This window comes from Scomber scombrus, chromosome 10 (genome assembly GCF_963691925.1).
Source record: "Scomber scombrus chromosome 10, fScoSco1.1, whole genome shotgun sequence".
NCBI lineage: Eukaryota > Metazoa > Chordata > Actinopteri > Scombriformes > Scombridae > Scomber > Scomber scombrus.
In genome coordinates this window covers 8363011-8435099 of record NC_084979.1, presented here as the reverse complement: position 1 = coordinate 8435099, position 72089 = coordinate 8363011, and the positions used below count along the sequence as shown (strand labels likewise).

At 40.3% G+C, this 72089-nt stretch overlaps 1 protein-coding gene across 1 annotated transcript; it reads right to left on the bottom strand.

Annotated features, from left to right (window-relative positions):
* Positions 1–22853: 22853 nt before the first annotated feature.
* mib2 (MIB E3 ubiquitin protein ligase 2) lies at positions 22854–61296 on the bottom strand. Its single transcript, XM_062427542.1, has 19 exons — positions 61165–61296; positions 54558–54953; positions 53305–53476; positions 45812–45918; positions 44301–44495; positions 43818–43960; positions 43318–43425; positions 43080–43184; positions 41900–42062; positions 41068–41201; positions 39662–39810; positions 38914–39070; positions 37236–37390; positions 30864–30990; positions 30462–30722; positions 27372–27550; positions 26977–27170; positions 26396–26461; positions 22854–25781 (listed from the first exon to the last, which is right to left on the bottom strand). The coding sequence occupies exons 1-19, from the start codon at positions 61229–61231 to the stop codon at positions 25540–25542; spliced, it is 3120 nt and encodes a 1039-aa protein (XP_062283526.1). The 5' UTR covers positions 61232–61296; the 3' UTR covers positions 22854–25539.
* Positions 61297–72089: the final 10793 nt, after the last annotated feature.

Here is a 72089-nt window from a genome sequence, read left to right as displayed (position 1 = left end):
AACAGGAGCCTAATCCAAAGCCTGGCCAGGCCTTGGCTGGATGCTGGGCAAGGCAGCCACTTTCGGTCTCGAGGTGTAATTGTTGGGATTAGTCTTTCAACAATGAGCACAATGCCAGAGCCATATCCTGTTTCAGCAGGGGCGTGGCACAGGTTGCTGCAGAACTACGTTGGCAAAGATGGAAGAAGGGCGATTGTTTGAGTCTGTAAGCCCTAAACAAACAGCAGTCTGTGAAATAATGACCCAAAGTACAGAGGAATTACATATTATTATCCTCCAATCGATCAGTTTTACCTTCAAAATCTAAGATAGTTGTGCGAGTAAAGTTATAAGTCATGCAGTGGTAAGCCTAGTACAAATTGTACTGAGGATAATGAGCTGATTTGTGCTTTCTGGTTATCTTTTCTCAGCATAAAACATGTATCCAGAATGTAGACTCCCAAAAATGTCTGAAAGTCTGAACATGAAAAGAACGCAGCAGCTACAGAAAGAATCCTTCCTCCAAGATCACCATTCTTTAGTTAATTAAATGCTAAACATCATTTGCTGACATCTACCACGATTTATCCGACCACCACATTTAAACTTGTTAATGTAATTAAAGGATTATAAGTAACCCATTAGCTTTTTTCTGTCTTTCACCAAGTCAAACCCTGAGTGAAGCTCACTCTCTTCAAAGGGAGCAGTTGGTAAATTGCTCTTCTCTGAAAGGTTTGCTTTGTTCAGGCTTTTTCATTTGCATACCAAATGAGGTTTGGAGTGAAGCACAGGGGCCTGACCTGAACTTATTTGGGTACTGATGGCTATCTGGCTGGTTGGTCACGCAAGGCAGGATGTAAGGACATCCATCAGCAGCACTGACCCAACAACCTCAGACGCACAACAAACACAGAGAAGCAAACACATCCGCTTGGATATACGTGCTCAGGAAAAAAAACAAGAAACAACCCCCTAAAATGTACATTAAAAATGTGTCAATGTGGTTTTTGCATATTTTTCCTTGTATACAGGCTTTTTTCTATTTTGCAATATGTGATTTATGATGTTTCCCTTTATTTTATTATTTTTTAGTTTTATGTCTTCGCTGATACACTCTAACCCTCATTTGGTATGTGTGCTGAATGTACTTACAGGACCACATATCCTGCAGATTGAAAGATGAGATGTTACAGACCTATCTAAAACAACTGAAAGACAATTAACATCTTTAACTGAAGTTTGCATGCATTTGTCTTTACAGCGACCTGACAGCAGACATGTGGATCAGTCTGGAGCCATGTCACAGCTTGTCAACCGAGAAAAGGAAAACAATGACTCATGTTTTGTTTCATCTCTACCTGTGTGCGGTTGCAGAACATTTCCATGTAGCCATTCACTAATCTGCAATCAGTATCCAAGGTGACTAGTAAAACTGGACATGAATCTCCCCTCAGGCCTTCAACTGTAGTCATGATGGAGCTTTTATGGTGCATAGCCAAGTGAAAATCACAATACACACACACTGAGAGAGATTGTAAGTAAGAGCAGTTTTAATCCTTTAATCATTTAACTTGGACATAATACCTGATCTCTGGCACCACACTGAAATATACTACACAGTGTGACTATCAGGAAGTAGAGGCATGACTCAATCATTATGTAATATCATCAACCATGACCTTTTTTCACCTGATTTTGTCAAAGTTACATTACTCTTATGGGCCATGACACAGTAATATATGTTATTCAGATAATCTCACATGCAATTTACGACTAAAGTATGAAATTATATTTAAACAGGTTCAGTACTTGAGTAAATTAAAATTGCAGTATTGTAATGCCCCATATTTTAAGGGTTAGGGTTAGGGTTATATATATCAATAATATGTGGAATTGAGTTAGAGTGCTGTACAGGGCTGTAGTCAAGACCACTTAACCAGAGTCCGAATCCAAAAGACCAAGCAATGCACATTCAATATTCTTCATAATGTTGTCTTACAGCTGTTCATATCCAGTCAGCTGTGATATAACTTCAAACACTCAGTAATCTTTTGGACTGAGAAAACTTAGAAGTATGTCATTTAAACTCTGACACAAAAATATAATTACATTCACAGGGAAATACTTTCACAATGTTACAAACTAACTATTAATGTATGATATCTTTTTGAGTCTAAAATGAGGATGCGTGTTTGTTACATGGCAAAGAAACACACAGAAAACAACCACAGCCTGCACTTGTATGTAAATGACAGTGTAGAGCAGTGCAGGTGATATTATAAATGTGTCTCTGTGAGAAACTGACAGTTGACTGACAACAGAGCAGCTGCTGTGAGAGCAGCGAGAGACGCTGGCCATGAATAAAAAGGTATCAGTCAAGTGCAAAGACTGAAACAAGTCCACGTCACAACACCCACAACCACAGCGGCACAAGTCAGAAACATCAGAAAGTGCTACAGACCAGCTGCTGGGCATGTGTAACTCCTATCATTCAACTTCTGCCACTATCATATAGTATCAAGAAATGTTGTTGTGTTAAAGGATGGGTACACAAGTTTTTTTCAAAGTCTATCATAAAACAATAGTCAGGTGCCCATATGCACTTTGAAACAAGTCTTGCTCATTGTAATCATTGCCCCTATTCACTTTCCAAATTAATTTACAATGTAAGTGATGCAGGACAAAATCCAGTGCAAAAATGTATTTAAAAGTTGAAGATAATATGAGGCTTTAGGATATCCTCCACAGTTAGCCTTTTTAGTGTATGTGCTAATCTACAGTGTTTTCCTGTTTAGCTGCAGTGGAAGGTCATCACAAAAAGAGAGAATTTGGCACCTTTTTTTCTTCTTGTCATTTGTTTTTGTTGTTTCTAATTTTGCGTTTCTGTGTTAGTTGATCACTTTCCAGCATGTACTGTACTATCAGTGTGAATTATTAACATGCTGTGAATTCTTACTATTGTTAGCTGTAGTTTGAGGAGTCTGAGAGAAGCGTGGGTGTGGTTAAGGGAACAATATGATATGGTACAGGCTGCTCTGTATTTGTTTTACTTTTCTAATTCCTTTTTTGTCCTTTGTCTATTTATGTTTCAAAATATTTTATAAAGTATAAGAATAAATAACTTCTTGCATTTTTGCATAGACTGTGCATTTTGTCCTTCATCACTTTCATTGTAGCATTATGAAGGGATTTTCTAATGGCCAGTATGAACAATAATTACGGCAAAAAGTCATTATTTATTTGGGGACTTGGGGATTGATTTAGGATAGACTTAAAAAATGGCGAACCTCTCCTTTAACTTTAATCAGCACAAGAGCCATAGCAGACAGCGGATGGACTCAAATAAGAGTTTTAACATTCCTCACTTGTTATTTTGATCACTAGAGATACAAACTATGAAAGGACTAATGGACAATAATTAAAAAAACATTAAAACTCCACTGAGGATGTTTTTGTACTGTGATTACGTGCACTCTGACAAGGCTGTATGCTGACACTTTGCATGTTGTCTAGTAAAAAGACACCTTGTAAACCAGACAGCTCATGAAACTGATCTTGAAAAATATCCTGTGTGTTATAACATATTCATCAGTGATGAATAATGCATAAGACTCTTTCCATGGTCTCGGAAAGGTCATAGACACAATGCAAAGCCAATAATAACTGCTGTTCTCGTGGGTTTTCCCGAATTAGAGGCCTTATCTCTCAATATGCAGCATCTGTCTGTTGAGTCCTTTCTGTTGTTTTATCCACCTGTCTCCTTGTCCTGCCCTTCTGCTCAGGCGACTATAGGATAATTACAGAGATTTACATTGTCTTAGAGAAAATTGGAGGACTTAGCCCAGGTGTGATGTTTAAAGGCCCCTCATTACACTGATCAGCGCTCAACCACTGATTTCTACCAAGTCTCTCACCAATTAGCTCCCTGTCTGCCTTGCTACCGGGGCAGCAAAGTCCACTCACTACGTTAGCATACAGTAGATAAAGAAAATATGAAATAAATCACTTTTTATGTGTATGGCGTTTTATGCATTACGGTATTTAAAACAGACTATTGATCTTTTGTCTTTGCCTGGTTGTGAAGAGATACGGGCATCATTTCTTTTCACAAAACCAGAGAATCATCAAGGGAGCAGAGTGCACACAAGCGGTCTAGCAGCCACAGCCGTGCTCCGACATGCCGCCTGCCACTAGCAAGCAGGTAATTGGCCCCGAAGGATTTAGGGCAGGACGGTGTGTGTGGATGGCGTGGACGTATCCCATAATCTCCAATGGGGCAGTTGCCATAGAGAAGCGGAGTGAGGCATACCAATTATTGCTGCATCTTATTCCACAACACACCTGTTTGGCTCATCTGCTGGTTTAGGGCCAAACTGCCGCTGTGATCAGTCTGACATCAGTCACAAGCAAAGAGATAAATGGAGTACTAACTAAACATAATCTATAACATGAGCAAAATATATGTTTAGACAAAAATGTTGCCACTAGGATTTTAAATGACACGATGTTCATATTGAACAGATCTGCAAAAAAAAAGGTTAGAATCTATTCCTTCAGTGTTAATGTATGATACCTAAAGTTATGTGCTGGTTAGGAGCTAAAAGCAGCAGAGCTGTTGATCACAGTTAAATAGGAAAAATGATGCTGGTATTGAGGGCAAACACCTGTCTCCACACAGCACTGTACTGTATAAACATTACTCTGTGCATGGTACAAAAAATGGCCACTGAAAGACATTCATTGTGGACATTATAAACATTTACACTTCATTAATGGCACCATTTTCCTTACAGTGAAGTTACTATCCACCTTGCTTTTATTTCTAGTGCAGATGCCAGAAACTCACAAAGAGCTCAAAATATCACAAATACAACTTGACATGTGTAGCAGGTGGAAAAACTGGCATATTAAAAATGAGAATATGTGATTAAGTTTGATGGGAAAGAGACTTTTCAAATCAATCATCTCTACTATGGAAAAGATAAAGGATAAAAAGAGTGCAGACAGCGTGCTTGTTGTATATCAATCCTCACTCTGCCTCCATATTGGCTAATTGCAGGGTAAACAAAAAAAAATACAAACACCATCTTAGGTGGGAAGCAGCAATGAAATGTCAGTGTGTATTAAAGAGACTTATGCTCAGTTATTTATGTAACCTCGTCATACTTTTCTTCTTCAATATGTTTGTATACAGGTAGCACTGATTCATATGTACCACAACTAATGACATGCCTATACAGTAGGAATAATGAATCATAAGTGTAAAATTGTTCACTGTTCACTTCACAGGCTACTCTACAGTATGTAGTTTTGGGACTGTTCCCATTGTGTGTAATGTACTATAGTATCTGACACTTCATGACTTTTTATGTTGCATTGCAGTATACAAATGTTCTGTCTATATTAGAGGGAAAGCCTTTCATTTTCATTTGGTTAAATTCAACATTTCTGAATGGATTCCTCACTTTCTGTAAAGTCCAGATTGAATGGTATTTTGAGAGTATCTAACTTCAATCATGACGTATTTCCAAGTGAAACAGGATAGACAGGCAGGACCTAATGTCAGGAGAAATTTGATTTGAACATTGAAAAGTGTCATAATGAATCTAAGCTCGGTGCTGCCAAAAGCCGAAGATTAATTAATAGGTGGATGTCATGATATTATTTGCTAAAATGGATTGGTTTAAGCTGATGTAAGCATGTGTCATATTTTGTTTAAAAGGAAGAAAACACGACTGGATTTGATATAAGAATGCAAAGAAATTGATTTTCTTTTTGCATATTGTGAAATAGTTGCACAATATGATCGGGGATGTGATCTTAAAGGGTTAAAAAGGCATTTTTTCATTTCATCTCGACTTCAACCTATGCGTGCAGTCACTCTCACACACACACACACACACACACTCTTCTTCTCTCTCTCTTTCTCTTAAGTTTGACTCTTGTTGCCTGTCAAACACACCTGCAGAGCTGCTGGCCCGGGTCAAGTTTCAGTCACTCGTGGTTGAGACGTTGCAGTTTGTTTAGGAAATGAGCGTAAATGCTGACCTCAAGGTCATCATTCATTGTGCCCTACTTTAAATAGCATGTCAGCCTCACCTGCCTCACGGCCAAATTTGGTATTGTCAAGCTTTAAAGGGTTTGTGTGTTTTCAGTTGAGGGCATTATGAGGTGCTATGATAGCGTACCATCTCCAAACACACCTGCCTGTTTCTTCCAAAAGACTTTCTATTTGGTCTCATATAATTAGCTCGCTGGGTAATGTGTTTACTAAGGCATTAGCATGAGGGGAATGACAATGATTTTCAGAGCAGTATGCTTCAGTTTATGTGTATGTTGAATTTATCCAGGCATGAAAAATGTGAAATGGTTTTAACCAAAGGTGTGTTGTAAGTGCCCATTACATGAGGCTTTTTGAGTCCTCAGGACAGAGATTGTTCTGAAAGGGAAACGTGAATGAAGCAGCTGATAATCATGTAGGTCAATAGTCAGTTTCTGCATGTAAATTCACATTAACTGAAAGTCCAGAAACAGATTTCAATAACTGAAAGGAATTATACAGTTGCTGCATTTACCTGAAGGAAGAACTCCTCACTCACTACTAATGGGAATATTCAGTTAGTTTTGGTATTAAGGTACCAATTACACCTTCCAACTAAATCCACCAACTAAGAAGTAGCTGGAACTAAATCAGGAACTAAATGTACTTTTTGCACCATCCTGTTTGCCATTCCCCCACACCTGAATGACTGTGAAGGTTCAATAAATAGATTAATAAAGGATTAATTAACCACAGCTTTGTTTGAGAATTTTTGCTCATGTTGAAACAGCAACAGTCATGTCATTGTTGTAGTATACTGTTGCGTGACTGAAGTCACCAACATGTATTTGTATTGACATCAATAAATATTACAGGAAATATCCTCCCTCTATCCTAATATTGATACTGTCACGCAGCATCTTGTCACTGTCTGAATGAATCATGCTGTTGTTGATGTAGTAGCTTCAAAACCTGCCCAAGTAGTTCCCCGGCTATCGAGAATTTCTACCTTTGCAGAAGGGAGTTTTAGGGGAGCCAGGAATCATCAGAGGAATTAAATTTAGATCCTGGTTCCTCTAGTTCAGATGCAGGTAAAATCCCTGAGTTCCTTAAAAAAAAAAAAAAAAAAAAGTCCCTGAGTTCCTGGAAAAGTTCCAGAGTTCCTGGAGGAAATGTTCCTGTGATGGAAAAGTGCTATATGGCACTGTATAAGACCTTCATTTAACTCTGGCCAAATAAATAAAGCCTCTTTACATATGCTGTAGTAATATAATAATCAGATTTTGGAACAAACAGAAGCGGCTGCCATCTAAACACTATAGTAAGAGTATCTTGATAAGGGGATTTATTTGGCCATGAGGACACTGAGTTCATGATTGCATGGTTGTGTAATCTACAAGTACTATACTGTAGGTCAGAAAGGTCTTTTTTTTTGTAGAAGTGATTAACACTGTGAGTTAAATAATGGCAATGAGTGAAAGTTGTCTTCAGTCTCATTACCAGTCCTACTGTACCTTACTATGCAGTAACTTTCTAGGTAAAGCTACATCTCTCTGTCTTACTGTTTGATGTAAAGCCTTGACATGTACAGTACGTGTATTGTGTGTCGGGGATAACAACTGATCTCTCCCACAGAGTGTATCATGGGGTCTGGCTGCAGGGTAACAGCAGGTCTTGCTAATGATGCAAGATGTGTTTGTGATGTGGAGGCTCTCTGGAGAGGCAGGGTTCAGGTGAAGATGCAGCCAGGAGGCGGCCCACTGGGGCCTGTTACCAGGGTAGAAACACAGCCCTCCTCCACCCAGCATCCTCACCTACACTGCACATCTCCACTTCCTCTATGTGTCACAGAGGGCTATGACAAAAAAACCACACAGTATTATAGATTATATCAGACATCTTGAAGTGACTAAGTATTTGACTAAACATTTGAAGTCAATCGCTGAAATCTAATGTGATTAGTTATTTTTAAACTCATTGTCAAATAAACATTATCATACAGCATCATTTCTAAGAAGTCTCTTCAGCACTTCTGGAATTGTTGAGTTGTTTGCTGGAAACAAAAAGTCATGTCAGAACAGATTTTGCAGTGACTGTGCTTATCTGTTTTTCTTGTAAAGTCACCTCCAGCCTGACTGCACACACTGTAAGATGCAGGTAGAGGTAGAAGCTGCCAACTTGTCAATAATGCTCTTGTTTGATTATGGTGATAACGCTGACATTTTCTTATAAATACATTAATCAACTATTGATGATGATGATTGATGATCAAAATCAAAGGGGACATTTTATATGCCTGAAATAGTCCTTTCACAATTTAAGAGAGATGTACATTTTCTGATACGTTTGCCACAAGGAGCATCTGTCTTTTAATAAAACACTTTTTAACTGTGTTTCTGTTCTTAGAAATCATCAGTCTGTGGAGATGCTGCAGCAGCTTCTCCTTTAAACACACAGCACGGACTTGTCATATTTAATTTGGTGCATTCACTTGGTTCAAGTTTTCTTTGTTGCATCCTATGACACATCCTTTATTAGTTGCTGCAATAATTGTTTGTTAAGATTAATTATTAAAGATGAATCTATTCTGACAGAGGAAACAAGCAACAAACTAGATCATATTTGTTTCCATACTGAATGAACATAAATCAACTTCAACCAAAGCTGCTTCTAACACTCTGCCCTTACGTTTCACTGATACAAGTGTTTTATGTTTCTGCAGGACTTCAGCATATAAAACCATCATAAAAGCATTGTTTCCCATCACTGTCTGTTGGCAGTAATTTACTGCTGAGCAATGCAAAAAGGTTGCAATTAAGTGAGATTTATAGCTCGCAGAAATGTCCTGTGCTTATTAATGTCGATGGTGTCGGCCAAAATATACATCTGACCTAAGCAGCGAGTTGAGCAAGGAGGTACCAAGATACTGAGGGAGGAAAATATTAAGAAAAAAAGATCAAATGATATTCATGAGTAAAGCTTTGTATCATGTTCACAATAACTATCATGATATTGATTTATAAATCTTCCACATTACCTCACATCTCTCATTTAAATCCAGTAACTATTTAATCCCTCATGCTCACACTCATGTTGGCAGAACTGGTATCAGACATCTTTTCTATGGAATGAACTGCAACTTGAGTCTTACATTCCTCTTGGAGATTTTAAAGCTTTATTATCTGATGTTTTGTGAACACGCAGATAAAGTGAATGACTTGGTTTTATTGTTTATATGTAGTTTTTGTTCTTTGTGCAGGAAACGAACAACTTCCTCAACTGTAACTGGGTTTAAGGGAAGATGAAACCAAAAATTTTAGATGAAACCAATTTCCTTTAACGCTGATAACAATCTATTGTGCAATTACTGCATGTCATTAATAGTGAACATCAGGCCTGAGACACAGAAATGAGCTATTTCTCTGCAGTAACTTTAACATCACATGAGAATCAAAGTGCAATGTGAATGTATGTGCAATATGAGCTACAGATAAGGTACTAATAGTGAAAGAACATCCCAGTCTGGAAAAAACCTCATGACTCTAAACCTGCCCTCATACTAAATTTGTGCAAGTAAATGATTTAATTTTTTTGTATGAATGAGAGAGAAATGAGTATCAAAGTCCACAGGCCTAAACATTATCTGAGCCTCTCCGCTTTATAAAACCTGTCACTGTGTGAGAGCTACACATTAACACAGCGAGCGCGCCGGCTCTCTCAAAGCTCAGCCCGAGGTTTTACAACCGTCTAAACACACCCTTTGGATTTGGGTGCTCTGTCAACATTGCAGTCTCCAGACGCAAATCTAGTAGGTCCACCTAGCCCTTCCAGCCAATCATAATCAGCAGCTCCATGCAACACGGTCCCATGAGAGCCTATGGGAGAGCAGGAACCATGGCGACCAGCTGTTATTCGGTCGATGGGTAAGGAAGTATTGAGGGTGCAGGTAAAGATGGCATTTTGGCAAGCAGAGTGTATACACTGGCCCGGTCTGATGCTGGTGTTTTATGGCCCCTGTACTGCACACAGCGCTGTGTTTATAGAGTCTAATCTTTGATCGTCCAGGAAGAGGCTGGCGTTAAAGAGGCTCTGAGTCAACATCCTGGATGTTAGAGGCGCACTAGACAAAAGGGCACGAAACACTTCCACACCACGTAAAAACAGCTTGAATTAGACAAATCCGCTCACATGATCTACTTTTATCTACTGACTATACTTCCAGCTACACTTGATATCAGCATCTAAAAGATAAAATATGAGCAGACTTTACCAAACAGAAACCCTTGCCTGTGCATTTCCCACGAGCCAAATCCCCCCTGCTCTATTTCCACAGTCTGTTTCCCATCAGGTTGGGTACAGACGCTGAATAGATGTGGAAACACCTCCAGCTTTAACCCCATCTGACCTACCTCTTGACGAATGTGACCTCCGCCCTGAAGATCACCCAATCTTTCTCCACCTCTTCAAGACAAAGCAGACAGACAGGGAAGGCATATCTTCAAACATGTCGCCTTAACACCTATCTCTTCTTTAACAGCTCAGAATGGGAAACTTATACTCTCCAGCTCATCCAGGGCGGTGAAACAGACTGAATATAAACGTGGGAAAAAAACCAAGGCGAAGATGTTGGCAGCTGTGATGTGTATTGAGAGGAATGCACCGGTGTTATCACTCACTGAGTTATGCAAGAGCGGTTTGGTGGAAACCTTTGCCTGGTACAGTGTTGGGCCTCAGCCTCCTCATGCACAGGCTAATACACACTCAGCAGAATGACGGCACACACGCACACACACACACACACACACAGAGTCAAGCAGATCTTGCCCTGAAGATTTTCTAATTAGCCCTCAGTGAATGGGAGGCACTTGGACACATAAAGGGTTATCGCACATCACAGACTCCCCATTCTTTTTCCGAATTCATCCAAACTATTTTTAGCTTTCATCTATGCCTTTTTTTTCCTCAGAGGGCATGAAGAATTGTGAGGGGAAGACTTGTTCAAGTGCAACTTTATCAAAATCAAAGCTTTTCTGTCGAGCATTTACTGGTAGTTGCCTGGCAGGAGAACTCTACTGTAGATGCCTGAACTAAAGAAACAAACATTTGACCTTTTGGAATAAACACACATAATGAAAGAAAAAAATATGATCTAGTAGATGAAACCAGTTACAGGAAAAATATGATTATAATGTGGTTACCTAGAAAACATTTGACACTTTGTTTTTACTGGTTAATTGCTTAAAAACACCAAACATTTTGTACTTTTGTAGTACATGTATGGCTACACACTTCTCTTCTTATTTGGTATTGGACACATTTTGACTATTTCTGAAGATATTTTAACTTCGTGCTGCATTTTAGGTCTCACCGGCATGGCTGGACAAACAGGTTTGTGGGCCTCAGGCAAACATGTACAATTGTACCCCTGTTCCTACCCTGGAATAATACTACCTGGCCTCAGGTTTCTTATGTGTCATTTAATTTGAATTTAAATTGATTAAACAGAAAATTACTCAGAAAGAAACATACCATATGAGCATGCAATTTTAGAAAAAGAAAACATAATAAAACTACAATATTGCTCGTCTAAAACTAGGTTTTTTGACAGGAACGTTTTATAATACAGCTCCACAAGAACAGGTGATCATACAGAATCCACCTTCGTTGAAGTTGTACTGAAGTGTTGCAAAAATCTTTACAAATTTGCAAATTTTCATTTTACCCAAAACCTCCTTACGCACAGTAAATAAACCCCTGAAGAGCAGCAACCCACTTTTCCGAGCTGATAATCCAGCCATGCTCACCAGCTGGACCAGTATCAAATACCTGATGTTGAGATCCAGATATGTATCTAAAATCCAAATCTACTACAGTTTCTTTAGAAAACACCTGTGGGAATTTTGAGGGGATTTTTAACATGTGAAGACATCATCTCCAAACTTCACAATCACATTGTTGCATTGAGTTTTTCTACCTAAATTATAGCGTACTTATGTATAGATTATATAATATATAGATTTTATCTGAAAAGTAAGGTTAAAGCCATTCTGTAATCACTTACTAGCAGTTATGTGCTAGGAAACAATTCATTTTCTTGGAAAAACAGTGACATTTACCCAGGAAGTTATCATGTTAAAGAAGCAGTCAAGCAGGAACCGCATCATTTCTTCCCTTAGTTGCCTCTTTTTTTCACATAAAAAAGATTTTAGTTTTTAAAACACCAAACCCACATTAACATCAGCAGCTAAGAGGTTGTCTGACAGTACCAGGGCTCATTTAAAACGCAGCTGCACTTTGTTCTGTCTGAGAGTTTTTCTTTTTCTCTTTCAGAAACATTCAGAGGGAGCGAATGGATTCACGGACTCCAGAGAGGCTGAACGCAGCGTGCTAACAAGCCACAGCCTTGGGCCACAGAGCTGAATGGAGTGACAGTAAGGTGAGGAAGAGCGGTATCAAATGAACACATGAAAGAGGGAGGTCGCTGGATTTAAGGCTTTTTGTCTTTGGGCGCTCAAAGGAGACAGCTGTCGACTGCACAGGCCCCGGCTCCATTCATGTGGGGGGACCGCAGACAGGGACCACGCCAACATACACATGCACACTTCAAAGGAAGGTGTGTGTGTGTGCAAGTGTGTGTGTATCTAACTCAGTGTTTCCTCCAAAAGATTCACACTATTATTATAATCATAGAAGATCATTTTATTGCATATCACACATCCAGATAACCATAATATCCGCCATGTGTTATTCACAGGGAAGTTGTGTAACATCCACAGTGGTTGACAGTCTCTATACTACGAGCTGTTGTAGCATACTTCCGGCACTCAGGCAGGCCCCGCACTTTAAAGGAACAGTCTGACATTTAGGGAAATACCCTTTTTTCTTTGTGAGAAGATTGATATCACTTTTATCTCTTGCGTCCAGTACAGAGCAATTTCATGCAATGTCTTGTTTATTTATCACCAAATGTGCAAGAAATAGAGATTAAGGTTTTAAAGGCACATTTGGAATCGCAGTGTTTTTTGATGAACAATCATTTAGACACCTGTCCAGCATCTGTGGGCAAGGCCCTGACTGTGACTGCAGGTGAAGCTCCTGAGCTCGCTCAATCATTCAAATTCAGTAGATTAATATCATCAAATGGATAGATCTGTTGTTAAAGTCTGTGATGATTTTAATAGCAGATCACTTCATTAGCTAGCTCAGGGTTTTTTTGTCAGCGACCTCGCTCAGACGATGGGACTCCTTTGCTTCTAAGACTACACTTTGATTTTGATTTTTAGACACAGAACCTATAAAAAAAAAGACAGTTATGGAGTTGTTAGAAGATAGGCGTTCCCATGCTTTTCACATGCAGAGTATAAAGCTGGTGATTTAAAATGTAAGTCCCATCAAAAGACCAAAAATCAATGAGGAATTAATCTTGTGGAGCCATAAATCACCTGATATAACTTATTTCTCTGTGCTGTAAAACTATCAGAACACATAAATGAGCTGTACTGGGTGACATGTTCCTTCATTACCATGAACATGGGCATTGTAGCTGTTTTTGAGTCAGTGCCGTCCCGCTGCTGTAAATATTCACTAGTACACAATGTTTATTGAGCCATGGCAGAAAATAGTCCCAGACAAACACGCTAATTATTCCTGTTGAGTAAAATTTGCTGAAAACAACGTGCCCAGCTGTCTACTACTACTACTACTACTACTACTACTGAGTACATTATTATAGGGGCTGAGGGCCACAGATAAAGTATGGAAGTCTTGACAGATTGACTAACACATATTGGCAGCAAAAAAAATACATAGTGGTGTAAAATATCCTTTAAAGCGATGTCAATAACATGTTACCAGTTTGTTTTGGACCACTGATTATCATCTTTCTTTCTTTTTTTTGGTGGTACGAGGTCATGAGAGATTAAATAACATCCACTTATTGACAGCAGATAAGCAAACAGAAACTGGCCACACTGTTTGACTGACACATGATCTCAAGGAAGCAGAAGCTTCGACTGTAACAGAAGCACCAGCGACGTCTGAAAAAATATAATGTAGGAACTAAAATGTACAACTTTGTCACACACAAAGTGAAAGATATATTATTCGCAGTCATTACTTTTAAAAAAGCTAACAAATCAATAAGCTACAGATCTCCTGAAAAGAGGTGATTTAGTTAAGAATACCACTGTTCACTTGTGAATATGGAATACTGAAACCAGACATTCAGCAGAAGGACAGAAAATCCCAGTCTGATACTAAAAGTCAAATCTCTCTCTCTCTCCTTTGCCTGCAGCAGGGTTTTTTTCTCATGTCTTCAGTTGATATTTGCATCAGAGGCAAATCAGTCTGCCTCTATGAGTGGGAGAGATGTGTGTTCACTGGCTGAGCTGTAGCTGCTGAGCACAACATGTCAGCCATACGCTCCACAGTGAAAACAATGCAGATGTGTTTCTGAGCCTGTTTTCAGCCTGTGTTTGCAATGTCATTCAGCAACAGTAACTCTTTTCCTGTCATTCACTTGTATAGCAGTGCTCATATTCATCAAACTGATAAAAGTTCCATCCATGAGGATGACTGAAATCATAGACATGTAATGCAATTACTGCACAATATGAACCCTTTTTTAAAATCTATTTGGCTCAATACAGGAAGATTACATCATTTTCTGCTGTAGGAGAAATTAAATGTACACTCCAACTCCCCTTCTTGCCAAAGACTTCACTTGTATTTTCCTATGCAAATAACTTTGCATTCACAGAGCGGATGCACTACCGGCTGCGGGAGACAAGGCTGCTCTGTCGTGCGCAGGTCTCTTCCTGACCTCTTTTGTTCAAATCAAACTAAGATGCAAAACTGGTGTCAGCAGCAGACATAATTTAACAACTCTATTTGTCCGCTACAGTTTGTACAAGGAAAGCAGGGACTTTTTTAGAACTTTTTTAGGTCTAGGATGTTTTAAAATGTGTTATATGTTCTAGACAATTTCAACATACTGAGCATTTAACCCTCATAGTATATTTCAGTTTAAGTTCAGTAATCTCAGAAGAAAGGGCAGCACATGTCATCTGGGTGTCATCAAGCCTTAATTAAGCTCCTTCACATCTAGTTTACCCATCTGCTGCGGCGAGTCCCTCTACATATGGGCTTTATGCTCCTATAGGAAATGTAATGACTACCTTCTTAACAAATCCGCAGTGACAGAGGCACTCTGGGTCGAGGGAACAGCAGGTTGACTACAATGAGGGCAGGATGGAGGGGTGGTGGGTGGTGTTGGGGGTTGCAAGTTGTGGCACGGGCAGGGTATTGAAGTGTTAAGCAGGGACATAAAGGTGGGGTCGATCTGCATGGAGTTAAAAGAGGGTGGTTTTTTCACACAATGGAGCAGTTTAAGTGGAATAAAAACATGACTTCTTCTTTTTTTAAATGTATAAAAATGATTGTACTGTATAGCTGGAAAAAACACACAAGGAAACTTTTTGTAACCTGCTGGTACATCATGAGCAAAAACACATCAGGCCAAAATGAGACCACGCTCACGTACCCAGAGAGTTGAGCTGAGCTTGGCTGATATTGCATCAGTGGGAATCCCATCATAGCAACCAGCTGCCTGCAGCCAACCTGGGAGGATGGAGAGAACAGAGATACGGAGAAAAACAAGGCGCTTACATCTCATTCTCCCGGATCTTAACTGGCTCATCATCTCAAACACTGTGCACACAAGCTCCTATATCATCCATATCTATCGTACATGTAATTTCTCCTACAGTGCTCTGATTGGGAAATGAAAGCCCGCTGAAAGCTGAGTGTTATTAATCATTAACCATCAGTGACAAAGAATTGACTGTGTGCAGCAGTACAAGTGTAGAAAGGCTCCGATGAACACACAATTATACGTATCAGTGGCTCTTAGTAGAGTACACACTCTATTTTTTTTTAAAGCACATTTCTGGACAGTTACAGCTTTTGTGTACATGAGCAACAGTCTAAACTTGACTTTGTGTGCCAGCGTTTTATCATCGTAGCTGTTTGTTGTGATGCTTGCAGAAACCATCATGTAGGACATTGGATGAGGGGGAAAAATAACCTAACCCTAACCCAGATGTGACTGATGCACCACTGTCAAGTATCATATGTTCAGGGTCTCGGGCTTGTGCATTGTTCAAGGGTTATTCCAGCTATTTAGAATGTATTATTTAGCATACAGCACTTTCATGATGTTGGAATTTACGAGAGAGATATCTGAAAAAGAATTATCAAAACTGAAGCAGCAGAGGCCGGTACATCCCGACTTGGGTTAACCTCCAAAAACCCTGCACCCTACATTTCCTATAATGTAACTCAGATGTGTCTTTCATTAAACCCTCCATGCTTAGTAAACAGTCACATCTCCACACCTGTAGTTTGTATCACAGATGAGATTTTGGCATCACAGACACCCCAAAATTAATCCGTGTGTCCATTTTGTCTAATGAAATTAGAAAAGTCATTAAAGCATGTGGGTAGCTAACAGGAAGCCAGCTGGTTCCTCTAGAGGAAGTCTTAAAAGTGTATACTCTCAACCAGCTTGGCCATAGAAGGACTGCTAGTTTATTTTATGGCCCTAAAAAGCAGAACTCTCTAGAAGGAGTTCTAGTTTTCTAGTTTTTCTTTATACATCAATGATCTCCAAACTGAGGAGAAATTCAGGACAATTAACCGTCTCCCATTTTAAAATCTGATGTTTTGTTGAGCCATCCATCCACCTCCTCCCTCTGTGGACTTTGTGCCTCTATAATCTCTCTATAACTGACAAATAATAGTCACTACAGCCACTAGAGGGCTTTGTCTCAAACTGATGCTGTCATTTTCCTCAGGAGGGCAGTCTCTGAATAACACTGCTTACAAAGACTTAGCTCTTATTAATAATACATTTTGAGCAAAGTCTCTCTTCAGCAACTGGTTTTAAATTTTAAACATCCAGAAATCTCAGTGCTTTGTCTTGGTAACAGTAACTGCAAATGTACCAGTATATCAATTCTGAGCAGGAAAACCTCCATGAAACAATAAAGTAGAGTTATGAAGTGAAAATCTTCTGTAGAATCTTTATCATGACATTAAAACTGCTTTGAATTGAAGTGGAAAAGACAATAGATGTATGTTATTCTCCCACAATTGAACTTGAAGCTGATATTAATGTGGTTTTTGGATTTGGCTCCTTCTTCATCTCCCTCCTCCTCTTTGTCTTTCTTTATGTGATTGATTTAATCTGACTTTCTGAATTCATGCTGGGAAAAAAAGAAGGTAATAACATTAATCTTTTATAACCAGCATCTGCTGTTTTTCCTCAAACACTTTAGACCAGTAAGACAAACCTCGGGGAACACAAAACAAAGCCAACAACACCATCAATCTGCACCAACAACCCACTTCCTCAACACAACCACATCAGCAGATTCTAGGCAACTGCTCAACCGCTACTGATATTTTCATTTTGTATGTGGAATGTAAAGCAACCGATGCTGTGCAACTTGTTGATGGAAAAACAGGTGTGTAGTGACAGTGTAAACAAAGCCGCCTCATCTTGAAGTGCTGGTTTCTTGCTACTGCAGGGAGTTGATTCACTAAACTGCACAAGCTGAATGGAAAAGTCCAGGCATCCTATGGTATTTTCCACCAAAACATATGAACCGGATTTCTGTGTAAAGTTCAGATGAGAAAGAGGAGCAAAGAGAGATATTGTTTTGTCATAAGCGATCAGATGTTACATCACTATAAACTCACAGCTTAGAGGAAACACTGGCCCGGCTTTTAGATGGTTTTATAAATCCAGATTTCGAAGGCTTCACTAAATTTCGCTTGATGTTTGTCTTACATTATTAATGATAAAACTCCAGAGTCAAATGTGGGCTCGCTCAGGGTGCCACACCTTGTAACACACACTGCTGATCCTCATGGGATTGTGAATCCGGCTACAGCTTTGTGGCAGTCAGTTTTTAACAATCAATATATTTACATCACACAACCCAGTCAGTACACTCAGGTTTTCAAAAATTCAATAGATGCTGAGTTTGGATTTTAAAAACAGCATTTCTCTCTTTTTTCCCCTCTTTTTTCCCCAGCTCATCATTTCTCAAAAGAGAAGCATCTATTAAATCTCTGCTCTGCTCAGCATACTGTGCCAAACATAGGAGGCAAATTCTTCAGCAGTATCTTGAATTTTTCATGTGCTGGAAGTTTGACAGAGTAAAACCAAATCCTCACAAACTGCAGTGCTGGAAAATAAAACTAATGTAAATTCATCAACGAGAAAAACAGTGTTTTGTACTGCCAAACATGAATCCAATGAAAAGTATTTATAACACTGAGTAAGCATTGTAACCAAAACCTGAGATAGGCCTAAAATCTAAAGGAGCTTTTGACCATACCCCATCTTCAAACAAGGGAACCTTGAGTTAACACTATTTAATCATAGATGTCTTCGTAAGGTCAAGAATGAATCTCCAAACTCAAACTTACATTAACATGGTTACTCAAGGTAACTCATGGGAAGAGTTAGCCAGTGGATCCTGCCTCAAGCCACCTGGATGAATCTTAATCTTGATGGATGTTGCTGTGTCCCTCCCCTCTAGGTCAGTTTTCCTATGGAGATCATATTAAAGGAATAGTTCAAGGAATAGTTCAGTATTTCAGAGAATGTGTTTCTTCACTTTCTTGCTGAGAGTTAGATGAGAAGATTGATACCAATCTCATGATTGTACAATATGAAGCTACAGGAGGCAGTTAGCTTAGCTTAATTTAGCTCAAAGACTTGAAACAGAGGCAAACAGTTATCCTGGCAGATGATTTACCTTTGGACAGAGTTAACAGGTTAACAGCTTTTATGCTGAGTTAAACTAATGTCTAACTGTTGCAAGGGCCAGTTTTGTAATGTGACTGGAGGACTTTTTCTGCTAAACTTTATCAGCAATCAATACGAGTACGACCAATGATCAACTTTGTCTACATTCAGTTGCAGGGTGCCATCCACCTCCTGTTATAAACATCCATTTAGCCAGTTTAAAAATGAACTCAAACTTCAAGATTCAAGATTAATTCATTTTGTCATTTTACAACATACGGTTGTGTAATGTAATGTAGTTTGTGTTCCCTTTATGCTACTCACAAAAACAGAAAATTATAGGTGTGAGAGAGGAACAGCTTGGTATTGTTGGTGTGTGAGAGAGTTCTGGTTTTCTGTACATTAAGCTCCCTGGGACACAAAAGAGGGCGGACATGACAAAACATCCACTAGGCTGCAGGAGATTTTCATTTGGTTAAACACACTGATAAGACGTTGAAATAAAGTGAGAGACGGTTTGCTAAAGGTGTCAAAAAGATACAGGTAATCTTTTTAAACAGAGAATGAGGCAAACCTCAAAATCCTCAGAGGCAGGTGGAAGAATAAACCCTAAAAATGGGTAAGGGTTAGGGTTAGGTGTATTACATGTGTCACATTTCACTAATCTGAGTGAGACACATACAGTAAAATTTCTGACCTAAATGATTTCCCCTTATTGTATTCACATCCACGTTGGAGTGTTTTGGAGAAGAGGAACACGTTATATCACACGAGTACGCAGTGAAAACATCATGAAAAGCTCCGAATACAACAGTTAATCCATTATACCCCTCACCACTCATCATCAGGTAGAGAAGTCAACTCTTCCTAATTGAGTGAGAACCCAGTGGATACATGTTACATCATTTCCACTACACATGTTAACATCTTCATTAAAGTGTGCTACAGTGTATACTGGTAAGTCCTTATTAGTTTTGGAAGAAATGTTTTCTCATAAACTCTCATTTATAACAAGGAGAGATCTTTATTACTACTTTAAGTATGCCCCAGGATGAGAAGCTTAAAACATTTAAAAAAAAAGAAAAAAGTCCTCTCATGTTAGATGAGGTGATTCATAACACTGTGGAATTGGTCTCTTCATCTAATTTGGCAATAACATGCATTTCCCTCAATCACAGAGTGTTCCTTTAATCTCCACCTTTTCTTAAAATATGTCATTCTTATTGAATCACTTACAAAGAAACAAGTCTGAGTCAGTCTGTCTGGAGCCAGATTTTATTACAGGAACACACTCAGTTGTGCTTGTATGCTGCAGTGTAACAAACTGAGGGCTGTCTTAATCTAAATATTCTAGTAAAAAGCGCCTCATCTTTAACAATTATCTCTCCAGATTCTAACCTTGCTTCGTTTGCTGCTTGCAACCAAGTGAGTGTGATTTCAACTCTTAGCAGAGTTAAAAAAATGTAAATTCATGCCATGAAGGGCACGAGAGGATTATGCTGAGCAAAATATTTTTGGCGCAGTGTTGATGTGGAGATGCTGTGCAGCATAGCAGTAAATGCTGATACCAAGATAGAAGAGAAATACTGAGGAGAAATGGGCAGATACTGGAAGCAGCCTCAGCACACATGGGTCTCAGGTGGCAGGTAGCGCCCCCTTTAGGAGACCAGGGAGTGAAGCACACATGTTCACTTCTTCCTCTTACCTGATGAAAATGACTCCTATCCACAGTCTACTGAAGAAAAACAAACTGGATAAAAAATCATTAAGTGCTTATGTTGTGGTGACAATTATGAGGCATAGAACTACAAAAATGGCTGAACCAATGATGCTCTTATGTGCTTTTTAGAAAGATTAAAGGAGGTCATCGGTATGAATATGTGTGTGGTGTAGTGTGACAGCTAGTTGGTTTGATGTGTTGGTCAGTTAGTTATCATCAGTAAGGTTACACAACAGGAGACAAAATGACTTTATTTGATTTCCCATGAACCACTAGATGGTGCTCTCATCTCATCATGTTCACGCAAGCGCTGCTGCTCTGACACGCATGGGGTGGACAAAATAACAGTGACACCTCACCTGCAAACAATATTTTTATGAAGTTCAGAGAGGTGTGTTTTTATTGAGACTATCAGAGGAGTTGATTCAACTGTTTGTGGTGTTGTTGTGTTAGATTGCATTATGTCTCTGTTATGTTCATTATTATAGAAATAATGTAACTTATAAATAGCCGTTATCTACCAGCAGAGTACCTACTGCATTACAGTGAGGTAAACAAGAACTGTCAAGACTTACAATGAAAAAGAAAAGCTGTAAAACAGGATTAGAAGCCTTTTTACTTGACTCACACCCGAGAAAAATGTTGTTTACCTTTTACATCAAATACACAATATTCACAAAGTTCATCGTCTCCAGGATAGCAAACCAAACCAAACAAATGCAGTGATTTTCTTCCAAACTCATCTGAGATAATTGAAGTGGTGGATAAGTGTCTACTTTTTTTTCAGTATGCATAGAACTTTTTCCCCCCATCATTGCAATCGTTTGGAAAGTTGGTGTGCAATTTAGAAATATACGTCTTCATTCTCAATATTTACATCCACTAAAGTGTGTTTAAAAGATCTCATTTAAGACTTAAAACACAGTATTTAGTGTTTTAAGTGGAATTTGTTTGGATGTATGGAGTAACCCTGTCTTATTCCTTTCACCAACGCTTCTTAAACTAGGATTTGATTGTGACACTTCATATTTCATTTTTATGTCATATTTCAAAAGCAACAACTTAAAAGTCTTATGAGAGATTCAGCAGATATAAAAGTGAGTACTGTGACCATTGGAGGACATCATGTAACAGTGATCCAACCAGTTATTTAAAATATAAAGTGGATATGTGTCAGATACTTTGAATATAGAAATAATACATTGATTGCAGACCGTTGCAGCATTGTGGTTGGTCCCAGTGTCCAAAGCAGTCACGCTATTCTCTGAGAGGACGTCACTGCTAAAGCGCTGAGTCATATGCCAAAGCCATCTGAGCCGTAAAACAATTAGGACTAAGAAGTGGCACACAGCAGCATTTAACTGGAGACGTTACACAGATACCAGCCAGTCTAAATGGGTTATAGCAAACACAACTCGCTTGCCTGCTGTTTACATGAACTGAAGAGAATCTCAAGCGGGGGAAGAAATAGGTCAAGAAAACACGCTTTGAAAAAATGTAACAAAATATTCATTCTGATACACCTGTCGATTGTTACAATTTTATTTTTCTGTTTTTCCTCCAAACTGTGGTCAGGGAAAGTTTGACTAAAATACTGAAAACCAGTAAATAATCACATTCATTTGGGATGATTCATTTATAATTAAATGAGACAAATATACCCTTATTACACCATGTCAGAAATATGCTCTTTGGCTTCATAGGACAAAACAGGGAGATATTGCTGAGTAAAAAGGAATGGCAGTGGTGAAAAATACTTCAGTAATAGGGGTTGAAAAGGAGGAGAGGGCCAAGTAAAATGCTTTATGGGAATAAACACTTAATTTTGACACACACTCACGAGGCAGTAATTGTCCACCTAAATCACTAAAACGTTCAGCTGTCATCAGTAGAGGGAAAATATCAGCCTATAACAGAGAGATTAAAAGTTATTATGACTATTTAGATAGAAACCAAAGTACCTTTTAAGTAAAAGTAGCTCATACCATCAAAACTCTCACCAGTGAGTTGAGTTGATGTCTCACTTTATTTCTGGTGATTAAGATGTATGCTGACAGTCCTACATGTCAAAATGAATTCAGCATTCCAAACTTTATCCTGTAGAGTAAAACCATGTTAAATGATATACAAATATTAAAGTATTTTCAAGGAGGAAATCAGAAGTGAGTGGAAGTGGCCTAACATGAACTATGTGACTGCATAAACTGGAACAATGGATGGGAACATCAACTCTGAAGTAATCAGAGGAAGAAATGAAACTTATTTGAGCAAAAAAAGAAAACCCCTTCTACACCAAGTCCTTAGAAAACAGTTCCATATTTATTGCAAAATATTTTTGTACAGAATACAACTGAAAAAACACCAACAGAGGAGGAATGGACAGTAAGGCCAACATCAGAACTCCAAGAGCTGAACTGTACAAACACCAATAGTAACATTTTCTGCTTTAATAGTGTTTTTTATACATAAATTGTTTCCCGCCCTCACAGCAACCTCCTCAAGGGGGAGACAAAAAAAACCCTCGAACATCTTCCCCAATTTTTTTTCTAAAACAATATTACAATATTTGCCAGTAAACCTACCAACTTAGAACACCAATGGACAATCCTTAAAATGTTTCTGTATTTCTGTAAGAAACGTGTCCCTTGATTGATAATGTCTCACAAAATATAAATATATACTTGTAAAAAGCTCCAAACTATATGGGACTGTTAACATTTTGGAAGTGAGCATAGTATCACTTGCTGTTGAGAACATGAGGAGATTCAGAGCACTACAGCTTAAGTTAGGAGGCTAACACCATTAGCTCGACATCTAAAACCAGTAACTGAGTGTGCTGAGATAATACTTCTGATTTTGAACTAAACAAATATATTAGCTTTTAAAGTTTGCTTCTTAGCGTTAGTTCCTTCACGCTGCTGTAATAATTGAACCCTCACTTGAGCTTGGAGGGGTTTAGCATAGTGCGTCTAGATAAATTGGGGCGTGCATGCCCATGCACATCCTCATGCGATTTGGCACTGATGTAAAAGTACTTTCCCCAAAGTAAACCTTGTGGTAAACACGTCTCAGTCTCTTCAGCTCCTTCTCTTACATCTTTTTTTTTTCTTTACAAACTCTCCACATAAAAAAGGCAGAGTGAGACAGGATCCTTTTTTTCACCCCCGACATTCAAATGTACATATTTAACATTGGCTCTCCCAAAATTTGGGATCGGATGAAGAATAAAAGAAAAAAACCTCCTGTCTCTGGAAGTTTATTATAGAAAATAAAAATTAAATTAAGATTAAAATAGATACGATTTTTTTTTTCTCATATGCATAAGCCCTTCAAGAAAACACACCAAAACATTAGAAAGGAAAAAAGATGATGTACAATCCAGAGCTCCAGAGGAGAGAGGGAAGGGGCTTCCATCTGAAATGACTGAATGGGGAAGGTAGATGAGGAAAATAGAGATGCAACGCAGCAACGTCATGTTTTTGCCCTTCTGATTCTACATCTTACAATAAATCTGTGGGATAAATAACTTCCTGTAATCCCTGACCTCGTTGCTTGCTGGTGACCTCTACACCAGTCTGTAATGTTCAGAAACACACAGTAAACCAGCACCATGCTCTCTGTCTGAAAATAAACAGAAACGATGCTAACTGGTGTTTCTGGGATGATTTAAGGACAGGTTTTTTGCTTTGTTTTTAAGAGGAAAATGTCTGTTTTGTTGCAGAAACTCATCTGCAATTAATGAAACATTCATTTCTCTCATGAGAATGAAATTTTGAAGGTAAATAAAGCGTTCGTTCTTCTTCAATCTTTAGTCATTCTGTACGACTTTATAACATTTCTTTCACAATAAAATGACCCCATAATAAAAATGATCTTATACTCTGCAGCTCTAAAGTGGTAGGTGGGTTCTATGGGTGGGGGGGTGGGGTACCGGGGGCTCTTTAACCTTTTATGGATATCACAAGTGCTTTCAATGATTTGATACCCTGAGTAGAGGACATAGGCTTGGGGTGAATTTCAGTAGAAACAAAAGCTTTTTTTTCTCCAAGCAAACACAAACTGAAAAAAAGGACATTACTAAGTAATACCACCTTTCACACATAAATAAAAACCTGTACTTATCGGTACATTAAAAACCACAAATGTAACCAGAAAGTAATAAAACAACGACAACAACAAATCACCCATGACGACACAGTCATTTTCAGCTTTACAATATGCATATATTCATGCATATATAGTGTGTATTTCCCCCTTGCATACAGGCGAGTGGTTGGGGACTATATAGAGAGCCTTTAGTTATACCAACTCCCTCTGCAGAGACTAACACTGATTATTAAAGAGACTGATACAAATGAGAGCAAACGTAACTAACAGGACAGGCTGGGGGGGGGACTGGGTCTGATTCTGTGCAGCCTTGTAAACAGAGGAGGCCAGACAGCCAGAGAGGATGATGAGTAACAGACATCCACTTAAAGCAGCAAAGATAGGACAGATTACAGGAGGTGGAGGGTGGGTGGGAGTGAAGGACAAAAGAGGTGGGGGGTAACCTTTTTCTTACAGCTTACTGAGCAGAGTATGCAAAGTGGTGGTGTCACCTCACAACTTGGCCTTCACTGAGCCTTTTTCTGCTTCCTGTGGGGCTGGGAGGAACGTCGGTGCTCACGCTGAAAATAAGTGGATGTGATTGACACGTTCCTACTACAAATGTAACAAATTCTCATTTATGTAACACAGCGTCTTGCAGTAAAGCAACCTATGGGCCGACAGAGTATTCGATCACGGGGGGGGGGGGCGGGGATAAGCAGGAGGGTGTGACAGGCAGATGTACTGTAGGGTGGCGGCAATAATTATTGTCACTGGGTCTTCAAAAAGGTAACAGCTGCCCTCTCCCATCCCCTAACCCCCCCCATCCCACCTTCCCTTCCCTCCAGCCCCCTCTAACATCCTCTTTGGGTCGTTAAGAGCTGAGAGGAGAGAAGCTCAGACAAACAACTGGATCCGCTCGCGTATGGTCTGCCGGCAGATCGGGCAGGTCTTGAGTGCGGCACTGCAGTCGATGCAGGAGGCGTGTCCGCACTGGAAGACCAACTTGATGTGGTTGTCGATGCAGATGGGGCAGGTGATTCGCTCCTCCATCTGGCGGTAGCGAGACTGCAGCTGCTCCAGCAGGTTGTGCTGCTCCGAGTTCTCGATGCCGGGGCTGCAGTCCACCTCCGTTTGGTCTGAGGAGACGGGGAAACAACGTGATTTAAGAAGTCAAACGCAATGGAGAAGGGAATTCACAGATTAAGAGTTTTCATGCTAATAGAAGTCAGGCTGTGCAGCCGTGTGTGAGATGAGGCTGTTGCATTTTTACCTATTTGGTTGAATAAAGCATGATAATTTCACTGGTGACTTATTCTTGATGTAGATGTGCTTAAATGTACCGTACAAATCTGTGCCTCGCTAACGCCTCAGGACTGGTGATAATTGATGTCCACACAATGAAAAAAATGCCCAATGTGTAAATTATTACAGACACAACAAAAAGCAAAACTGGTTCACAGAAAGATGAACACAAAACCATCTAAACAGCACATGCACATCACAAATTGCATGTTTCGTCCTTTTGAAAACTAAATAAACCCAGAAATAAAGGCTGTTAAGTCACTATTGGGCTATTTATAAGGATTCAATACATTATTTAGTTCTTCTGCCCTAAACATGTGTGTGTGTATATATATATATATATATATATATATATACTGTATATATATATATATATATATATATATGAGAGTTGTTTGATACCCTCTTCCTATCAATGCATCCCAGAACAGTAGAGGATTGTCTTTACCTTGTCGGATTTTCTTGGTGATTGTGACTTGGCATTTGATGCATTTCTTCATTCGATGGGCACACTCTGTTAAGACAAGGACCAGGTCAGCCAAAGGATGCGCAAGAGATACAAAGTAACATTGACAACAGACAAGAGTTCTTTTCTGTATTCAAGATTATTGTGATATTTTCTTCTTAAATGTCACCATGAATAGTCAGATAGCATTACAGTCTAGCAGCTACTGTAACACAGACTTAAGGTAAAATCCTAAATATTGTCTTTTTAACTGCCACTTGACAGAACTGTAAAAGTATGGCCTTTAAGGGAAGTTCACACACAACTGTAGCCAATGTGTGAACATGATAAAAAATGTGTTTAGGACTATTGAGCTTCTAGGTTGGACATTAAAGTGTGCTATGTTATACCTTCTTTTTGATTTCGAGTACACCTCAAAATCACATCTTTTTCCCCATTTAAAAAAAAAATCTCTTATGATTGTTCTCCTGTGAGTTTCTTCATGTGACATACATAATTACAGTGTGGCTTAACTGCCACTGGCTGTGTCAACTCCTCCACCTGTCACAGAGCCCTCCACTCACCTTCACAGGCAACACTGTGCTGGCAGGGGCAGAAAAGCACGAGCAGAGCCAGCTCAGAGCAGATGAGGCATTCACTGGGCCCCGGCGGTGTAGGAAGGACCAGGTTGGTCATGGTGTTGGGTGTAGTGTGGACACGCCGCAGGCTTGCACTGCTCAGGCCCTGTCCACTTGTGATGGCCTGCAGACGCTGCAACCTGAGAGAAACACAACACTACAGTGAGGCACAAAACTGAGTATGAAATGATTCCTGCTGCTTAAAACTGTGTGTGAAGCAGCTGATTGAAGGTCAAAAGAAATTGGAGGATTCAAACAAGGTGAATGTGGCACTCAAAATCTATCTTGTGAGTATCAGTGACATATTCAGCATGTTCAGCACAACGTTTGCAGACAAATACCTGTGCTTCTCAGAGAAGCTCTTGATGAGCTGCAGCATGGAGCTGTCTGCAGCCAGGTCCAGAGGACTCTTGCCCTTGTGGTTAGCGTAGCTGATGTCAGCCCCTTCCTGCGCTAGAAAACAAGCGATAGCTGCGCCAACACTCAGCTCTGTATTCCCCAGAAGACCCGTAGCATTCAGCTGTGAATACACATGATGACGAAGGGAAGAGAGGATGGGAAAGACGGAGAAAGGGAGAAATTTGAGATAAAATAAACATAGTTTTTAGGCTGCCCTGTCACCTGACAGCTGGTCCTGGTCATGATCACACATGAGAAAACTTAATAAGAAAACAAGATGTAAGTGGGCCTCGGATCAAGTCTTAAAACCCTATTGAATAAACATGCTCTCAATAAAGGTAAGAACTAATCTCGTGCCAATGATAGAGGCTGAAACTTAGTCAAGGACACAGCTGACTATAAACTAACAAAAAAGATAACTGAAGTCAAACCAGTGCAATCCAGCTACAGCTGATACATAAACGCAAATCTAATCAGCAGTGAAGAACTCCTCCAATAACTCATCTGCTGACAGTGGCCAAAAAAGCCCTTAGCACTTAACTCTCACCACCTTCACGGCTGGCTGTGTGTGTGTGTGTCTGTGTGTATGTGTGTTGGCTTGGCAGATGTCCAGGATGTTGATGGAGCTGCAGCATTTGCGGTCATGTAGACCAGAAAGGACGTTCTTCAGTGGTGCAACGATATAAACACCTACTGATGAAACAGTATTTAAACGTGATCATATTAAAAAATGCTTCACTAAACAGAGAGTCCACTGAGGAATATTAAAATACTTCTTGTCAGTTGAAGCCTCTTTGCATTTCCCTTCAGTTCTAAGGCGCATTTTATCATCTTTAAAAGGTAATTGTTTGTACAACTCAAGATTAATGTTGCAATAATGTTGCTTTTTGTCTGTTATGTGGAAATAGGCAATTGTTTTCTAATGATGGTTTGCTCACATATTAACACATATCAGCCTTATAAGGTGATTATATGTCAGTGTTGTTTACAACTTGCTCTGCTGCCCCCAAGTGGCCATAAAAATATGTTAACGCTACTTTAATGTAACACAGTAGCAATGAATAATCACATGCGTCCTTCAGTTTCATTAATGCTTGCTTTCTACTTGCATGCTTGTCTCTTGTTTTGCCATAATGAATATTCACATAGCTGTAGGTAGTATTTTTTGACTGAAGAGGTGACTGAGTGGGATCTTTCCCAGCAAAAATGACGTCAACAGAGAAAAGCAGGCTACAATTCAAATGTCTAACTGTCACATAACGGACAGATAGACCAGAGGGAGGCCTGACGACTCAGCGCCTCAGTTAGGAATATTGGTGCCTCCAAGGATGAATAATAGCACATGACTTCTTTTAGATTCTTTGGATTAATGGAGTGTGGTTTCTGTCCAAGTTGCAAGACAGAAGGTGCAAGACATCCTCCTGGGGAAATATGACACGGTGTGTTTCCACTGTACACCTAAATTTATCACAGACATCTTAACTAGAGCTCCATCTTTGCCAAATCTATATCACTGCACTAAGTGGGCCCTCTTCGCTTCCTCTTTCCCTTTAAGACACAATCACTCTCAGTCCCTTGCCAGTACTTTCTTTTAAAGCCGCAATATAAGATTAAAATCAAAGACGTGGTGATACTTACTTCTAAGGAAGTAAACCCTGAATGTTGAGGCTTAATTGTATGTATTTAACCTGCTTTAGCTTAAACACAACTTTACTGCACTCTCAGCTTCACCAGCGGTGCACAAACAGAGGAGAGTAGTGCGACCATAGATGACAGCAAAACGCAGTACAGACTATGTTTATTCATGTTATCTACCTAATTTCTGTGCACTTGTTTCATTTTGGCTCAGTGTGAAAGTCTCTACTGCATTTTTCTGTCATTTATGTTTGCACTGTTTCAGTGTGGATGTGTGTGTGCTGCACACAGAGCGCAGCAGAAGAGAGACAGTAAAGCAGGTCAAGTACTCCAACTGATGACGACTACACTTTACTAGTACTGTAAATTCAAGCTTCAGCTTTTTAATTTAATCCATGCAAAAGATGGACAGACCAATGTACAGAAGATGTGCTATATAGTGATTTGGTCATATCGCACAGCCCTGCTCTTACCTAATTTCTTTCATTTCCATTCGCCCTTCTCTCTTGCCCTGCTTACCCAATAAAGTCAAGTTCACCCTCTCCTTAGAGTTGTCCCACTTGACTCACTTCTTTTCTCTCTTCTTACCTTTCATCCCATCAATTACCAGGTAAAGCCAACTAACTCCTTTATCCCAAATTAAACCCTCAGACTATAAGCAAATACCTCCACATTCCTTCCATCTGTTTTTGTTTACCAATCCCTCCCTGCTCAAATATTAAGTCTCTTCTTATCCTTTTATTTACCCCATTAAGAGTCTGTTTGTACCTCCTTAAGACCACATTAATCCATCTTCCCACCTTCAGTCTTAATTTACATGCCTTTGGATCACTTTTTACAGCTCATTCCATCTATATTTACTTCTCTTTGAAAGCTTCATGTACTCGACCTTTAGTCTTTATTTACTGTGGATTCTCTTTAGTAACCCTCTCTTAAGCCTCTATTTACGCTTTCCTTATTTGGCCTTTGTTTCTTCCTTTCTTCACATCTTTTGACAGTTGAGTCATCTCTCTTCCGCTCATTTAGTCCTAATAATAACCTGAAATTCAGTGGTAATGCATCACTCAGCAGTTACTGTCATTACTACTCCTCCCTATTAAGTTGTATAACATGAACCATCACAGAGTCAAATCAGTATGACATCCCGAAGAAACAAATCAAATTAATACTATTTGCCTTGGTCTTAGTGTGTAGGGAGATATATTTGTAGAAATCTTGGTGAAGTGCTTTAAAGTAGAAAAGGTTTACTTTCCTAATATCTATAAATATGCACACAATGCCACGACTTTGACAAAAAGACTGCTGAAAATCAGGCCAGTTTAGGTTTTCCCCTAAGTCAGATTAAACAAAGTGTTGTGTTAACAACCAACTCCCATCTATCCATCATCGGTCCTCACCCTGCAGTAGAGCGATGTGGTGGAACACCCCTCGCTGCTTTCTTCCGTGCTGCTGGTTCCCACAGGGGGGCTGAGCATAACATTGGCCAGCTGCGGGCGGAGGAGGGCCACATGCATTGCCGTGTCACCGTCTTCATCCTCCATGTTGACGTCGGCGCCCTCGCCCACCAGCAGCTGCACCAGTTCGGTGTGGCCCTGCGTCACCGCCAGCTGCAGCGGCGTCTGGTTGCGGTTGTTACGGATGTTGATGTCACAGCGTCCCTGGGAAAGAGGAACAACACAACTGATCAATTTTCCTCAAGGATGTAGCAACAAGTAATTCAATTAAATGTGGCCTGCTTGTTTGTTCTGCAGTAAAGAAAATACATGAACATAGGACTCTCTGATTTGCCCTCAGCTCACCTCCTTGACGAGGATCTCGGCAACATCGCGATGGTTGTTGAGGGCGGCCAGATGCAGAGCGGAGAAGCCGTCGTCCTTCTTAACGTCCACCAGCTGCCGTGCTCGGCCAAGGATCTTCTCTGTGGCCCTGCAGCCAGGACAAACAACAGAAAAAACAATTAACACAGGGACAGTGCATCTAAAGCATCACCTATGTGCAGACAGTCTAGCGTGATTGAAGCATACACCTCTCACAATACGTAGCTAATATTATCCTGTGTTTCAGTGTACTCGACATGAGCTTGGACAGAGACCCAGCTGCTGCAGAGCTGTTAACAAGCCGATCTAACAAGAGAACCCTGTGAGGCACAACACGGCAGGCCAAGACTCCAACAGACAGCGAGTTCACACTAAATACAGCCAACTGACCTCCTGATGTCTGACTAACCCACATGAAAAAGACCGACCCCTTTCACCCGAGGTGTTACACGTGTATTGTTGCTTTTAGTCCCACACAAAAGTAGATTGGTATGTATTAAATGAGGACAAGAGATCACAAACAGCTGACACATTTTTAGAACATTAAATGCTCGATTATTTCAAGCTCAAAAATGTAACCATCCTCACAGTATCTTATCATGCATATGAGTGTCAACACAAGATGAAAGGCTGCAGCACTGTATATTACAAGACCGCATTCAGTGAATTAAGACTATTAGAACTTTTTTTTTGTGCTTCACACAGCTGGCTGATGCTGCAGTGTGAGAGGCTGAGCTGCACCGTTGAGTCGTCCCGTGCTCTGTGGCTGAGTCTGCTTGCTTTATGACGTGTGAAATTGAAGCGGACAGCCTTAGCGAGCGCCCAGGAAGCTGGCATCCCACCATGTGACATAACCAAAGCTTTCTATGGATGTCAGTTTAATGTTAATGCTAGCTCTGCCGGATATCTCTGTTTGGAAATACTGGTGTTCCTCATGTTTTTACAGGATACTGCTGTCGGTTTTAAGCCAATTGTATCAAAAATGAAGCAGATGGACGACACACAAGGCATGCTTATCGTTTCCAGCCTCTTAATGTTAACTACCATCACAGGACAGATAACTCATCCATATTGACATTTAATGGGGAAACTCGTTTGACTACCAACACATTATTTTCCATTATTATATAAAGGACAGAGCACATAATCCATACAAAAAATATGCATACAATACAAGCTATTCCATTACCAAGTTAGCAATAAAAAGACAATTAATTTTACTACAAATGCACCCAATAAATGACCAACGCATACTTGTGTTGTCTTCCCGTCCATCATGCAATTTTTGTCCTCCTGGGTCAAAACTGACCTGGTTTGGTTTGATTGTTTATAAAGTATAAGGTAGAAATTATCACCCAATTCTATGTTAGACCTTTTTAGCCAACTTTATTCTGACTTATTACCAAAGGTTTTACAAATATTTTTGGATTTGAATTATAGTCACTAGGCCTCATTTAAATGAAAGTATACCTCATTTTTGAGTTAACGCCTGTGTCAAGATTGACCCTAGGACAACAGGAGAGTTAAGCAGACTTTACAGCTGTGTGGGACACTTAATAAAGACTTTTATGATTACTTATATTATTTGTATAAAAGAGCACCAAATTGGAATAATCCTTCTTTATACCCTAATGACAAATCTGGCACAGCTACAAAATGCTGCTTGCTTTATATCAGACATCACTGTTGCTCCATGTTTGAACATTTCTAAATGGCCCTTCACTAACAAAAGCATCATTAAAACACTGTTGATTTATGACTTTAAGGATCTGTTCTGAGGCTTGAGTTTAAAACCTAAACACTGCCATTTAAATAGTGTTTCCATCACTGTACTGCCCTGTATAAATGTTCCCAGTACTGTAGAGGGACATAAGAAATGCAATTAGTTTTGCACCAGGGTTACAGGGACAGTTAATGCAGCTTTAATTAAGATAACTAACAAATGATAAGGCTGGCAGCCTCATTAGCAGCAGATCGCTAATACATTTTAAAGGTGCTTTGTTACATGTATAGTCACATACGGTCAGGATCTCCTCTGGCTTGTATTACGGATGAAGGCTGTTCAGGAGAGACTGTGCTGGAGGTCATTGGTACCTGCAATGCAGCTCCGCGTGTGGGCGAGTGCTGATTGATAGGCAGAAATGCCGTTCTTGCTTCGGATTCTTTAAAATCATGACTGACTGCGTCTCCAGAGAACATTGGTTTGACCCAAGAGCTCGCCCTCACAGTTCTGAAGTAGCCTCTCTGATTGGACAACAGTCATGTCAGCTGTGTCACCTTTGGACCACCATGCCTTACTTCTCTGCATTATTTCCATAATCGTTACTCCTGTGTGTTCATGAATATTCACTCCTCTGTTGACATGCTCTCACACACACAACAGCTAGAGGGTATCTTGGGCACCCTGGTGATGACTATTCTGGAGACTGGAGTCATCATTTGGTTATTTTTGGGGGTTTGCATCATGCTTTTTTTTTATAACTTGCGCCTTGATCAAAAATCAGTAAAGAAAATGTACTGAAACAACAGAGTAAATTAGTCTCAGGAAGTGAAAATAAATGATAATCAGCTTTGTGATGCTAGGAAGTCAATCTGATATGTGTCCGACATTTACATTGTACTGTCAAAGGCAAAATATAATCCAAGAAAGACAGGAGTAGGTAAGAAGTGTAGGTTAAGGAAAACTGTGTTGGGGGGACAAAAGGGATCTGGTGAAAGGGAGGAGACAACAAAAAAAGCTACGAGGAGTGGAGATTACAGGAAAATAAGGAGAAAGACTGCCAAGTTTTCATTTCTTTTCAAGTAAATACAGTAAACAGACAAACCATCCTGTACATCCATTTGGCCTCGTCTATCAGGCACAAAACTCCAGAAGAAATCTGGCCACTTGCCTCGTTTCTTTTCTTTCCCAGGACTGTTTGTGAACTTGGCCTCTAGCCCCCTTTTTCCATTTCCTCACAATAAATAAATACTCTAATAAACAAAACATTCTCATCTTTCTGTCTAAAAAAACAAAAAAAAACAAAAGGACTGCCACATCTGCTCATAGGAAGTCCAAACAGAGTTGCATAAAAGTAAAAAAAAATCAATTTATGGATTGTCTGTACTTTCAAAGCTGAGGACAGTAAAACAATCAGCTAACCAAACAGAGGGAAAGTCCCAGTCAAAGGTTTGGTCATTCTACATAAAACGGTAGATAAACTACTCACCTTTAATCTGATGCCTGACTACATTCAAACTACACATGACAATTTGTACTGAAGACAGAACAAAGTAATAAAAAAAACACACAGGACCTGGCCGGTATCAATGTGGCGTCGGCCTGCTGATGATATATGAATGAACTGGTGAACCGAGCTGAACACTGTAAATCCTGTGTCTCTGCTCTTGGTGCAGCGGCTGATGTCAGGCTAAATGAATGCCGGGGAGTGCAGCAGAAACTCCCAGCACTGCACATATGACACTTGCCAGAACAGATCGGACATTTATTTAATGACTGTCTGCTGCTGCCTCCGCGCCCGTTCTTTTTCCTCTCTGACTTGCAGTTATTGCTTGCAGACAGTCTTTTTTTTTTTTTTTGTCTGTGCTCAGTTGACATTTATCAACATATTGCACTCATGTAGAGAGCGGCCCTGGGTTTATGTTTTTTTTTTTTTATAGGACAATTCTCAGGGTTTTTACAAAAGCTCCTACAGCCTTGAGAAAAGGGGGGCTGGTTGTTGACTGGTTTAGTACTTGACAGACTGGCACAAGCAGAGTCTGCAGGCAAATAACCAACGTAACAACCACGCAATGTAACTCACAGCCTGAAAATTTTAACTGATGACAATAACAGGGCTTCCCACTCTTTGGAATATAAGTTTTCCAGGATATTATCCATCAAATTACATCAGGCACACTTTTAAAGTCTCTGATTGAAACCTTGAATGAAGTGGCATCGCTTTAGGGGAGAAATTTATGTGGACGCTGGTGTTTTTCATTCTTGCTTCCTTTTTCTTCATGGCACCTCTTTAAAAAGAGCCAGGGACGATTTTCCATTGCCTGGTTTTGTTGTAATTTGGGAAGGAAAGTTCAAATGAGGTCGTAAAAGCCCTGAAGCATGGAAGCAGGAACCTCATCATGGTCAGGCAGACTTGGTGTACTGTGAAAAATATCAGCAGTAAGAAGTCTCTCGGTCCACTAAGAAGACTTAATATCTTTTTCATTTTTCAATCAGGTGGAAAAATGATTTCTTTGATTGATTTCCTTTACTAAGAAAAATGATCTGCCTCTAAACAGACAGGTTACAAAATCTTGGCTGCATTGGAAACAACACAGTAGAGATTTTTATTAAGAACGATGCAATTTATGTAGAAATAATGCAAATAAATCACCTGTTGTGGTGGTTTTTGGGGCATGGAAATGCAATGAAGCAATTGTACTGCTGAAAGCCTCAAGGAAAATGATACTATAAATCAAATCAACACTGTTCAGCTGCAGTAATGCATGCAATATATCTATGATGATCTGATGGTGACGTTTACATAGTCTTTGACTGTCGTATCTTTCATATCCCTCTATCTCTTTGACCACAGTGGTACATTTCCAGGCTATTCAGGGTGTGTGGGAGCTGATGTGATGCAACACGCACAGAGGAGGACACATGCACAGCAAATAGGAGGCAGACACTACAGTTGTGTTTGAGAAATGCAACCTTATCTTTGTGAGAACATTCAGCTATCTGCTGCGTTTTTGCCTGTCTGGTCGGTGCCCCGTCAAGGCTCAGTTTGTGATTAAGCACCTCCAGTGTCAACCAGCCTAAACCCAACTCGGTCACAAGACAATGGAGCCTTTGTGACAGGTGTCAGGCAGGCAGCCTTGATGTTTGGCCTCAAGCACCTCGGTGTAAATTAAAATGGCTGAGCAGATCTTTCACCGGCTAGTACTGTCACTGGGGGAGACTTAGTTCGAGCAAGGAATTCAATTCATGCAGCCATTTTGGGGTGAATTAAGACACAATGTTTGATCATTTCAAAGAAATAAATGTGTTTTCCTTATGGATAAGCACTGTGGCACAGCAGTGACATGACCTCTATCCAAGTCATGAGAGCTTTAAAGATCGTTGTCAAAAAGAGTGCTGAAGTTTTGCTCACGTGTGAATCCCAAATCATGGGCTCTGCATTGCTGAACTACATGAAATGTATTTTGTGGAAACAATTGGAGGCCAAGACAACATGTGCAGAAACTAGATGCAAAAGTAAATGTTGCATTTTTGTCTGATATTGAATAGCAGCCTGCTGACAGCAGCAGAAACTGTGTGGGAGATGAGCTCTCTGTCTGTAACGGATAGTGTTGAGAGTCGACCTTTGAGTCCCCATTTGAACACACACACACACACACACACACACACACACACACACACACACACACACACACACACACACACACACACACACACACACACACACACACACACACACACACACACACACACACACACACACACACACACACACACACACACACACACTAACTATCATTTCCAAAGCTCACATCAGACACCTGCATTTCAAATACCAAGACATCAAGCAACTCAGCAGATTGAAGAATCCAGACATGACACTCTGACAGTGACTGGATTAGGGAAACACACACCTGAATACTCTGTCTATCACATGTGTCTGTCCACACTGGGTGGCTGACAAGTCCACACTACATTGTCATGATTTATGTAACAAAAAATCCAACATTTGAAATAATAGAGATGATTTTGACCTCAACTCCCAAAATGAAATTGATTTCAGACTTCTGCTGATTTGTTCCCACTGTTCACTTTATCTACCATAAAGGTTTCCAAAGTGGGATGTGGGCTTCCCAGGGGGGCTCCAAACAGTTTCAGGTGAAACTGTTAAGTGAATGGAAGTGTAATATTACAACATGATTTATAACATTTGATATCAAAATACATCATGTAGAATAGCCTACATGTGTGTGATTTGGTTAAATATGGGGAATTTTACAGTTTTCCCCACTTTCCCAGAGTCACAAACTAAAGAAATCTGTCCTGATGCATTTATTGATGTATTTGGTATAGTCTGAAATATGTCAAACAGCAATATTAGGCTATATATTAGCGCCCCCAACATCTAATCTACCATATTTACCATTATTGTCATTATGAATCATGCTGAGTCACACGTGGAGTGTTTCTGAAACTCAATTTCAACCAAATGTTAACTCCGGGAAAAACCTCAACTGCTCGCTTGACAAAAACACCCACAGAACTTCTCTTGATACTTATTGTGGTCAATTGCTAATTTCACTTCTTCTATGTGTGGCATCTCAGTCATCATTGTAGCTCTGATCTTTACTCACAGTTTGTTTCCTTTGAGGGCAGCATGGTGCAGCAGGTTGAATCCTCTGAGGTTCTGCTGGGTGAAGTCAATGTTGGGCACCAAGACCAGGATCTCAATGATATTGCGGAAATCTTTAGAAATGGCGTCATGGAGCGGTGTGTCCCCATAGGAGTCCTGATCGGGGGAGAGAAAAAATGAACACGCAGCACAGTGAGTGAGGCTGTTGCACTCATCAGAGCTAAAGTGGTACTGCAGGTTTTTGGGTCTTTTCTTGAGGCGTGCTAAGACATGACACAGCAAAATGCAAAACACCATTAGAAATTTGATATGAAAGAAGTCGTATTAGTCACAGTTGCTTAGTAGAGACAAGCAGGAAATTGAACTTTGTTTTCAAAACAGCATTACTATCCATTATATATCTATAGTACTGTAACATATGACTATAACAGTGATAGTTGAATATTTATCATAAAGGGGTAAAATGAGGGCTGTTTTTCATTCATCCATTCATTCATTCAAGCGCTATTTAAACTCGAGAATACACTCAGTAGTTAAACTCATTTACAGTCATCGACTAATTATAATCATCATAGATCACAGTATGGCAATAATTAGATCATTAATAAAATAACTTAAGAACAATTTAAAATCTTCCATGTGCCATTTTTTAACATTGAGCATTTGTCCCTCTAAAGGTCTGCAAAGCCCTGCATTTGAACATAAGGACATAATATAAACTTGAACACAAGAAAGTACAGGGTAACTAGCAAACTTGTGGGAAATGACATGACACTGTGGGTTAGTTTGTCTCCATCCTGCTCCACTGAACTATAATATGCTCTTAAGTGGCCAACAAAGATAATCAACAATGTGTTTGCACATCCTAATAAAAAAAAGAGCTTGGCCTTCATTTTCTTGTTTTTTTCTTTCTTTCTTTTTTTGTCAGAGACAAACACATCACATGCACATTTGCCACACACAAACAAAAACAAACTCTCGGCAGCTATTCCATGTTTTTAGCTGAGCGGCTTCACTGCTCAAGCAGAAAAAAAATGCTGTTAGTGAATTCCAGGCCTGGTTGCAGGCATGTTAGACAGTCTGGAAAATGCCCTAAAAGAGACACTAAATTGCTTTAATGAGGGCTGAAGTGAAGCAGGGTTGCAGTCAAATACCATAAATGTTTGAATTTGTGTGTGTTTATGACAGCTTGAAAGGGCAATGTGTGAGCTGCGCATGACATATGCAGAGCAAATAACTGACCCTGCCAGAGAGGCTCACTTATTGGCTACTCAGACACTCACTCAGGGCTTGAGCTGCCGTCATTGGCTACATGCTGAGTCATGAGCTCCCTCTGTGATCAGTCCAGACCAGCGAGTGAGCCAGAGAGGGGTTATGATAGGGGGTTTTGTAGGAGAAATTGCTTGGTTCAAATTGATTACTTGATCCCTGACACATGGATTATGTTACACAAGTAGTTCAATACATTTTTATAGATGTTTTGATATTGGTTTGCTGTTGTAATGAGCATGTGTTCAATAATAGTATAAAATCCATTACTTAATCTTAGGTACAAGCCAAACCATCTATTTTGTTACTGTCTAAGAGAACATCTCTTATAACACATAAGGCATATGGCTTAAAAAATGAAGAGTTAAACAAGCCAAAATCTTCAACCATGGTTTGACAGGCCTTCTCACCTGGAGATTGACGTCAGCTGAGTGTTCTGTCAGAACCCGCACCACGTCAGTGAAGCCCTTGTTGACAGCGATGTGGAGGGCCGTGCACATTGAGTTGTTCAGAAGGTTTACATTTGCCCCCTTGCTCAACAGCAGCCGTGCGATCTCTGCCTGATTACTAAACGGAAACAAACATGGATTAATCCTCACTGTAATTCAGTTCTGTTGAGTGATCCAATCTGTCCGAACAGTGTTTTGAATTAAACTAATTCAATCCAGCGCAAAAAAATCTCAGATGCTTACAGTGAAATCCTACTAGGAGCTACACAATGCTCAAGGTTTGGATGCTCATTTATACAAATGTGTTTTTAGACCTGCCATTTTGTTTGCGTGGCGAAATGTCACCAATGACACATAGTTCTTTCCTAACTGTTAATCCTCAAAGAGATTTGATCAAATGCTGACTTCCTGAGCAGGTATTAATGAGGATGGAAAAGGGACGGCTGATTAGGCAACAGTTTAATGCTGCCTCTTCTGTGAATGGATTATCACATTCCATGGAAAAAGACAGTCAAGAGCCTTCCTGTGCGTATGTCAGTCACAAAGGAGGTGAGCAATGAGCACACCAAGTTCTTTGAGTCGACAACAGGAATGTCCTGTTGTCGACTCAAAGAACTTGGTGTGCTCAAGTGTGTGTGTGTGTGTGTGTGTGTGTGTGTGTGTGTGTGTGTGTGTGTGTGTGTGTGTGTGTGTGTGTGTGTGTTCTCACCCGAAAGCAGTGTAGTGCAGTGCTGTGTCTCCGTCTTCATCCTTGACTTCGATGGAGCTGTTGGCTTGCAGCAGGGCCTTGACCACCTCCATGTGACCCTGGTGTGCGGCCACCTGCAGCGCAGTCTTGCCCTGGTTCTTGATATCCACCTGCCAGCGACACCAACATGGTTGAAGATTCATTAGAAGCGGAGGTGGCCTGGACACTATCAGAGCCCAACTTATACTGGCTGGGAGTAATCTGAGCATGAACAGCAGCCACGTTTGTCACATGCCATACATAATCCTAATAAGTAGTGTAGTCATCACTGAGGAGAACCGGAAATGTAATGTAATGGAAACAGTACAATTATGTAATATGTTCCAGTCGTTATATTTTAACATAATTTAATTGTAAAACATCTTATCACTTTTTTCCCTGATTTAAAATGAGAACTACATCTAAGGGAAAATTGTTAATAACAGACTAGATGAGGCAAAAACAGATCAGTTATTTAATCTATAAAGTTTCTCTATCAAATTTTCATTTTCAAATTTTCATAACACTACAAGATAACATGCACTGTGACAAGATTTATTCATATTTCCCACCCCTGCCACTGCCCCGCCTACATCTAAATTCAAATCCAAATAATAAAAGCCATGATGTACAACTTGATGAATTCCAAAAGCTTTTAATTCAGAAAAAAAGTGGCTAATACTCAGTGATATGATATATATATGTGATATGTCAGATTTCTTGCTTTTGGATTACTGATGACTACAAATATGAAAGTTTACAAGTGTGGGTGATCTTCTTTTTTTTCCTGGATCAAGCTGGAACATACAAGTACACCACTGTTACAAATATCTTTTTGTATTTTGATGTCTCAATATTATCATGGTTCACTGTTGGAATCTGAATTGAATTGAATAAGACGGGCGACAGCCAGGGAACGTCGGCACAAGAGAAGGAAAAAAAAAGTAAAGGATGTGGTGCATGAGACCCTGCATTCCTTGGTTCCAGGCCTCTGCTATAAAACCAACACAGAGACTCCAAGTTTCCTTCCAAGACAACCAAAATCTGCCTCAAAGCTCACAGAGCCTACTGGTGATGTGAATATAATGACTTTGTGTATTGGAATAATTTCTGCATGTTCATTCTTGGTCTTTGGTGTTTAATGACAGTGTAACATCTGTGTCAACTGTGCTAAACATGCCATGTTGGGTGTCGTTTAATGGCATAAAAGTTGACTGTAATGAACTGGATATTCGACCGGTGTGCAGTGTGAAAATTTTAATAGTCTTTTATCTGACAGATCACGCTGGGCTTTAGATTCCCCACCCCTTCAGTCTTTGGTGTCCTGGTGAAAAGAGCTCTTGGAACAGGCAGTGGACTGCAGCAGAGAGAAGGAGTGCTGCACTAACCTTGTCAGGATACTTCTGCACCAACTCCCGCACTTTGTTGGCACTGCCGTGTGCTGCCTCAAGGACCAGCCGGCTGGGATTGTCCTGCTCTGTAGCCTGAGACAGGAGCTTCTCCAACACTGAGATGACAGTACCTGAACAGGGAGACGTAGGTAGATAGAGAATAGAGGCAGAGGGAGAAGAATAAGGTTGTGGAAAGGGGACAGAGAAGAGAGGGGGGGGGAAGGATTAATATAGCTTAATAAGCCTCATGTTAACAATGTACTTAAAAATGGTGCCGCAAAGCCTTCCAGAGGGCCAAAACAGCACCACAAAGACACAGCGTTTATTTGGTTTGTTCAGCTGAGCTCAATGCAAAACCACAGGAATGAGTCAAAATGTCCCTCCATGCAATAAGATGTGACCACACACACACTCACAAACACACAGACACAACTCTCTGTCGCCAAGCTTCCATCGGCTGAGGTGAACACATGCACAGAACAGATTTAGTCATGATTAAGAGATTGCTGAGAACTTCTGACATGATGACAAATGTCCACAAATGCTGTGCTGCAAAAGCTTCTCGCTGTCAACATGCAGGATCATGACATCCTACAGACAGAGAAGAACTTTTTTTTTTTTTTTTTTTTTTTTTTTTTAAATGGACATCCGGTCCACACACTGCTGAAAAGAGACAGGAAGAAAAAAGGCCTTGAATGTGCATGCACGGCAAGAGACAGAGCTGGAAATGAGGACAGTGGAAAATGAATTAATGAATGAGCGAACGCAGAGGGTAAAGCTGGAGCTGGAGTGTTAAAGATGAGCCCCATCGTCCCGGTAGAGGCCTTACTTCCTGATTCGTTGGGGTTCTCGGCTGTCATGAGGTTGGCGTCCACCTCCACGGGCTGGGCCGAGAGGCACGCTGGGTTGAACGTCCACGTCTGGCCTCCGAAAGCCACCCGTAGGTCTCCGTCTGCATATACTTTCAGCACCTTCCCAACCTGGCCAAGCACCTGAGAGACAAAAACAGGAAGTAAGGTGGATGTGGATTGTGTGGGTAAGAAAAGGGACTTTGCAAACAAGGGAGACAGCTGACTGGGCCAAATAAAGAAATGACCAGTGGAAAATCAGGACCTATTCATAGTTTTATATGACCAACGTCTGTTCCTCTTTCATTTTAGGTAATTAAACAGGTTGCACTCAAGCAAACGGCTCTAAACTTGATCACTTCCTCATGTACACCCAATTTTGGTAAAGCTGGTAACTCTTAATTCAGAGGGACATCTGCCAAGTAAAGAATTCAGCAAGTGACATAGTTAACATCATGCAGACAGATGGGGAGTAACCTGAAGATATGAAAACAGAGTCGGGGGAATGTCATTGTTTTGCAAGTCGCATGTCACTGGTTATAAAGTCCAGATTCAAATCCTGCATCAAGAAGAACAAGTCCAAAGTGCGAACATTTCTTTTACAAGTGCTAAACAACTCATCATGTGTCCTTCATCAAATTAATTTCCATTTAAATTATTTAACAGTTACATTTCAGATAGTAAATTGACAGATTTCCTTTTTTTTTCTATTTCTTTTCAAGTACATTTCATGATATATAAAAGCCAAATGATTATGTGCCTTGGTTTCTTATTCCTGTGACATGACTGCAATTATTGTCAATATCTGAGTTGGCATGTTGTGTTTTACCTCCTTGTACCTTTACTTCCTACTCACACAATGTGTTTGGCTTCTATCAGACTATTGGAAGTATACAAATAGTCAGGAAAACAATGTTAATTTGCTGCACCCTTTTGTTTTTTATAAAGTAAGTTTTTTTATTTTTGGGCTTGGAGAGGATCAAGTCAAATAGCTTAAGTACTTGTTGATTTTATCAAGGTAAAAGTTAAAATGATTATGTCATGTGACTCGAGTCCATGCCTGTCAGAATATGGATTTAGCATTCATAACTAAATGCTAAAACACTATGAAGCACCAGTATTATCAGGCATTCAGTGTATCATCAGGCTAAATGAGCATACAGGAGCCATGCTGTCTGTCCACTCTCCATGGCCAGCCTGCAGTCTCTTGACACTGTCCATGTCCTCCAATACCCTTACAAGTTCGCCGACCCCGAATGTGTTCACCTGGGAGAAAGAAACACAAATGATTAACGTATTTGTTAGGATATAAAAAAATCAACTGAAAGCATACTCCTACTGAACTGAAGCTCTGAACTATGTCAGATCTTCCGGCGGAAACATATCTGTTACTCAGTACCTTGGTGAGAGCTCCAGGATGGAAAGTCCAGCGGATGTTGTTGCTGTACTGGACTCTGACGTCTCCTCGGTCAGTGATTCTATGAACAGTTCCGATCCGGCAAATGTACTGCGAACACAAATAGGCTGTTTCACCCTGGGTCTTCCTCTGCATGGCTGTGACCTTAATGTTCCCTTTAGCAGCTGTGATTTGAGGGCTCTATTTCCTTTCACTCTGTTGCACATCAATGTCCATCTGAGCCACTTACATAAATATTCTGTATGCTATTTTCAAAAGGCACGTGTGTTTTGACTATGAGGCCTTGTTTGTCCAAACCCTAAAGAGTACATACTGCACAGCCAGTACAAAGACTTCATGGTAACTTGTTGGAAAAAACAAGGGAAGTACACTCTGTACTTCTTCATTATAGAACTCAATAGGGAGTTATGTAAAGCCTATTGTTAACATGCTTGGAATTGTGTCAAAATTGTGTTTGTCTTGCTGGCAGAAGACTTTAATACCTCAGCCATTTTGGGGTTCCACCCTCCGTGGCCCTCCTGCATCTGTCGCAGAATGTCCACCTCCAAGAGACATTTGACCTTGTCACCCTGCTGGAAGGAGTGGCCGTCAGCACTCTCCTGGCGCTGCAGCTCTGCATGCTCTCCTGGATGGACAGGTGTCAGCGTTAACAAAGAGGCCAAACCAAAACCAGTAACAGTTTGTGTTTAAAATCAGTCTGTATTTTGTAAAGTCTAAAAATGTCATGCAAAAATACAACTGAATGTTACAATAATAAAAGGGCCAACAAGTTATTGATGAACCTCTTCTTACAACACACAAAAATGATTTACAGGTTGATCACTATATTAGTACATGCTAGATTGGAGTCATATTTTCCATGTAGGCCAATATTTGTTGAATATATATTGCTTTACTCCTAATCATGCAACTGAGAAATGAATGAGTTAATGCATGCTTTGAAAACAGGAATCTGCCTGTCTTACCCAGCTTTGGTAGGTGGTCTTTGTAATAGAAGCCCCCTTGGCCATCAGACACGTATTTGAGGTCTACCTTGCCCTTGTGGCCCATTCGGTAGACGTTGGTGGTGCCATTAGACCAGGTGACACTTGCCACGCTTCGACCAGACTCTGTGTCCCAGCCACGAATGTCCACTACCTTCCCAACCTTACCCTCCCCGCCTACACACACACACACACACACACACACACATAAATGCACATAAACACACAAATATACAAGAGTCAACAGTGCATCAGTGTTTTGAGAGACAGAGGTTGTTAAAGAAAGAAAGAAGTCCTTACATAAAGAGAGTGGATTTAGGTGCATTATGATCAGGAGAAAAAATATGTGAACAAAAGAGTACACATGTGATCACAATATGTAAACGCCTGGTGAGAATGTAAGGCAATGAGTGTACGACACCAGGCAAATGAGATGACAGAAGTGTGTGAGGAAAGTTTTCCCTGTAGGGACATAAGCTGCAAAGTGTCAAAGTCATTCGCTTCTATTTTCTACATCCAGCTCAGTGCTACATGCTTTCTCAACGTATCAAAAACCTGACAAAGCACACTTCCCCTTTCTTGATTCGAGTACAAAAGCATCCAAGTGCAAAGTAAGATTCACCATTAAACAATAAACATTTTCAAAGCCACATTATTAAACCAGTGACCGGAAAGACTACATGGTGGGGCTGGGGGTTTCTGAGCATGCTCAGATCGTCCTGTATGCACTTACCGCATACACCATTTAAGCCTGATGAGTGACTTAACCAAACCCCAGGGTGTTGATTTCAAAGACACCAAAAGGACATTTTGACTCATTCGCTCTAACCCAGAAAAGGGAGCGCTGCTATTCTCAGAGACAATGATGACCCTGGACCAGGAGACATAAAGACATGTTAACATTCCAGCTTTCCCTAAAGGGAACATTCGAGGGCTTTAATTTAGCCCGCTGATGTGGAAGATTGTTTTCAATTGCTATTTAGACTATTTCAAACATCAACCAGTGGAGAATATTTGTATCTGAAAAGAAAGGGACATTTTTCACAAGAGCGACAGTGTAGACTCGTGGTTTGTCACATAATAAACACAAAACTGTAGACATTCACGGAAAGCCATGAAAACACAAATCTCAATTCTTTACTTTCTCAACACTTGCAACATAGATTACAGTTTAAGTCTCAGTTTATGCCACTACACAGGGCTGCAAGGAAAAAAAGCAAAGAACATAAATGTTAATGAGCAAGGGCTGAAAATACACAAAGACAGGCACATCTGTGGAGCAGACTCAGATGAATCACTGGAAATATAAGTGCACGCAGACACACATTACCACAACATTTCATGGGTTAATGAGACGTGAGGTTAGAATGTTATGGGTTGTGGATGGTGAAACACTTTGAAGAGGTACCGCTCCATGGTCGATCAGGTAGGGGGCCTGCTGAGTTAGCAGTGCCAGGTTAGCGTTAAGGGCAGTACCCCCGCACACCACTCACCGTCTTGATTTCCCCAGTCCCAGTCAGGTCCACGAACCACTTTAACCCCTTGGAAGATTCCTTTGAGGATAATCCGCGGGAGGTTCTGCCTCGGTGCCAAGCTCACTCTGTGATAAAAGTATGGAGACACAGCTGAGCAAACTGCTCTACGGACCGTCTGAGACAATGTTAAGACTTGCTATAAAATCTTAAATACCATACTTTGTTAAAATATACACATTACAACACCAACAAAAATGCCCTTTCTTCATAATAAACTCAATAAGTGCTTTGAATCTGTGATGAGTCATGCTCAACATATGACCCAAAAGCCATGAAAAGTTAACAAACTTACTAAACTAATCAATCATTAAAATAAATCATCAAGGTGAAATATCCATGAATAAAGGTTTATTCACAGTAGAACCCAAGAAAATATACTTTTCCTGCAACCTGACGACACCAATTCAAAGACTGATCCTGTGCAACTTACAGGCTTCCAGGGAGAGCATTACGATTTAACGTGTAGGACACTTAAAGCCTAACTCATCCTGTGTGAAAGAGACGGCTTTAGGCTACAAGTGCCAACTGTATAATAAGTATAAAATAAAAATTAAATAAGCTGTCATGATCTTCTGACAATAGCTTTAAAAAAACAGTGAGTTTTCATGTACACAAGCTTACTTTTGTTTACATTCAACATTCTTCACCAAGCTACACAGCGTGTATCCGAACATGTTGGATAAATTAAGTGGGAAACCTCATAAAAAAACCTTTTTATAACTTGAATTATTTACATCAGTCGTCTTCTTCTTCTTTTCTTCTTTTATTAGCACATTACTGCCTGTTTCATGTCACCCTGTACCTGTGAAATAGATGTGCGTCCTACTGCATATGCTGGTAGTACGCGACAATACAAGAAACTGCTCGCATTGACCTACTGATCCCAAATACCCATTCCAAAATCCTTGGTAGCATCTACTCTCTTACATCTTTAATATCATGCTTATGTTTCTAAGCTCCACTCCCGACATAATGTTGATTTAGTTTGCTGAATGATGTCTATTCTGTCGCAGTTCTTCACAAAGTAGTCGTGAGACAAACAGGATAACCTTTTTATCCAAATAACGACACTGTAAACTCTGATCACAGATCCAGGCACTTAAGTGAGATAGTCATATCCTCAAAAGCTGACATACCTTATGGTAAAGATTTGATCAGATCTCGGTGCAAAAGAGCTGCCTATTCCCATACTTTCTTGACGAAATCAAACTTCAGCTTCCATTTCACTCAAACAGCTGTTTTGGATAGAGTCAAAATCATATAAAATCCAGAGTGATCAGAAGAAAAAGAGCCCAGTGAGAGTTGTCGTCCTCAGGAAGCCTCATAGAGGCTTCTGCCATGTGTCTCTCTAACACTGGGGTTTTGCCTAGCTTTTCATGAATCCTTGAAGTTAGGCTTTGTCCTTTCATCCCTTGTCACTGCCCAGATTTTCAGGTTCCTGGGAGCCACAGCGGGAAACAGCAGTATATTTGGCTCTTAGAGCCAACTAACAGTAAATCTCTGTGTGGGACTGAGCTTGGACAGGTCTGTGCTGAGAACGGCGTCTATGTGAAATCAGAGCTTTGAGCCTAATCCCGGGACAGCAGAGCTATCAGAAAGCAGGCCAACTCAGGTCAAAACATAGTGTACCTGCGTACACGAACACTATATATATAGTATAGTTTCAAGAAATTACAGATATATGTGGTACAATTGTGATCAGGCTAACTAAAACAATGTTTGGTTAGAGTAACATTTCCTGAGTTGGTAGTATTAAGGGTCATGGACAGAATGTAGCAAGCTGTGCCAATTTCCTGGTGGCACAAAGCAGATTGACTTCAGACTTGAAGGACAGACTGAAATGCTACAAAGAGAACTGTTTATGACAGGAAGCACTGGTTCAGTCAGAGAAAAAAGCTTCCTAAAACTTCACTTTCCTTAATAGGACAAAGAGGATGCAAACTGACAGGCGTCCCTATTTCATGAAAAACAAACAATAACCTCAGTGTGTGACACGGTGTTTCTCTGTGTTGCTACTGTGAGAAACACAACAGCTCTTTCAAGGGATCAAGATTTCTAATCCTGCCAGACCAAATGTCATCCCTGCTCCCAGACAGGATCAGGACAAGAGACCTACAACTACTAACACGCTAGCTGAGTCAACAGTCATCCAAAGGTTAGCTTTTCTCTTTTTTGAAATGAAGTCAGTGGAAGACACAGTATCACCATTTGTTTGCACAAATCAAGTCAACCAATAAATTCACAAAAAAAAAAAAAGTGCTGATACAGTGACACTATGTATTCATGTAATGATAACAGTTGTAGGTGGTAGGATGGCTCAGAGCTTTCACCTCAGAGCAAATGAACACGGGTTCAAATGTCAGCCCTATGTGCAGTGTGCTCATGGTGAATATACTACTGTGAAATACAAAGCTTTAGTTCACATTTCACCTACAAAATACCTTTTAAATACCTTCATGAAGAGAGTTGTTTTGTGATACGAGATAAAAGGTGATGGTCAACAATGACTTAAGCTCTATACAAGTCCAGATAAGTCTTTAATTGAGCTCTAGATACATTACAGACCAGCAATCATCAGCGATTTATCCAAATTAGCATACTAGCAACAAATATAGGTACAACTCTAAGGCCATATTGGCAGAAGACAAAGAAGGTACTAGAAACTCTTAAGGTCAGTAATGGGGTTGGGTTGGATGTGTTTTAAATTTGACAGTGGGGTGGAGAATTGAGGAGGTCAAGTGGGGTTATGTAGCTTTATGTGCAAGGGAAGGATTAAGCACTGAGTTGTCCCGATAAGTTCCCTGGAACGGCCTGTGTGTTGTTTGTGTGTTGAAGAGCCGATTAACCAACTGCATACCAACCACTTCCTCGTAAACATATGGTACACACATATGCTGCCCTGAGCACTGTCAGCATGCACACGCATGGCTCAATGTACTACGAAACATATGAGCCCATATGTGCAGGACACTGGGAGCCATTCAGAACGCTGAACACAAAATTACAGTCCAACAATAATTTAATCAAACCACTTATGTCCTTATTCAAAATAATAAAAAATGTGTTCAATCCGTGTTGAGAAACCACAGTAGAGTCAGATAACATACCTGTGGACATACACAGTTCACTGCTATATGAACAGCACCTTAATATGCTCGGTATCCAACACCTGTTATCTAATACATGTCTTCAATGAAGTTGAAAATGTTAACATGCTAATCCGCACAGCTGAGAATGTTAACATGCTAATCCAGTCAAATCTGTTGTAATTACAATGGAACATCCGGCTCAGGTGTCACACCATGTTTGCAACATGAGTGTCAGCTTATTTAGTAGCATTTTATAGTGTTGACAGTTTCCAATTGTCCCCTTGGGACAATAAACTTTCTGCCTCCAGCATGTCTATGAATTACAAATAGATGTACCCTGCTTAAGTTGTCATTAAAACCCTCACACATGTTTGGTCCACATGAAAACAGGCCCTCTGACTATGCTGAGCATAAAGCTAGTCCCCTCACAGAAATCACTGCTGGCACAACTCATTATGAAACCAAGCTAAATTTGACTTTCCAGGCAAATATCAGTGTGTCCCATGACTGCCAGAAGATAAATTAGTCTTTTGAAATGCTGTCAGTGAAATATGGGTCAGTGTGGTCTGGTAATAAAGAAGTACTGTGTGTCTGGCACCGCATACTGTACAGTGCTCCTCTATTTCATTCATCTGATTCATCTGATGAGAAAAGAACTGACTTTCATGTGATGTCCTCCCAGATGTACACTCAGTCCCAGAGCTGAGTGACAATCACAGCTCCATTTTCACTGAGACTGTGCTTAGTTGTCAAGGATAAAAAGGAAGAAAAGAGACAGCAAAGACTGAATGTCATGAAGGGATAATTTCATGTCAGTATGATAAGCAGCGGGTTCTAATTTCATAATATAATCAAAATCTCTGTTGGCATGCTCAAACTTGTTCTTTCATCACTACCAGGCAAGCTCAACACTGACCTGACTGTGGTGACAGCATATGCATAAGCAAGAGTACATTGATTATAAAATCAATCTGATCTTTGCTCCAAATCACACACACGCACGCGTTTGTCTTTATATCCTTGTGAGGACACTAACCCTAACTCTAACCCTAACCCTAACCCTGGCCCCTTACCCTTACCTTAACCATCAGAACTAACTGCCTTAACCCCACCCTTACCCTAAACTGAACTTTAAAACCAAGTCATAACCCTCAATTTGCCCTTTGAAGTGAGGACTGCCCAAAATGTCCTCACAACACACTAATGTGTCCATAATGTTCATATCTGAAATTGGTTCCCTTAAAGACAGAAAGACATGTGCATGCACACACTGTACAATGTTTATTTATACAATTAAAAAGCAATTGTCTTTAAAATTTTGAAAATATCTTCAGTTAAGATTTAATTTCTTCCAAACTCTGCAGGTTACATTTCAATCCAATTCAGCACCACACGGCAAAGACAGAATTTGTATACTAATATTTAATAGTTCAGCAAAACATGTTCTTTTTTAAAGCTGAAATTTCATTTCAATAGCACCTCTAGGAAGTAGGGTTGGTCCGATGGACACCACATCGGCGATGTGCCGCCGCTGCCGCCTGCCCGCAAATTAGACGTATTCTCCCGGAATCTGAAGTGAACGAGCAAGAGCGCGCACTAGAGTGACAGTGCGTGTGTGTTTGTGTGACTATAAGTGCAGCGCGTGCTGCACCGCCGCCGCCATCACGATGTTTTGCTTTGAACATCGTCGATCGTCCAATTCCTGGACATCGCCCAACCCTACTAGGAAGTATATAAGTATATACAAAGAGGACATGAATTGGAGAAATTAAAGGAATGATTAGGATACTAAATGAAGCAGGACAAGCCATGCTGCAGCCAGACACAAATCATAATGAAGTTAAATGAGTTCACAATACTGCTGCCAGCTAAAAAATATGACACTTAGAGATGTCATGATGAACACTAAACCAACACCCTGAACACTGTCAGCCTGAGAAAGTCATAAATGCTCCAGACAAGTGATGTTTGAAGGTTTCATTGACATCACGACTGGCTGTCTTCAGCTGAGTCACAGCCTTTTATGTCACTTATAGACATCAATATACCATTCATGTTTCAGACTGTGAAAATAATCTCCCTGAGAGCCATAATGGAGAGAGACCCAGTGTGTTATCACTGACGTCAATCCATTCAGAAGTGCTGCAAACTTCTTGAATGAAGTACCATTTTCTAAATGTGATTCAGATAAATGAAACTAACTGAAGGGCTGCCAGCATATTGACAAGCAATATTCATCCATCTAATTAATGTAGCATTGAACCAGTGATGGGATGCTACAACAGTCTTTCAAATCTTACTCTTCACATAAATGTGTTGTTAACCCTGGCTTTGCTATTTTATTCCAGTTGGCCTAAGCCTTTAAAAATGTTCAATTTTGTTTACTACATTTAATGTGGTTGTATTGTACATTGCATAATGAACTACAACTACTACTTTCACATTCAAGTGCTAGAAATGATGTAAAGGTGCTTCAAAAACAAAAAGCTTCACACCAACGTCAACAACGATCATCTTTCAATTTATTGATTGATAACTAAAATTGAGGTGCCGTAAACGAGAAAATGTATCCTATACTGTAAATTATTACAGTATCACTATCCTTACTAATATGGCTGAAAAGATTTTTCTCCAATTCAATGCAATAAAAAATGACCTATCACTAAGTACAAGCAAGTATTTCAGCAGTGTCTACAGATGGAAGACAGTGACCTGCTTTGACCTGGTTGGAGGGTATGGATGTGGGCCTAGGCTGATTTCATGCCCTGAAATATAACGCTACTTAGAATTTTCAGCCTTGTTCTGTCTATTTTTAAGTCTTTACACTGGATACCTGTTAGTCTTCCTTTATTTTACAATTATTTTATTAGCTCATAAGTCACTATATGGCTTTGCACCGGACTACTTCTCAGAAATGCTTATAGTTTATGAACCAGGGAGGCCCTTCATTTGGAACCTGGCAGTACTAAAGATTAGTGTCATTAATTCAGTATCTGAGCAAATGTGAAATAAGGTCATAATCTCCCTTATGTTCCTGAGTTATAGCGTTGAATAATGACCAGAAAAATGTTTTTGAAGAACATTATTATGTCACAGTAAAGTTTTGTGAGGTCACAGCGACCTTGACCTTTGACCACCAAATTCTAATCAGTTTATCCTTGAGTCCAAGTGGACCTTCATGCCAAATTTGAATACATTCCTTCATGGACGAAATGACCTGAAAACATCATGCCTCAGGTCACAGCTGTTGCCGGCACAGAGACATAAAAACAGTGATGACAAAGATACTGGATTCAAGTCATGACCCAACGATGATGATGATGTAGCAATGTTATTTGTCACCTTGCTGCATTGATAATACATTATGTCAATCAATGACATGCTAAAATGCTAAATTAATTTGCTATGCAAATAATAAAAATAATAATAATAATAATAATCACTTGTGAATTGGTATCGAGTATTGATTCACACTCCTATTTGCGGCATTCATTGAACAGCAGGCAGAGGAAAATAAATGGGACTGTGTTGGACTTGGACCTGGCTAAACTATGGAGAAAATCTGGGTCATAGATATCATCTCGTTAAATTCAGCGCAGACCATCCAGCTGACATTCAGACAGTGCCCGAAGCAGTTTGGAGCTTTACTGTGAACTGATGCAGAAGAGTGGATTCTGAAGGGAGAACTCAGTCCAGTAAATCTGGATACATAGGACACTTGGAATCAGCTCAGTAAATATTTATCTACAGCAAGGCCAAGTGCTGTTTGCCTAAACTGACATAGTAACTATGGGCATGCTGTTAATGTATGCGCAGAGATTCCTGCCTCTAGTTTTTCTGCAGTATGTCAGCTTGAATAAACTCCAGGTCAAGTTTGAAGTTTCTATATGTATATAACAATCTTTTTTTTTTCTTATATCCACCATTTTGATTTACAGTATTTGTCTTTTTTTTATCTTAATTGTTCCACAAGTAAAGATTTTTGAAATAAACACAAAAATATTACAAAGCACTTCCCCTAAAAAATACAGAGCTCATTTCAAAAAGAAGCAAGACAAGTGCTCCTTTCTTATCTTGGTGCTCTCTAATTGCTTCAAAACAAAGCAATGACTCAGGAAAAAAAATAAATCCTGTGTTTACTGTTGATTATGAGAGGTTCATCACTGTTTATTTGACCTAACAGACACCAGACTATTGCAATTTAATTGGAGAGAGCAACACTAATAAGGTCTTACGTCCTATGAGTCGATTTCGATTTGAATAGAGGACACTAGCTGAACACAGACAATGTAGTGGATGACAACATAATTAGAATTTAAGTGGGGATCAAATGTGCCAGACAAGTGGCAGCGCAGTACTCACGGCTGGGAGTGCGCTGTCTCGTAACGCTCGAAAGCGTGGCTCAGGTCATGCTTGTTGTTCATGTAACACTGAGTGCACAGGTCGTAGTCGAAGCACACCTTGCACTTCCATCGCATTCCCATGATGCCATGCTTCTTACAGCTGTCACAGATGATGTTCGAGTGACGCACACCTGGAAGGGAAGACAAGTCAGTCAGCCAGTCAGTAAATCCAACATGCCTGAAGTTTCTGTTTCTATTCTATTTTGAAAAGAAATTTTAAAAAATTCGAAGGAACTTGCAAGAAAGATGCTAGTTTTAAATGAATCTGTATCTGATATATGCAAGTCACTGAAGCAGATGAGGCATATTTCATGTCCTTACCGACGCCACAAAGGCTGATATGTCACGAGATGTGGAAGAACTGAGGCACAAACAGCATGACAAAAATACCCCCACCCCCTTAGCACCTCATCGCTTCTCCTCCTCTTCTTTCGCTTCATTAATTGAAGGGCAAGCTTCTGAGGCAGAAAAATGGCGCTTTAAATGGAGCAAAATGCTAATGAGTCCTGCATTAATATGTGTGTCATTCAAGTCCAAAAGAGAGCTGGATGGCTAGAAGAAGAGAGATTGTCTTTAATGTACCACGCTTACTAAATATGGACTTTGGGAAGGTTGAGTTAGCCACAGCAATGACGAGCAGGCACAAATATGCAAGATAAACTCCTGATAAAAGGGGTTTCAATAAACAACATGTGACCATCACAGCTAATAGAGAAGCAAAAATAAGGAGACCTTTTAGGGAAAGGAAAATAACAAAGCTGATCCTGAATATTATTTGGCTAATATTAGTTTTTAAATCTGGAAGAAACACTTTTGCAAATGTGCTTAAAATAAACATAGATACATTTGGTAAAAATACACAGAGAAAAGGGATGATTGTGCAGCAAAAGTTGCCATGTGAATTTGTATGGCAGACTTCTGTATTCTATTGTAAAAAACATGCAGGTAGATTGATTAGTTAATTAATGCAAACTGATTAATTAGAAATGCTCATGTAAATTAAAACTATTAATCTTTTTCATTAAAAATAGAAAACACAACTGTGCTGACCCCTACAGCTGGGTACCAAATTTAAATACTTTTGGGTTTCTTTATGAAGTATTGCTTAATGTAACACATGAAAAAAGTATTGTGTGGTAACAAACTGAAACTTGTCCCTGTGTGTAAGTATGACCCTAGACTTCCAATCTAGGGTCATACTGATTAGATTACCGATTTGGGCGTTATCATAGAGCAGCAGGTCGTAAGAGCCCTGGTAGCCGGTGCGGTAGTTGGTCCGTGTGCCGCTGTCCCACTGCACCACTACAGTCTTGTCTGGTGTGGTGGTGCTACCCTGCCGGCCGATCTCCACTACAGTGCCCACATGGCCCTCGCCTTCATCCTGGTTTCCCCATTTCCAGTCCAGGCCGCGCACTACACGCATGCCCACCTCCATGCTGCCTCCGTTGGGGCCTGGCCTGGGGGCTGAGCGCAACGGCCTGGGCCTGGCAGCGCTGTCACTTCCGCTGCTGCGCCTCCGGTGCTTGTGAGGGGCAGCGCTGGCACGCGCCGACGATATCGTAGGCAGGGATGGAACCAGGGCTGTTTCCGGGAACAGGTCAGGGGTGACTGGAGATAACAGAAGATAAAGAGTAAAAGTTCAGTGAAACCTGGAAAAATAAAGTCACGGCAAGTTTAAATGAAGTAGATACATTTATGAAACAGAGTCATAATGGGGGGGAAAAAAGCGACTAATTCACTTCTTTTAACAAGTCAATACTGCACATAACAAATTGCTGATTCTTGCTAAGGGCTTCAGAAAAATTGGGACCGTTCCACCACTTGTATTAAAGGAAATCTTGCAACCTGTGTGTTGTCTGACTACAGGTCTGTCAGTGGCTGCTAAGGGACTCATGGAGCAACATGCCATATGTCTCATTAATTTCAGAGAAATGTTTTTCTCTTTGCTGGTAGATCATTCACTGGAGGCCTTGCTATGTGTCATGGCACACTTCTGGAGAGAGCAGCTGGACACGACCATACGCCCTGCTACGCTAAGCAAGCCTTGACCTGACACACACACACACACACACATACATGTACTTACATCCTTACCAGGACAGTCTGATGGCTTCAATCATGTCCCAAACCACAACTGTAACACTCAGATACTTAAACCCGGCACTAAACTAACAATCATGAGGTGAAAGATGCACAAATGTGTGTCATGTTTTATGTGGCTGTCATGTTGGTTTTGTCTTTAAAGCACAAATGGATTGACAACTGTAATCTCATTAAATGTAAAATATAATGACAATAAAGTTTTCTATCTATCTTTCGATCTATTCTATCTATAACCTCAATCAACCTCAAAAAGCTCATGTAGCATAGTGAACATTTCAGGTCTCTATTTGTATGGATCTGCTTAAATCCAACTATATCAACCCAACAATTTGAATGGAAACTGTTAAATGTTCTCATGAAAACATAAATAGGTCAAAATCTCATCAAGGACAGACAAACTCACACATTCGCTGCCTTAACTGATGACCCCGCTGTTTTAAAATGAATGCTGCTGGCTGCTAGGAGAAAAGAAAAAGCGCTAATACGCAGGCAGGAAGGAAGTAGCATCTATGTGGAAGCTTGACTCAGCAATATAGACGGGAACTTTTGCTGAGGAGCATGACCATCAGCGGAAAACCAATCAGGCGCATTAATAATCACATGTGACACATCAGATATATCCTTTTTATACACTCTGCTGCAGTGTCCTTTAAGATTATTAATAAGCACTCCTCGATGTTACTGCAGAGCTATTTCTGTGACTGATCGTACAACAAAAGATGTTTGTGAGGTTGCAGAGACAGAAATATGCAGGCTTGTAAAACTGAAGGACAGTATACAGATTTTGTTCTTATGAAGACCAACAATATAACTCTAGCTTTGATGCTGTATGTGTTTGATACTGTTTATGCTCCTTTTAGTCTCTCTAGTATGGGACAACTACAAAAATACTGGATCCTACATTTCCCATAATGCAACCACCAGCATGTTTTCAACAGACTGTTTGAAATGTGTCATTTATTTTTTTTAAATCCTCCACATGAGACATTATACAACTGTACAGACTAAGTAGTCTTGCCGATTATAGGTAAACAGACTTTAAATACGTAAAATCAGCTTTAAGAAAAGAAGCAAGCCAGCTCAGTCCCTCAAGAAAGCTGAAACTTGTTCTCACTTTCCACCATTAAGACAGGCTCACACTCACTCCTGCTGTGTAGTAATACCACATGCAGACAACACTACCTAGGAGGCCTTGCGTGACTTTTTGAGGATGCCGACATTTGGTAATAATGTGATAAACCTTTAAACTTTAAAGCAATATTAAAAATGTAAACTTTCTTGCAATACTAAAAGCCCAGAATTGCAATTATGACTTATAATCAAACCGCTGTTATTGTTTTATACTCGTACAGTCGACAATAGACAGAAACAGGAAGGTTCATCAGTAGTGTTGTGTGACTGGCTAAATAAAAACACAATGGAAGTGATTACAGAGATGGTTGGGAGTCATAGAAGTGAGGTTACGGTGAAATCAAGTGCCATGTTCGTTAAAAGGGGTCTACACATCTGACCGCATTCCACAGCTCATGGTGGTGGTAATCCATCATTTCCATGTTTACAACCACCACTGAGCTAAATTAGAACAATGGACAGACTTAAGCCTTTTGTGTGGACAGCAAACATCTAGTAAGTTATTTGAACATACTGATGTAAACAGGAAATATTTAAATAACGTTTTTAAATGATATGTGTGCCTTTAAACTTAAGGTCCTCAAATACCCTCTGTTTATCTGGTACCCAGGATGCTTCAGTATAGAGTCTGGTTGGTCAGTCACAGCGCTACGTTACAAAATCTTTCAATAATAGGGTGGACAGATGTCTGTAATGTGGCTGAGATTAAACGTGCACGCTTATCAAGATTACAATGTCATTTTGGTATTAAAAGCATCTGCTTAAGCATGAAAACATAGGGGATGCAGGGGATTAAAAGAGGGAAAGCAGGCTGCTTAAACTCCATTTTCTGTCCGAAATGACAGCTTAGCCTCTTTTATGCACTGGAATAATATCCAAGCCAGTCATCTAACATGTCAGTGTGTGAACAGTGGAGCTGTCACAAGCTGTGGACGTGTTTCACAAAGCTGCCAGCGTTCTGGGTGTGGATGGATGAAGTAAGTGCCAACGTTTCGGCTGGTGTGTGGAACCAATAAGTGATGTTATAATTTAGGATGAAAAATACCTAAAACCCATTAATTCAATATTTACAGCACAATCAGGCTCATGAGGATGAAAAAGCAGCAGGCTTTGAACAATCTAGCATTGTGGTTTGAGGAACTGTTTTCCAGTCACGGATAAGAAAAAAAACTTTACCTACCACCTACATTCAAAACTGATCTTCTACCCACATGTAGTACCCACCCCCCCCCTATCGTGTTCCAGGGAGAATTCAGGCCGAGCACACTGATATCTTATCATTATTAAAACAGACCAGGCCTGGTACTGTCAAGTAGACGCAACACATGAGATTCAGAGGACGGCTCCACCTGTACAACAAACCACTGTCCCACATCTTCTTTATCTGCTGCTTACTGCGAGCTTTATCTCCACACACCAAAAACAAAACCCATGTACTAGAAAAAAAAGGATGAATACAAAAGCAGCACTTTATTGCCCTACATGAAATCAGTAGAAATAAGCTCATCTTCTTATGTTAAATCCCAACGCGTGCTATTTTGTGTTACATTTTTATGTCTGTGTCGACAGATGGTCACTGCCGGAAAATCCTCCCCACACACCAAGTGATAAATCGGAATCAGGAGTGAATCCTACAAGTGACTGTTAAACCAGCGACCGCTATTTCACAGCAAAGCCATTACTTCCTGTTGAAATGTGGAACTGTGGACATTAAGTAGGTAAAGCAGCCTCACCAGCTTTGAAACCCACAACTCAATGAATGGAAAGAGAAAGCAAGATGTAAAAACCACCAGCTGTGCTCTGATGAGACTAATAATGCTTCTAGTCTGACCAGTGTGCACTCCAACATCATTTTTTTTTTGTATTTTTATGTTTGATGTTATCCTCAGCAGCCACGGGGCCAAATTCCAGGACTGTGCCAATTGTCCTGATGATGAAATCAGTTCTGACTGTTTACTAGTTGGCTAACGGCTGTCCAGGTCAACAGTGACAAGAAGTACGACTGTTACAAATACTGTGACCTCAAAAAAATAACAGACATATTAATAGTGTAGTTTTGTCTTATGAAGCGCTCCGTAAAAATAAATCACAATGCTGACGTCTCTCACAAGAAGAGGAAGTCGTTCAAGTGTTCAAATCTCACACACACACACACATACACACACAGCATATCCTGATACTGTCCAAAATTAATTATTTGACACGTGTGCTGCAGCTGCGAAAACTCAACAAATTTAACTGAAATTTGAATGTCCAAAAACAACATATATATATTTTAAATGTCATCATTTCCATTCTCAATTCTATGCTTCTGGGTATGGAATCAACTCATATTTGTGATATCTAATTAAGAGATAAGAAAAGATTTAGAGCTTTAAATTATGAATTGTATTAAGTTACCTTTGTGCATTTTAACATATCATAGCAGTAAAAGCTCAGGTGTAAAAACTATTAATATGTAATAACATTAACGAGGGGTCTGTTCCACTTATGTGTTCCGGTAAAAACAGTGAGCCAGCATGCACAATAAAAGGGAACTGAAATCTGCTGGTTAACCAGCTTTGCACAGAGCGGAAATGAGTTTCCAGGTATCTAACTTTTGCGTATCAACATATCAATAACGCAGGCTAATACTTATCGACAGTCAATAGGCCCAGCTGCAGCATGTGCCCCTTTGTTCCAGAGGTTTCCTGGAAAGGGTATATTCCCTTTTTTTTTTTAAATTCACTTTTCTCTGTAACTCTATTTCTCTGGGTTACAGGCGGCCATGACCGGGCCACCAGCCTGTGTTGCTGAAATGTCGCTTGCCAATCTGTGAGGGCTAAGAAGGGTAGGATTACTCTGCCTAACAGATGGGCTGGCGTTGGCCGTACACACTGCTGAGGGCCAATCAGGTGTTTGTCCACTACATAAATATGGCACACAAAATTTGCCTAGGAATATTATGTAATATCCATAAAGTGGGTGTATCATGTCACTGAAGGTTCAACTTGAAACCTTTTATTAAACTGCTGCACATGGCATTTTAAAACATTAATAATCAATTGACAAAATAATTTTAACACTTAGTATGATCATATTTTGTGTTCAAATAAGGTGGAAATCATTAATTTAAATGATGATCAGAGCACTATATTTCCCATGAATCCTTCGCAAATTTGGAAAACTACAAATAGAAAGTTTAAAAACTTTTAAGGCAAGCAGTAACTACATGTGATTTGATTTTTTTCAAGTTTTGAAAGTACTGTATATTAAAAACACAGCTATAGTAACTGGATAGTGTTCAATCAGGACTGTGGAACTATAAAATGTAACTTTTTGTGCAATACAGCAATCTACCTTTGTACTATAAAGCAGATCAGCACATTTTCCTCACTGTGTCCAAGAGGCACACAGTGTAAAATGTAGAGGAGCGCTGGGAGAGACTCAACACCGTCAAATACAGCGCTGCAATGGTACTGATATCTCCATGAAAGCAGGCACAAGTTGGATCTAGCCTCGACTTCTTTGTCACTGTCTGGTGGCATTGGGGTGATGAAACAAAATGTTTTAGAATCAATACAATGCTGGTACACGTGTCCCTGCTTCTAGTTCAACTCAGCGAGTGTTATATAAGGCTCAGGGGCACAGGCCAATGACATGACAAACTAGCTACAGACATTGATGGTTTCACTGAGCAGTTATGGCATATTTGTAATTCTTAACCCAACCTACAGGCAGATCTAGTTCAGCACACTGATAATAATCACTGAGCAGCTTCAAAAAGGGAAAATGAATCATGAGTACTATTATTGGCAGACCCATTGCCATCAGATATGTGAGGCAGCAAAGGCCTGCTGGGGCTGCATGTCTTACGACACGTGGTCTGACTGGCTTATATCCTCACTCTAATGTCTAATAAGAAGAGGCTGTTTGCCTGTGCTGGGTTTTTTTTATTTTTTATATTGCTGCCACTGGACCAAAATGCTTAGCAGTGTGTAATCTACACACAGGCTCTATGACTACAGCCTCATCAGCCTTAATGTCAGAAATGAGTAAAAGGCTGCTGGAACTGGTTTATGTCAGAAACATCTGGTGGCCAGAGGACTTTCAGGAAAATCAATATGGACACTGAGTAAATAACACATTTACAAAGATTTCTTCAGAGTGGGCGCAAGGCTAAAATAAGACCCTCCATTCTCTATTTTCAGACCAGCTTTGCCTGTCTTCCTTTATTCAAATCTCACTCAAACAAGCACTGCGTACTTGGATCATATAGCATTATTAGATATCTCCATCCACCAACCTTTTCATTTTGGAGTTGTTGAATTATCACACGTAATTAAACAATCATACAACTACTGAAACAGAAACACAGCGTACTGTGTCGATATTACCACATTTCTTCTCTCATCATCACTGTCCAAAGCATCTTTACAAAGCTTAAAGCCTGCAAGAGTTTAAAAAAAGCAACTTGATACCAGCAGAATTGTTCCTATAATCATACTCCCCCGAGGCTTTTATTAAAAACTCTACCACAGCAAACCATGCTCCTGAAGACCTCTCAAGATTCTCATATGACATTATCGTGGATAATCATACTCACTCCCCATGATCTTCAGCCCGTTTTTGAACATGTTTGGCAGCTGGATCCCCGTGTGCCGTGACACCATGAAGCTTCTGTTGCTCTTATTCCAGCTAGACCAAGAACACCATCTGAAATCCTGAGTGCTATGAAGCTGTCATCTTACTGATGGGGGAGTGAACCCTTTCTGGCTCATTCTTTGTATTTGGTTTTCTGTGAACTTTGCTCTTCGTTATGGAACATGCAGTTTTTTTTGTCCCCTGTGCTCGGTTGTTTGTTTTGGGTTTTTTTGGTCTGACAGATGTTGCTCAAGGACTTGACAAGCTTAATGCTTTATCTGGAGAAAAAAAAAAGCCCAAGCTGGCTAAAACAAAAGGTAAGGAAGTAAGTTAGAAAAGGTATTAGAGGTAAACACATTACTTTGTATCATAATGGGGCATTGTCATCAGTAGTAGCGCGATAAAGCTTTGATCATTTCTCATATTTGTTTAGTCTCCTGTGAGATCCTCACGACTGTTACAGTTGGACTCTATCCGCTTAAACTTCAAGTCAAAAGTCATTTCAGAAGTCAGTACTGAGTCACATGTTGGTCACACATTAAGTTTCCAATTTGTACCAGCTTCACCTGAAACAAGCATCTAAGGCCCATGCCTGGATCATTTCATACAACACTAAAGCAATCAATCAATCCTACATCTGCACGTATGTGATTAAAATCTCTTTGTAAACTCTTACAGCACTGTAGCCACTGTCTTTATAATATAGTACCATCTGCTTAATGTTGTTACTTCTAATAATACCTGTAAAGTTGGCACTTAACATACTGTAATGAAACTGTCTGCAATCAAGAATCCACACGCTAAAAACCCCCCAAACTGCTCTCACAACTTTAACATCACTGTAAGATTACAGCGTCAGGACAAAACTTTTCGTCTTTCTTTTTTTTTTTCTTTGCTCATTTAATCGTCACCAGTCTGTAACACAAACAGTGATAGCGGCAGCCAGGCCAGCCAGATGTCCGTCTGCGTGCTTGCTTAGCACATGTAAATAGCTTTACTACAGAATGTAATGACATGTGGCACAATTGTAGCAGCATGGCCACAGACGTGTATGGGCTGCATGTGTGTTATGATTATTTAACTGTCTGGGAAAGTAAATAATGCTCACTGTGGCTGGTCTGATGAAAACAGAAGCAGCCATATTTCATTTAAAGAACATGGAGACTGCATGGCTCATCTTATTTATGAAATACATATCTCCTTTATTAGAAAAAGACATGTTCTAGCCTAAAATATGAGCAGTATCATAACACTGACCGTTTTAGACAAGAGACATGCACTACCACCTTACCAGACAAGACTGGCATTGCCTAGATAAATAAACCATGTCCTGTTTATCTGGTTTACCTGTTGGAATATCGGTGTGCAGCAGGGTGAAGAGAGAGACCAGCAAAAAAGGGAAGGAGAGGAGGCAGCACCAACCTCTTACTACATAAATGCATCAGATGGTGATGGTAGTCCCACAAGCTTCCTGCGAGACAAAAAAAAAGCCACCTAAGGGCTAAAGCCCTGGTCTGATGCGCTCCCTGAATAAACCGGCCGAGGAGGAGGGGATACAGGGGGGAGGAGGAGGCCGGTATTCCAGAGATGCAATACAGTTGAGAGCGGTCTTACAGAAACAGCGTCCTGCCGTACGGGTGAACAGCCTGGCCGTAGAGGATCTGAGCTGGAGGAGGAAGAAGACAGAGCCCTGCTGCTGGAGGATGCGGCCAGCATTTAGTCCTTTGTGCGTTGTGTCAGCAAGGATTAGCACCGTGGAGGAGGTGGAGAGGAGAGGAGAGGAGAGGAGAGGGAGGAGGAGGAGGAGGAGGAGGAGGAGGAGGAGGAGGAGGAGGAGGATGACCAGGGAGAGAGGCTGCTCGATGAGCTCTGCATTCAGGTTGACGTTCCCTCGATTTCGCATAAAAACAGGCCAATGGGCTTTGCTCCGCATAGGAGTCCTCTGATGCTATATCCCATCAGTAGAGGACGTGAGCGTCGGTCACACGTGTGTGAAGCCGACACACTGTGTTTACTGATCAATATGTACAAACACATGCGCATCGAGCTCTACATAAGGATGCACAGCCCTCTCTCTCACAGCCTGCGGGGACACCATTCGGTCTGCTGCCAATGAGCAGACGAGCAGAGGACAGAGGGGAGAGGGGGAGGGGCAATACATTTTGGGGGGAGGGTCTATGTGTTGTTGTTTTGTTTTTTTGAGGTGGGAGAGGGGGTGTTGAGGAAAAAAGAAAGGGGTGGGGTTGGAGGTGATTTTGATGAATGGGCACCTGCCATGATTCTCATTTTCAACCGTGAACTGGTTTGTGCAACCGCTGTTGGTGAGCTGGCAACACCAACCCACGGTCTCCTCCAGGCTCACACACAGAGAGAGAGGAGGGATGAGGGAGGCTGTGTATGTGTTTCCAAATGCTTTCCTCGCCTTGAACAATGCTCTTTAATGCAGCCACAGCTGCGGGAGACATCGACAATATGGTTCCACAAAAACAGCCAAAACGGCATGCTGCTGATGCCGACACACACACACACACGCACACACGCATGAATGTACAGCTGGTAATGCCAGGACATGAATAGCCAATAAATGAGTGGGGGCTTAGGAAGCGCTTAAAACACAGGCTTATAATGAAGTTTATTACACCACTCCCATCTTGTACACAAAGCTGCTTCTGTCCATGTAACAGACTCATTGGTCCAGATCATATAAAAGAAAGCATTCATTCCCACAGTTCCTCTTCCAAAGACACTGGCGCACAGACATAGACATACACACAGACACGCAGCCTTCATCAGACTGGAACAGTTGAAATATGGCTGGTTACAGCCTGGGAATAAAACACAGAGCTTAGACACTGGGATATAGACTGTCAGATCAACCAGGTGTTCTTGGTGCTAATCAAGCATAGTTTGGTTCCGCTGGTTAATAGTTATAGTCTATAGTCACTAGTTCTACAAGACTAAAAGGAAAAGCAAATATGTTTAAGTCAAATACTTCTTGAGAAAGCTATTAATCTGTGCAGAATATAAAGTAACAGAATAATAAACATTTGAGGAAGAAATGGTTCCAAATCTGTACGTACCGCCTCTACTGTACCTATTCTTATTGGATCTTATCCTCCTACAAACTGCTGTCATGAGCACCAAATATTCTAACTATTCCAAACTGAGTGACTCTGAGTTTCTGTCTTTTTCAGGAATGCATGATGCATTGCAGATCAAATCGTCATCTTTGTAACAGGACTGGCTTGTGGCCAAAGGACTGTTGGTCTGAATCCCCAGTCCAGCTGGGAAGATCCCGGTCGGGAAATATCAAACAAGCATCCCCTCTTAAACATCTGACTAGATCTAAACTGATGATTTTACGCTGTAAAATGTCCCACTATTATATGTTGTACATATATATTGACATTGTACATTTTCTGTAAATTCTAATCAGTAACTTATGTGAAAAACTACACATTTATCTAAAAATCCTGCAAATACAGTATCGTTATAAAGCAGTCCAGCTCATTAATTTCTATCATATCATATCATATCATATCATATCATATCATCATGATATCATGTTGCCCAGCCTCAGGCATAGCACAGTACAGCGGCTCACCAGCAGGCTTAAGATGATATTCTGAATTGTTGAAAAATGCCTTCAAGGCAGTACAGGATAGTGGCCAGTCAGTGTTATCCAGTATAGATATGATGGATTTGATTACATATTGTATAGCTGAATCAATATCACTGGTTGATTACTAGAAGCGTTTATTCTTGACTGATTATAATGCAACATTTCATTCTGTGTTATAAAAGTGCTTCAGGATGATGATCTTGAAGCAGTTTCACTCAAAGAAGAATTACATTCCACTGAAAAATGTAATAGCACAAAATATCACATCTAAGGCCAGTGACTGTTCAGCACAAATGCTGCTTTCTATAACCTCACACAAACAAAGAAACTGATTACTTTAATGTGGTGACACTTAATGTCAAGCTACATAATTGAATACCATGCCACTCTGTCAGCCAAGAATGTAGAAAATGGGTAATAAACACACCGGATATTTGAAGTGATATGTAACAATGCTAGCTTTCCTTACTCAAACCAAAGTGTTAACTTAACATTAATGTACAACTATAGTTATAGTGTACATTAATTGTAGAAAAAATTGAACAACTTTAAAAGTATGTCCTATAAACAAGAGTCTAAAGAAATTAAGTAGAAATTATTAAACCACAGTTGAACAAGTTCCATAAAAATACTTATTTGGAAACAAATGCTTACCAAGAATTTATGTGAGAAGATTTATCAGAGGCTAAGAACTAAAACGTAAGCAGAAACAAATATAGGGCCCATTAAATAATCACTACTAAAGGCCAGTTTTGCACAGACTGCCTTTAAATTACCAATAGAAACATGGACACAGTCAGAAACACTTTCCAAAACTTATCCCAAATGTAAAAAGTGTCTTACCTTGAGAATTTCCACACATTTTCGATTTCTTCTCAATTCCTATAATTGATCCCATCTGTTTGTCTGAGTAACTAGGCATTTCTGTGATGTAAGACAGTAAACATTTCAAACTAGATTATTTAGATTTAGATTCATGGAGCCAAGGGGGGGACAAGACATAGAAATCAGGGTGACTGAAACTTTGCTACCAAGTAGGTGTGGCTGAGAGCATTCGGGACTGTAGTATGTCCAGTTGTGTAGCAGCTGCAACCGGGCTTTCACTACCAAATGTCCAGAAAGATGACAGGTGTGAAGGGTCAGGTCTTCTGTAACAGCTCTTACTACAGCATAATGGCACAGTCCTAACATATATCAGTTAAGCCAAAACTAGAAAAGCAATAATGGATCTTACACATTTCTCCCGTTATTGATAAGATGCATTGGTTCTTTTTGAACTTAAAACAGGTGACAGCAACTGTTTTCTACCATCCAGCACAGTCTGACAATTTAACCAATGGCAACAGGTACGGTAAAACAAACATGACACCCCACCGATCAACTAGACAAAGTTAGTTTACTGGCTTGTCGAGCAAAGATGGACTTTACGAAGGTAAATTTGTTCTTTGAATTCCTGGATGAATGCCAACGGAGTGAATTTGTCTCCTCAAGCTCCACGCAGAGGGTTAGAGATCTCGAACAAATGGGGCTACTTGCCCATCCCAGCTATAAAATACCACGTGTTAGCCTACATCCATCCTTCTCACTCTGAAAAGTTTACAGTGACTGGCAGTCGTCCAAGAACTCACAGGACCAAACTTACCTTTGTGACCTCCGTTGTGTTTCATTCCTTCCTGACTGACAGTGGCAGTAAACAAAGTGGATGACTCACATCAGGAGTGTCACGAGAAACAATACCAGACTACTGGTCAACTGTAGAAACCAGTGCCAGAATAGCCGATGCTTATGTGGATCAAGAGACAACATTAAGCAAACAAAACCTCGAGAATGGGCAAGGTGCTGTCCAGGACACCACTGCACACATCTCAGATAGTGATATCCCCCCTCATTGCCACCCAGGATGTGGCCACACACCCGGTAGAATGACAGATAACATCTGTAAGGACAGGTTCACCTACTACTTCATAAGCCTGTTTGATTGTCTCAACAATCCAGTGGGAAGCCTTTGTTTAGACAGTGTTCCTTGTTCTTTCCGCTGTAGCAAACAGCTGCTCTGAGCACAGCAATTGGCCCTCTCCCCCAGCTTGGATCGAAATGAAAGAGGATAATCAGTTCAATGGCCTGATTAATATTGTGAGAGTGTAAAACCTTTGGTAGGAAAGAGATATTTGGCTGCAGTGTGACCCCAAAAGCAGTCTGCCTTACATCAAAGGCACGTAGGACTAATATAAAGTGCATGGATCTCCGACCAACACACTGAGTATTGTGGAGAACCATATCCTCAATCATCACCTGGGGGCCACAAGGGGGATTCTGTGATCTTACAATCTTACCCTGAATCGTGGGCATAAAGAAGATCCCTCAGCCAGGTGTAGGCCAAAGCGTCTGTCCCAAGTGGGGCACTGGTCTCCACCAAGGAAAACCACAGGAGGACAATGAGTGATGAGTAGTGAACGTGGAGGTAAACAGATCCAAATGGGCTTCCCCATTCTGCATAACCTGAAGGTGCAATGTTTAGCCCCCAAGAGCAAGGCCCTTGCATGATGGGTAATCTGCCACAGAGTTCACTCTGTCTTGGAGATGAACCGCCCTCAAAGAGATTAATAAAGGATGAGCCCATGTCCACAGTCTCTCTTGCTTTCTCTCAGGATTTCCAGTGACCTGGTCCCCCCCTCTATGATTGATATAAAACACTGCTGAGGTGTTGTTGGTTTGAATAAGCTTCAGTGTCAAGTAGACAGTCAGGAGTTCTAGTACACTAATGTGCTGCCATCCACACTGAGGGCTCCCAACTCCCCGGACTGACCTCTTTAGCCATACTTCCCCACAATCAGGAGGTGAGGCATCTGTTGTCGCCACCTCTTGCCTCGTAGGGACTGAGCCAGGAGGAACACCATGCAGTAGAAATGTGCTGTCCTCCACCGGTAGAGATGAATAAGGCACTTCTGAGTAACTCTCACTTTGACCCCACAGTGTAGACAAGGATCCATGTGGAGGCACTCCCAGCAGCCTGAGCCATATCTGGATGGTCAAATTTGTCCCAAGGTGGAAAGACTGTAGTAGACTCTGAATCCTCCCACAGTCCTGCCTCACAGTCGTGCTTGCACTGACACTGAATCCAGAGACAAACCGATAAAGGCTGTAATATCTGGGACTGAGCGAGGAGGAGCAAACAGAGGGAGTTTCCAACATGAGCAATTCCGGTAGCCGTGAAACCCTCCAAATAGGACTATCAGTGACACGGCCACGTTCTCCTGCACTGTGCATGGAGGTCAGGGTCCTAGTACCCCTGTCATGGTGGGCAGATGTTGTTGGATCTGCTCAGGAGCATTTCAACACTGCCAAAAAGTTTGGTGAGGGTGGATCTTCAAAGGGTGGGTCTGCAGGAGTCCGTCAATAGAACAGTTTGCCACAAGGTGAGTAGCTGGTGCATCATCCACCCCAACTGTATCCAATGGGCAGGGTCACTACCCCAGCTCAATGCTCCCAGAGTTCCCCAGGGGAGGTCTCTGAGCCATCCTTAGTCTCTATACCCACAAACAGTTCAGGGCAAGGTTCCTCCCTGGGGCTAAATGCACCTTTGTGGGCTTGAAAGTAAGAGTTTGAAGACAATGTCACACCAAATGTCGTTCAAAATATTGGGCAATTTCACTACATAGCCACTGTGAACATGATGATATAAAAACGACAGACCTTCAAAGGACTGTTAGATGAAACTCATTGGTTTTCCACCATAATATAACGCTGTTTTGATTTTTGGAATATAATATTTCGCAGGTGTTTCAGTTAAAGTGACCGTGTTAGCCAGCAACTTTCAGCTGAAAACGTTGTGTTTGCTCATAGTTATGGCAGCTGACTCCTCATCAATTTTACTTTAATCAATACTTATCTGTGTTTGATATTAACGCTGACAATTCACCTAAATTAAACTGCACTCAGCAAGACCCATTCACCTCTCATAACGTGTCTTATAACGTGAGAAACAAAACAGAGCCTATCAGTTAGCAGCACAGTCCTGCATCTTAATTTTATTTCTCGGTGCTGTTCTGGGTAAAACAAAAAATGTCCTTGGTGAACCACTAACATTACTGCTAATTCAACCCAAAACCAACCTGCTTGCAAAAATGTTCACTTTACACAGGACATCCAGCAGTTTAAGACAAGTTACAGGAGAGGGATTTCCAATCACTTGTTGAAGTAACTCAATGGACTTCATTGGAGGATAAAAACCTATACAATGATTGAGGACGTAAAAGGTATCTATCTAAGCAACATTATTGTGCATATTTTGGATGAAAACTAAATGGGGTCTTGTGCTGCTGTTTCTGCGTCACTGGTTTGACAGCTACTGCTTGTCTTCTGGTGCCTGCTCATTTCTATGTATGGTTTAATTCTGCTGTTTGGTCTGCCTGCTCTGTGTGTGGTTATCAGGTGATGCTGGACTATTTCTTGCTTTGAGTGGAGCTAGATTTTCAGTTTGTTTATGTTCATTCCTGTAATGCCTATTGATTACACTCTGGTGATTGACAAATGTAGCATGTATCATTAAAAGCTTTGTGTTACGAACAAGCACGTTAACTGTGGAGATGTGATGCTCAATATTATGAGAATAAGCAAAAAATATTCCTTCACATTGTACTTCCTAAACTACCTTCTTTTAAAAATATCTATATTATCTAAATTTCATGAAATGACCCAAAATGATCACTTTAATGGTACTGCTGCCTCTTGAAATTATGCCATCCCATGCTTTTCAAGCCAAATACAATTGATCACTGTAACCTGATCACTATGAGATGTTTCCACAGCACATGGTTATTTTAGTATGTTACAGCTTCTGCTTGGGTCGCTGATGGGTAGGGGTCGTGGAACTAATATGCCATATGTGCGGGTGGGGCAGGTACGGTATTGCAAGTCGCTGGGGGCGGGGCGGGGGCGGGTCTTGAAAATACCCCCGACCAGGACTCTGGTTGGCAGTGCAGTTATAGTCTATTTGGGGATTTTATACCTTTAACCGCAATTGGAAAGCGTGCCCCATATTCAATCAATCAACCTGCTTTCTCTCAGTGTACACACTTTTAGTGCAGTGTGTGGCTAAATACTGTGTAACCTGTGTGGTCACTGGGTTTGACCAGCCTACCGTCCGTTTATCTTGACACCATCAGTGTCATAATGCTACGAGATTCCGCATTTCCTCTCAATCAAAAAGGATATTTAAAAATATTGCTTTGCGAAAAATAAGTAGAGATATGTAAATGCTTCACCATTTCATTGACATAATGTAAGACACCCAGGAGACTATGTACTGTGTAGAAAATTCAGATAGGATCATTTAAGACTTTTAGTCTCTTCAACAGCTGCCGTCACCACCACGACAACCACCACACATTCGGCTGAAAGTCACCACTTAACACGGTCACCGGTTTAACCGAAACGCAGGCAATTTACTGAACACGTTTTATCCTTGTGTAAACGCCAGGAGCTGCTTCTGGATCACATGCAAATGTATCATTAGCCAGCGATATGCTACACCACACAACGACTATCAGATCAACATACACTTGCCAAAATTGTGAGCATAATTCAATGTGGTATAAGACAGGGTTTGTGGGATTGTGCGTATTACTAGCTTGTCAAACGTTAGCTAGCTAACTCATGTTTGGCCATCCTTTATTGGTATAAAATAACAACTTATTTCATTGTGTAGCTACTTACCGGCTCTCTGTCAAGAATGTTTACTTTGTGGTCAAATATAACTCCATGTCGTTGTCCCCCACCAACGCTGACATGGTTTGTTTTAGAACAAATAAGTATTTAGTACACTGAAGGGTTTTGCAGCACACAGCCATGACAACACGCCCATGCATTGCGTCACTACTAATGCTGCCTTCAGGTGCCCCTCGTAATAAACACAACGCAACCTGATTTTAAACTGGGTTTAGTTTCAAGTAACCAGCCACAGGGTTTTATAGATAAAGGGTAAATAAGTAAATGTTTGTTGCATAAGCATTTTCAAATGTAAAACAAACAAAAACAAGAACATAACGGGGTTTTTTTCTGCATTAAAAAATATACATTAAACATTTAAAAAGTGCACATTTGCTATCCTTTAATTTTTCTCCTCCCTGATGATTGCTGACTGAATCGTTCAAATGAACACGTATTGCATTCAGCAGTAAGTACAAGACAGATATAAATAACACAAGTCTACAATTACGTCTACATTAAAAATAAAACTGTGAAATGTGTTAACAAAAGTTAATACGCTGTAGCAGAATCAAAAGGGAACTAGGCATTGCCAGTCTCATTGAGTTCAAAGCAAAGTTAAGTTCTTTTTAAATATAAGACTTCACTGTAGATTAATGTAGTAATGGCCGCCAAAACACTAGTACTAAAATATAACCACTGTCAACAACAACCACTATATATTGCCCCTAAAACAACTGCTAAGCAGACCTGACTCCATGGGAATACTATGGTGTATAACTAACAATGTGCAAATGTGAAAAGCCGCAGTCTGCACAAATAAAATCAAGTACATTTTAAAGCTTTTTAACTGCACAAAAACATGTTACAATTCCACAAAACGTCATGTGTAATTTGGTGTTTTGGTTCCATGGCACATCACAGTCAACCATTCAGTTGCTTCAGGTCTGGTATGTGTCCTTCTCTTTCTCTTTTCACATCATGTTAAATGAACTCCAAGTGTTATACTTGGGTCTGCCAGGAATTACAGGATGAAGAACTAAAAATCTCAATTACTTCCTAATTTGCTGCGATATTATTTCATAGATGATTCAATGTCAACATTATATCTATTTTTACAAATGCAGACACATTCTGCTATTTAAATGTGAATTAGCTAGTCACAATATTTGCAAGATAAGAGTGTAATTTTCCAATTAATCCATCCCAGGTCTCTGGACGATTGGTGGAAACCCAGAGCAACCAAAGACACTGCAAACCCACCCAGCTGCAGTGAGAAGGCTGGTTGGTATTACAATGAAACTCTCAATAAAATTCAATTAACATGTTAAGTCTGCATAAAGTCAAATAACTTAAGTGAAAAGGCAGAGGTGCAAATATTTCTGACCGTTCAGACAGTAATTAGTGTGTCTGTGAATGTTATCTAAATGGTTGTCCAATACCGCCCCCTGCTGTCTAAAGCGCTGCTACACAAACCAAGTGTTTGGCTGGTTGATTCTAAATGTACACATCTTAAAATAGATAAATCTTGTCTTTCATTAAGAATAAATAAGCTAAGA

Bases quoted from the DNA above. Each gene is read 5' to 3' on its own strand.
- mib2 (XM_062427542.1), bottom strand. From the start codon at position 61,231: ATGGTGTCACGGCACACGGGGATCCAGCTGCCAAACATGTTCAAAAAC. The intron at 53,477-54,557 runs GTAATCTAATCA...CTTCCCTTCCAG, and splicing joins CTATGATAACGCCCAAATCG to GTGTGCGTCACTCGAACATC. The intron at 43,426-43,817 runs GTATTAAAGTCT...TTGTGTTCGCAG, and splicing joins GGAACCCCAAAATGGCTGAG to TACATTTGCCGGATCGGAAC.